The following is a 71,600-nucleotide window of genomic DNA, read 5'->3' on the forward strand; positions in this document are numbered from 1 at the left end:
AATCCTGGTTGTCATTACAATAGAATAACTATGTGTTTAATATAAAACAAGGAATTGCAAGCACAGACATCTTGGGGCTTTCTTCATGGATTATTTCTCCTTTATAAGAACTTTGGTCTTAATCAGCCCTGGCTAGTTCCCTACTGACTATAAAATTCAGGCCCTGCCCTTTGCCTAGTGCCAGAGGCTCTTCCTCCAGAGGCCAGGGCTGTAGCAGCCACCTGGAGGACCTAGGGTGACACAGTCCCCTTGTTCCTGCCCACCTTCTGGAGCGCAGGAGAACCATTGGCTGCTGCACTGATCTTCCAGTGGTGGGAGTATTTCTTTTGGGGGATGTTAGAGAAAGAAGTCTCTAGCTCCTACCTAATTTTTCTTCTCGAGAATGAAGTCAGAGCCCCAAGAGGCCATGGCCAATGCTTGCATCCCTGCTTGTATGTAGCCGCTTTGATTCGATGCTCAAGCAAAGCCATCAGGGTGCTTGAGTACACACACACATGTGCACATGTACACACAGAGAAAACTTTATGATTTGGCAGTTCTACTCACTCCCATAGGGACATACCTTAAAGAACCTCGTACACAGAACAAGAGGACATGCACAGTAATGTCCCTAGCAGTCCGGTAATAGAAAAAACAAAGCAACATCTCCATGTACATCAGTAAGAGAATGGGATTGTGGCCTCCCCATACAATGGACTAGGATACAGCAGCAAATAAATCAATAAGTAAATAAACAAATGAACTAGAGCTACCTATGTCTGCGTGGGTCAAGCCAAAAATTCTAATATGGAGCCAAAATAGTGGGATGCAATCTAAATCACGTCGAAAACACACACAAATACTCTTACGCTGCTCAGAGTTGGCAAATACCTGGAGTGAAGGGATGAAGACTTGCTTGGGGTGGGGAGAAACACGGCGGTCTCCTGAGTGAGACCGAGGGCTCTTGGATGGCATTTGCCACATTTCGTAAAACTCAGCAGTGGCTTGTGAGCGTTTATCAAATTATTGTTTGTGCATTTTATAGGTGTCAAATATTAAGTGAAAAGGAAAAAGAAAACACCGGGCACCTGACCTAGTTCGAAATTATTTATTTACCACTGAAAGGTTTTTCGCTCCCAAGTATGACACCAGACATAGGACTACAATGTCTCATGCGTCTTTTTGTGCTTCGGTTCATGATTGCAAAACAAACACACACTTAGCACTGACAACAGGAAACACAGGCAGCAGAAACAAATCACAAGGACTAGGTCTCTCTTTTGGGGGTCCTCGCCTCGATTTGGCTTAGGCCGTGGCTACCTTTCCATCCCAAAGGAACTGCCCCCGGAGAGCCTCTCTTCCAACTTACCCTCTCTACACAGCGTCATTTGGAGTGATGGGTCACTCAACCCACACCAAGGTCATCTCTCAAATTGAAATGGATAGACCCGTGCCAGGTCTTGACCGATGGGCACTCGGCCAATACACACTGATTTGATGTGAGAAGTGGAGTCACGGATTAATGAGGGTGGACTCCCAGTTCTCGATCCCCATCACCGCATCTAGGAAAGAACCAGGTCATCCTGGGGGCCCCAGCCCTGTCTATGATGGGTTCTCACTTTATTTTCACCTTGTTCCATGCCCTTTCTAGAAAACACTCCCTGACCAAGTACAAGCTGCTCCTTTCAAAAATGATCAGTTGATTTCACACAAGCTCAATTACTTGTGGTTGGTAGTAAATTGTAAATGTGTCTGGTACCACGTACGCGGATGCGAAGATTACTGAAGTCTGTCGACTTGGCAGTCTGGGCAATTTACAATTCACCAAGATGGAGTTTTGGTGGAAAATCACAGCAAATATATTCTCTTCTAATCATTAGTTACATTTATACGGAAGCTACGAGCTCTCATCAGGTGGAGGGGAGTACTCACATGTGAATGTTCAGGCCGACTGCTGAGATGGCAGATGCTTTTATCATTGAGGACTCAGGGCAGACTGATTTTTATGTCACTTCCATAAGGTGTCTTTTCCTGTCTACTTCCCTAACCAATCTTCATTCATTAATTCATTCAACAGATATTTAATGAGGCCCCACGAGCTAGCTTTATTCTAGGTTTCTGGAACACAGCGGTGAACACAATGGGCAAAACCACCTGCAAGACCTATCTTGTTCCTGCGCATGGCTGCTAAGTGAGATGTTCTGTGGTGGCATTTGACTCCTATCAGGGGCAATCTTTAGTTTGGAATCTGGAAATCGAAATCCTTGAGGTACAAAGGAATGGATGACTGGGATGGGATGGGATGGCCATGGGCAGAGTTGATATTTCTGGCATCAGAGGCTCCCCAACCCACCTCAGACATCCTTCAGTACAACTGTGGGGCAGGTGCATAGATTTCTAAGGAAGCAGAACCCATGTTTCCTGATTTTCAGTCTAGAATCCAGACTTTTCTACATTGGAGTAGCGGATGTTGCCAAGAAGAGAGTACTGGTCAGCCCACATAGGAAATGTTTTGTTTTCTTGTGGCCATGCCAACCAAAACCGGGAGACCAGAGTGCGAGGGGAGCCTCAATAACATGTTATAGGAAATTACTAACAAATGCTTTGCCTAAAAAAAACTTGGCAGGAGGTGGCCAACCCTAATGAGCAAGATTTCCAATTATCTGAAAGACTTTCCAATTAAGCGGGGATTCGATATTTTTTTTTGTTCGGATGCTTTTCTACAGCACAGAATGGGAAAGTCATGACCAACGGTGATGAGGCCCCTGCTCCGGTTCTCATGGAGAGGCCAAGAATGGCCTGACTTGTTGCAGGCATGAAGCATGGCCCTTACCCACCTCGCCTGGGGGTTCCCTTGTAGATCACAGGACTGGGTGACAATTGAAAGCCCAGTTTGGATATCAGTAGCGACGAGCCCAAATGCAGAATCCACGGTTCTGGAAGTGCCTGGGATGGTTCTGGCACCTTCCAGTCATTGTCAGCTGCCATCTTGAAGCTTAAAGATGATCTGCGGGTGGCCACAGTTTGTTTTTAGCCAGGGAGCGCCTAGAGTTTCTGAACGCTAGTTCATCATTCACAGAGCTAGAGTTGCCATGTCATTGGGCCTATTTTACAGGTGGCCAACAACAGAACCCAGGGATCCTGGTTCATGGGCAAATATTATACCCACTCAGCAAGATTCAGCATTTAATTGACCATGTGGACAGCTGTTTGGAATAAGAAGGTAGGAATTTGAAACCTAGCTGCTGGTTACTTACTGATGAAAGTGGCGGCCCCGAAAATTGAGGAAGGGAGGCACATTTGCAAAAGACTCTCTTTTCTTATTTCAAGATCCCTTCTTCTCTCACTTCCACGTAGCCAGATACAATGGACTAAATCAATATGTGCCTCACACTGAATTCCTCCCGAAATGGCTGCAATGCTGAGAAAGATGGATCTGTCTCAGAGGGTCACTTTGGTGATGCTGGTGGGTGTGACAACTAGCGCCTGGTGACGACCAGGGGATCCCACCTATACCTTGTTAAGGAAGATCTCCCCGAGTATAACATAAACTGATTTTGAGATAAAACAACAGAGTTCTTCAATAAAAAGCACAAAGTTCAATCCAAGAACAGGATCTGAAGAGCACAAATGAAAACATTAAGAAATAAAATAATTAAAATTAAAAAAAAAAAAAAAACCAGAGAGGCCTCCCAAATTTCACACAGACAGTTGAGATGTCCAGCATCGGAGCTGGCTGCCCCAGGGTGTTGGAGTCCCGACCGGGACTCTGGGAAAACCTGTCTGGAATGTCGCAGAAGGGATTTCTCCGAGTGCACTGCTCCAACCTCTGCATCAAAACCACATGGTGCTTGTTAAAAATGCAGATGCCTGGGTTGTGGCCAGGAATATTGATTTGGAATGTCAACAGGTGGGCCCCGGGGGATCTGCTGGTGATCTTCACACACTAAGGTTCGAGAACCTCAGTTACTGGGTTACTGTCATGGGTCAGGGGCACAATTTCATGCTGGCTAAGAGGTCATCCCACCTTGACACTCCCTAACTCTAGGAGTTGATCCAGGATACTTTATTTCCTCCATCAGTTTTGAAATGCTTATTTTTAAAGACCCCCATTCTTTGTAGACATTATTCCCCACATTAAACTTTCCCTGCATCTGGCCTGACCCCACCTGCGAAACCTGCCCATGGGCTGTATTTGACAAGTGTCTCTTCCACTGCACAGATGAGCAAAATGCACTCTGCAGTGCAACCCAAATGTCCTGTTTCCACACACTGCCCTGCTCATGTTTTTGAAACAAGAATGTACTAAGAGAGGGACGGGGTCTTGGCCTTTGCAAACACATCTGTCTCCTGGGTGTCAGAATGAGGATGGGGTACAAAGAGGACGTTGCAGAGAAGAGCAGGGCTGGACGGGCCGGGTTGTGCCCGAGAAGGGAGGAGCCCAGGTGGCTGGCTACAGATGCAGCTGGTGCCACATGGCGATCTGCCGGCGAGGGTTCTTGAGCATCTCCTCCCAGTGGCTGCGCTCAGAGCCCGAGGCGTGCAGGCCCAGGCTGCAGTGGCCAAGCGCACAGCTCTGCCCCTCCTCATCCTGGCCCAGCACCTCCAGCTCCACGCTAGAGGCCTGCAGCAGCTCATCGGGCAGCTCGAACATGATCATCTCGTTCCACACGGGGTTGATCTTGTGCTTGGCCCGTTTTGTCTGCTTCTTCTTCAGCTTCTGTGCCTGATGCTTTAAGGTCACCTTGACAGAGACATCTGGGGGAAAGAGAGAGACAGAAGGGTGAGCTTGTGGGGTGTGGTGGGCCCAGGGTGATGCTCCTTCCTAGGGCTGGAGAGACAGCATCTCTGGCTGAAGATCTACACCGAGGCTCCCCCTCTCCAGGCCCACCCCTTTCTGCAGCCATCACTAGGTTATGCATTTGGTCAACAATTATTAAATGCCTACCCTGAGGCACTAGACCTGGGGGTACAGCAAAAGTTCTTGCCTCCATAGATCTTAGACTGTAGTGTGGAAAACCAACAACAGTATAATACATCAGGGTGGTCACTGGGTGGCCCACGATTGGGTCAGGCTGGAAGCGCAACTTGCCATGCACCCTTGCAAGTGTCTTCATGTCCCACATCAAACCAGGTCCACAATAATGGCTCAGGTATACTGCAGCTATGATTTTCAATTCAGACCAGAAAAACTGAGCCATCCCTATGCCTTTATCCCATCGGTTCTCCATCCAAGCATTTTTGTGGATTATTCAGATAGAAGGTCTCCTGCTGGTTGGTTCAGTTCTTCTCTTCTGTTGGTTTATAAATTTTACTTGAGCACCCCAGCTTCATAGGGTGAGGGTGAGGGCAGACTGCCTTGGCCCCCACAGGTACTGCACCACTAGAGCTGCCCCCCCCCCCCCCAGGACATCAGCACAGGTCACAGGACAAGCTTGCATGGAACACCACAAGGCTCAGAAGCTGGATTATGTTTTCATTAGTCAAGGTTCCTGAAGCTAATGCGAGAATAATTGTTCCTCGGTATTTATGGCTATAATTATCACCCCCGGGTGGCTAGTTTGTTATTTCAGCAGATAGATTTGAGAGACAGTGTTGTGTTGTAATTGTCCTGACAGGAGCTGTAAAAAAAAAAAAAAAAAAGAGCAGGAAGCAAAGAATTGTCTGGAGGGGATGAGGAAAGGCACTGAATTCTGACACTTTGGCTGGGGACTCTGTCGGCAAGACCAGCTCTTCTGATTTCATTTGCCCCAAATTCAAAGGTTCTGAATGCGGTGGTAATTCTTTATTTGTATCCTGCTATAAATATCTGTTTATTTATATCCTGCTATGAACACTTGGCTCTGGGTCCAGGTATCACGCTGCTAACCAGTGCTGCTTGCTTTCCTGCTCTGACAAGAGAGCCTCTTTGGTGCCCAAGACTCGAGGTCTGTGCTGGGGGATCCAGAAGGAAAAACTGAGGCTTCCAGAATGTTGAAGAGATGCTTACTTGGGTATATGGGGCACAGACGCCCTAGCTTCGGGCCGCCTCAGCCCATGCACCCACACACCTTCTGTCAGCACCCACACTCAGCTGGTGTGGGGGTGGCAGGTTGGCAAAAACTGAGAAGAAAGAAGAGACTGGGGTGGGTGTGGGGCACACAGTGATAGCGAGCTAAGACAGGAGGGCAGCCTGGCCTTCCTGACAGCTACCAGTGAGGTGCATCCAGCCCAGTGGGGGTGACAGGCTGAGCTACAGTCCAGATACTCCTCTCTGTGGCTACGGTTCGATCCTTAGTTTCTTCTGATCACGAGTAAGACTGGTTCTTCACATGTGGGTCTGCAAGGTAGGGAGCTCTAGATAGGGCGTACCCAGGCCCGAGGAAGGGATTGGCTCAGGGGTAAATGATATGAATTTAAAGAAGAGCGTGTGATCTCACTCACCCTTTCCCAGGAGCGCCTTGGACTGGTTCGAGTGGAGGTTCTTGGCCTTAATGAGCACGACCAGGAGGCGGTTGGCAGCCGGGAGGTAGCTGATGGACACAAGGACCTCTCCAGTTCCTGCAGATGGCTCCTGAAACAGAGAGGATGATGTAGGGGAGCTGCACTTAGGGGTGGCTGCTGACCCATCAACTAAAGCTGAGGCTGGGGTCACACTGGACTTGTACCCGACAGGCATCCCAGAAACCTTTTACCCACCAACAGTACCTTCCCGCAGAAGGGAGGAGGGCACAGAGGAATTATGGGCAGCATGTGCTTTAATAAGAACTTTTCATTTGCACAAAATGTGATTTTCTGAATATCAAGTATTCAAACCCAACACAGAAAACAGATCAAAGAGATGACACTTAGCATGTGGCAGGGGCAGAGGGCCAGGACCCCTTCTGACCCTTCACTACCACCACCCCTACAAAGTCTTGGGGTATCTTTATAGAACACTAGGGTTCTAGGGGACACAGTTTGAGAACCATTGCATCCACCGGTCAGGCTCCTGGGGCAGTGGGGAGTTGTGATTCATTACTCTGTTTGAAAAGATAATTCTTTCCAGCCCCTGTAGGGCTGAGAGTCAATAATGTGATGTACGAATGCTGAGCAGGGCCTTGCTTGGTCAACAGAATGGCCAACTGTGTCAACAGAAAAGCTGGGCATGCAGTGGTAGGAAGGGCCCCAGAGACCACTGGCAATAACCACACTCTGCGGGAGGTAACGGATGCCTCCGTGAAGCATCCAACATGCCTCTCCTCCGTCTCTGGCTTTAGAGCATCTCTGCTGAAATTCCTACAAGAATTTGGAATTTTGGGATGCCTGGGTGGCTCAGTGGTTGAGCATCTGCCTTTGGCTCAAGGCGTGTTCCCGGGTCTGGGCATCGAGTCCCACATTGGGCTCCCACATTGGGAGGAGCCTGCTTCTCCCTCTGCCTATGTCTCTGCCTCTCTCTCTCTTATGAATAAGTGGTTAAATCTTTAAAAAAAATAATTTGGAATTTCAACAAACCCACCGAGGGACATAAATGACCCAAAGAGCCCCCTAGGAGGCAGATGTCTGTCACTGACCCAAGTTGGTACTGAGGGTATAGACTCTGGCACCAGACCATCTGGGGCTGAGCTCCAGTCATACCATTCCCTCGCTGTGCACCCTCCAGCACGCTACCTAACTTCCCCACGCCTCCAGTTCCTCGTCTGTAAAATGGGAATAATAATATATCCCGCCAATGGGCCCGGCCCACAGTAAGCGCCGTGGAACTATCCGCTGAGATTATCACCATTGATCATCAAGGAAGGACAACCAGCACTTTTTGAGATGACTAAGTGGGAATATTGTTTCTGGATGAAGAGGAGCCAGTCTGGGTTTTGGGAGGGGGGCTGGATGAGGCTGGCCAGCCCTCTGCCCGGGTCACCCCTGTCCTCTGTGGGAAAAAATATCTTCAACCTGACCCCAGTGATTCAAAAGGCCCTGAGTAAATAGGTCACATGACAAAATGATTCAAGAGCTGCCAGGGACTTTGGCAATGACAGGAATAATAGCAGCTAAGACTAATTAAACACTTACTATGTGCTCGGTGCAATTGCATCATCTATCCCACTAGGCTGGAAGCTCCACAAAGCCACTGCCCAGCAGGTAGCATCCAGCTGACACACAACAAATACTTGTGAGAAAGAAGAGTGAGACATCCTACTGAATCTTGACAACAACCCTAGCGACACTAATCTCATTCCCATTTTACGCAGAAGACCTTGACTCTGAGAGGGCACGTCACTGCCTGAGGTCATGTAGCCAAAGTAAGGGAAGTAGCAAAGCCGAGCCTTGAACGGAGGTCTAGTCTGACACCGAAGCCCGAGTCCTAACCCGGGGCTTTTCAGACGTCTCATTCCACAGTGAAGGAAGTGGGCTCAGGGACCTGTCCGGGCACCCAGAGGGGTGGCAGCAGGGCTGCATGGACCCCAACCTCCCGATTCAAGATCACTTCTTGGAGGTCCACGGTTGGCCTGGGCTGTAGCTGGGGACAATCCAGCATCAGCGTCCTGTCTCCCCTAAGCCAGGTGAGAGGAGTCTGGGCCCGTCAGCTGGTGAAGGGCTTGTCAAGAGCCCCGGATGAGCCCCACCGGCTGTACCACAGCCCGGCGATCTTAGCAGCCTCTACCTCCTCGGCTCTGCTGCTTCAAGTACCTGCCGACAAAAATAAGGCTTCCTTCACCCTCACCCTGCCCCCGTCTTTCTCCTGGGCTCTCCATGAGTCATCCAAGATGCCCTTGGAGTGGGTTGCTCCATGATCCTTGGTGACGCACATGCCACATTTTGGCTGAGCGTCTTCTGGTGCGAACTGGGGCACGGACAGCCCCTTGGTTAACCCATTCTGGCCTAGAGGAGAGAGGCTCCGGGGCCGCAGCCACTTGAAGGTTGCACCCATCTCATTCACATCAGCTCACACGCTCCAGTTGGGGCCAGGCCCACCCACCCTCACCCGCCTGGGGTGCCAGGGCCTACGTCTGCCAACATGCTGCCTCTGACATCGCTCACAAGCGTGGAAGCAGGCTAGTGGGCCATGAGGGTGAGGGTGTCTTTGTGGCACGGTAGCACCTATGAGCATGATGCTGAGGACAGTGAGCACGCCGTGATGGGATGGGCTTCCTCTTAATGACCGCTGTGTCCCCAGCTCCTGGCACCTGCTGGAAACCGGCAAGGTATTCTTGGGATGAATGAACATGTTTTGCTCTTCTAGGAGGGAGGGACAGCCCATCCAAGACTTCCCCCTGGAGAGGCTAGATCGGCCCCCATGGCACGAAAGTCTCCAAAGCCCTGGGGGAGCCCCTCCACTTCCAGAGAAAGCTGGTTTACCAGCTGAATAAACCAATGTGTCAGATCCTCTTCCCCGGCTGTGATTCTGTTCAAGTCCCAAATCACACACTCATTAGAGAGCGTGCTTCGGAACAGCCTGGTTCCAGCTGAGAATGGCTGTCAATTTTTATCGACTTTCTGAGCCTGGGAAAGAAAGAAAAGTAAGGCGAGGAAGAGATGGTAGCAGAAAGGAGGGGGGGCAGGTGTCCCCATCGGCCGGAACCATCAGGAAAGGCTGTGGCCAATGGGGCCTCCCATGCAGCAGGGCACTTCCATGGCACCGTGGCGAGGACACAGCACCCGACCTACAGCCAGACCAACCTGGACGCAAGGCCGAGCTGGTGGCGTCCCAGCTGGGTGACCCTGTATGGGTTACCCAACCACCCTAAGCCCCAGTCCCCGTGTCAGTAAATGAGTCACAGCGTCGTTTCCACCTGGCTGCTTTGAGAAAGAACTGAAGTGACGTTCCAAGCACAGGGATTGATAGATGGTGAGTACTCGAAAATGAATGCCCTTTTTAGTATTTTTATTACTCGAGCACAGGAGTCACTGAATGCTTTCTGTGAAGGGCCAGGCAGTAGGGCTTTGTGGGCTAGGTGGTCTCCCGATAAGGCACTGACCAGCTGCTTGAGACTGGTCCCCAGAAGGTTCCATCCATGGTGGCAGGCCCTGACCCGAGGGCCTAAATAACCACACACTGTCCTAGGGTCCTGACCTCTCCAACCCCTCGCTGCCCAGACTGTGAGGAACAATGGCTTGCTCCCAAATGACCCCCCTCTGAACAGTGCAGCCTCTCGGCAGACCCCTCACATCCACTCTCGGCTCCCCCGGCAGCAGAGGCGTGGGGAGAACTGTCCCAGGGCTGGTGGCCACAGAGAGCTCTGAGCTCTGGGGCTGCCCCAACCCAGTCCGTCCTTCAAAGCTCAACACAAACACCACTTCACACCAGGCCTTCTAGAACCCTCCATCAGGGCACTTCGGTTAGGCCTCTCTTAGATGTCCTAGGATTCAACACAGGTCCAGTATCATTGCTTTCATCGTCACTCGCCTGCTCCAATGTATCCCTCTGGCCTGTAAGTTCTATGGAGAGAGGGGCTCTATGTGGTGTCATCTCCGGTGCAGTGCGTGGCGCACAGGAGGGACACAGGGAGCGTCCCATGAACTCAGATGGGGATATTACTGTCAGCGTTCGAGCCAATACACTCATAACATGTTTTCCGTGATGGCAGGGGCTTCTTTGCATGGCAAGCTAGACGCAAAACCAGACGCCAGGAATTCCACAGCCTGGGCTATGCGTCTGCTCTAGCCTTCCACCCGGTTCACCACTCCAATCTTCCTTGCACGTGCGCATCACGCACACCCACACACTGGGAAGGTTTGTGAAACTTGCTGGCCCAGTGCCTCCACCCCAAGCTCCACTACCAGGTTTCACCTTTCCCGGCAAGGGGTTACCCTACCTTAACCGAAGTCTTCAGCTCACCCCACTGGGCGGCCCCCAGAGGCACAGACACCCCGTCCAGGCCCAGGCGGAGCTCCCCCACCACGCTGTGGCGCGAGAAGCGGTCGCAGGTCCGCAGGGTCAGCAGCAGGGTGGCTGTGGGCAGCTCCTCCTCCGCCAGGGGGAGCACCAGGCCTTCCTCCCAGGTGGTGTGCAGCTGCCGCTTCCTCAGAGCCGTCTGGGCCTCCACGGTCCGGGTCCTGTTGGTCACGCTGCCTTGGATGTAGCAGTCACAGCCTCCGTCGTGGCCGCTGGTCACAGCTGCAGCCAACGAGACAGGGCAGGGGAGAAGCACAGGTGGGCCCGAGCTGCCGGGTCCGGCTTCGTGGTCGTGACCTCGGGGTCTGAGAGCCTCGGGCTGACCACCGTGGCTTTGTGGAATCACCTCTCAGTGAGACTCAGAAACAGCAGCTTCCCCGAGGTGGCCAGTGTCACACACACTGTCCCCAGACCACAGGGACACTATGGGGTGCTTCCCAGAGACCCACCCTCTGCCTATGAGGTGTCCCCGGGTTGCCAGGCCCCACAAACCTCTAATGACTTCTGTGCTCTGATACTGTACCTGTTTGTTCTGTCCTTTAAACATTTACCACATAACCACTGGTGACACGACTCGCTTGGCCACTACCTCTGTCATTCTCTTATTCTAAACTTGGGTGTTTTTAATGCTTCACAGTGTGAACTGATCCAGAAACTTGTACCCGTGATGCTCTTCTGGCTGGCTGCTCAATGATCCCCTGGGAAATGGTAGCTGACCTTTCCCAGGAAGAGAAGGTGAAAAACTGAAGCCATGTGTCCTGCTAGAACTTTCCACCAAGCTCCAGGGGAACTGGGGTTTAGTCCTGACTCTGGCACCAATAGCTGGAGTGATCTCAGACAAGTCACCTGATTGCTAGGCCTCAGTTACTAATCTGCTAAATGGGACTGTTGTGAAGACCAAATGTCATAAAGTATGTGAAAATGCTAAAAAAAAATCTTGAAAGAACATAAAAAGGAGAAACACTCCCTAGAAACAGAAAATTTAATACAGAAGGCCAATTTCTCCTGCTCACAGCTCCCAGGAGCCATAGAATGGTCCACTGTTAACCTCAATTCCTTTGCAAAGCCTCAGCTTTGTTTGCTGATGGTAAAGTGAACTGGTGGGGTAGGGAGACCAGGGACATCCTGACCCCCTCGGAAAGACTGCCCAGTTCTTGGATTTCAGCAGCTTCACCGCCCATTCAGAACACCCTCCACATCCGGCACAAAGCCCCATTCAATGTCAAAGGCACCTGCGGCAGGGTATGGCTAGCTGTTCACTAAAACCCCCTTCCTCTTTGTGCCGAGCACCTGCTAAGCCACATGTCCCAGGCTCCTTGGCAGCCAGTGGCCATGTGACCGAGCTCCAGGGGCGAGCAGGAGTGACGCATGTTCTGTGCAGGCCATGCAGGCTTTTAAGGGACGGTTGTGCTCTCTCCCTCTTCTCCCTCTCTTTCCACCTGCTAGGTTCAGATGACAAGGAGGCCTGGGAGGATTACGGAGCCCCTGATGGAAGGAGCCTGGTCCCCGAATCCCCTTTTGGGAGAAAGATATTTGCCAATCAGGATTCTCCACTTTGGAGGTTATACGAGAGGGGCCGGGAACTATACACACATTTCAGGGTTCGTTCATTACAGAGTGCTCCCTCGGGCCACAGATGCTCTCATCCCCCCTGCCCAGCTCCTCCGGGGGAGACGGACACATGGAAGCCCGTGAAAGTCAAATAAAAGTAATACCTTCCAGACGAGTCACAAACAGTTCTGCTTTCTGCTGGTCATAGTCCAAGCGGTAGTGGAGTTTGGGGGCTTGGTTCCAACTGGCAGCCTTTTCTGGGTTCCAGGCCTCCATGACACACACATCCTCCACCACACCTGGTAAGAGAGGTAAGGCCGTCACTGCCACCCATGCCAGGGACCTGTCTTCTAGATCCTGTCTTTCCCATCTGCCACCTATGCCATGAATATAAACCGAAGTCTCTCTAGCTGAGTGCCAAGTCGTGGTGGACACATCAGAGTGATGCCTGATGTCCTGGGATTATATATTTTTTAATATTTATTTATTTATTTATTTATTTATTTATTTATTTATTTGTCACAGAGAGAGCACAAGCAGTGCTCTCACAAGAGGGAGAGGGAGAAGCAGGCTCCCCGGGGAGCAGGGAGCCCGACACGGGGCTTGATCCCAGGACCCCGGGATCATGACCTGAGCTGCAGGCAGATGCTTAACCAACTGAGCCACCCAGGTGCCCCTGGGTTTATAGTTTGAAGGATGGTCACAGCCTAGTGGCCATGATATGGGCTTTGCTGTCACACTTGAGCTGCCAAGTGATAGTTACGTGACCCTGGACAAGTGACTTCTCAGTTTCCTCATCTTTACACTGGAGTTAATCATAGTCCCTCTTTTCTAGAGTTACTTGCATGAAATGAAGTAAAGCGGGGAAAGTACATGGTCCAGGGCCCGGCCCACAGTGAGCTTTGAGTAAGGGAAATTGTCACAGCCTGTGTGGCCCTGTCGCCTTGTTTCAGGCAAGCCAAGCCCAGCCCATCTCCACCTGTCCCAGACTCTAATCCCTGCTCCTCTCGTGTTCACAGCTGGAGATAAGTGTGAAAGAGTGAGGCTGCAAGGGGCAAGTGGATGCTGGGGAAGGTCAGGGGTCGTGGTGGAACTTCAGGGGAGGCTGAAGAAATGCTTGTGGAATGAATGAATGAATGACCGTATCTTTAATTCAGAAGTTCCTAAAAACACAAATATTGCTCATTCTGTACCTCATTTGAACAGGAGCCAAACATCTGGGAGACTGTCATGAGTCAAACATATTCCAAGAATCAGAGGATTCAGCAGCTGTAGCAGACTCCACTTCAGGCCAATTGGAATTTTTAAATTTTTTTTTATCTTCAGAACAAATTTAGAGAGTAGATATTTAAAGGACTATTTAACTTCCAAATGGTTTGTTATGTGGTGAAAAATTCCCCTGGTGCATCTAAGTAAGGAACAGATTGACCAGGCTGTGACCAATGAGTAAAACAAAACCAACACACACGCAGGACCCATGTGGCTTCCAAGGGCGCCGCACGGAGGACCACAGCAGGGTCAGTGACAGGAGGGGGCCTGCCTGGCACCCAGAGCTCTCTGCTCTCAGATGACCTCAGCCTTCAAAATCAAAACCAGACCAAAGCTGGCCCCACTTGGTAATGCAGGGATGGATTCAGCTTCCAGAAACGGGACGCTGAGCTACACAGAGAGCTGAGGATCGTCACGGCTGGGAGCAAGACATGTCCAGCATCCTGGGGACAACATCCAATAGGCACCCCCATGCCTCTGGCCAATACTGCTGAAGAATCAACTCCTGATTGCTTTCTGTCGAGCCAGTGCTTGGCTTCCGGGGTGGGAAAAAAGAATGAGGAATGACGACAAAGAGAAGATGAGCTAATGTTCTGAATTCTTCAAAGTTCCAGTCTCTGACACACTCTCCTGCTCTTCGTGGTGGAGAGCAACCGATCCTGGCTTCATCAGAGCTTTGAGAAATTACGATTCTGATCACTACCCCCAAGGCTCCTCATGCAAGCTCTTCCCCACCCTCCAAGCTTAAGCTCTCAAGTCCTCCATATTAATATTTTTAGCTCTCAAGTCCTCCATATAAATATTTTTATCTCAAGTCCTCCATATTAAATATTTTTACCTATTTAAAACAGGCAGGTTGGATCACCTGGGTGGCTCAGTCTGTCAGCGTCTGCCTTTGGCTCAGGTCATGATCCTGGGCTCCTGGGATCGAGTCCTGCATCAGGCTCCCTGCTCAGCAGGGAGTCTGCTTCTCTTTCTCCCTCTGCCCCTCCCCCTGCTCATGCTCTCTGTCTCTCAAATAAAAAGACCATCTTTAAAATAAAAACAAAATGTAGGCTGGAGTCTAAAAGTGAAGCAGATTCATTCATGCTACAGGCGCTACATGAATCTGTTCTTCAAGAAATGCCAGGCTAATCACCATGGTCCTGGGTAGGTCTGGGTGGAAGGGTGTCTGTCCACTGGCCACATGGGGTACACCTGGACCCGGGCCAGGAGATGCACAAAAATCGGGGTCAATGTCAGAGCTGCTTCCTCTACTGCCATCTCCTTGTCCAACCACATGCACAAAACCCCCAAACCACACAGCCATCCATTCTCCCGGCCGTATTTCTTGCCTCCTTAAGAAAGCCTGAATGCGGGCAGCCCCGGTGGCGCAGTGGTTTAGTGCCGCCTGCAGCCTAGGGTGTGATCCTGGAGACCCGGGATCAAGTCCCACATCAGGCTCTCTGCATGGAGCCTGCTTCTCCCTCTGCCTGTGTCTCTGCCTCTCTCTCTCTCTCTCTCTCTCTCTCTCTCTCTCGTCTCTATGAATAAATAAATAAGTAATCTTAAAAAAAAAAAAAAGAAAGAAAGAAAGCCTGCATGCTCCTTTGGGTTAGGGACATGTCTGCTTTGCACATCTGCCCCAGAGCCCAGCACAGCACTGTACCCTGAACGGTGTTCTATCTTGAAGTCCACACTGATGAGAAGGAGAGAAACACAATAATAACAATATGTTGTGCTTACATCCTTTGGGCCACACCCTGGGATGAGTACTTTATATATGTTATTTTATTTACACTTCACTACAGCCCTACTGGGCAGATAATTCTGCAGTCCCATTTTTGTGTATAAGGAAAGTGAGGCCCAGAAAGGTTAGCAACAGGACCAAGGCCACACAGCAAGTACATGAAAGGGCAGAGACTCGAACCCATGATGCTGAAAGCCCACGATCTAATCACAACTCTTCTGCATGACTTGGAGGACCCTCCACTGCCCAGTGGGAAGCTGGAGGTCTGGGAGGGAAGCAATGCAGCAATAGACCTGCAGGAATAAAGCACCGTAGCTCCGGCCCCAGGCCCACCTGCTTGCCCAGAGTCCAATGCTATGGATGCTGGGGCTGGCCATGTGCGGCATCTACAGAGACGCCGTTAGGCAGCCCCCCTCCCGCCCCCTCCCCCAGTCCTGCCTATAAAGGAACCGGGGGCAGGAGACCCCTACCATTCTGAGGAAGGATGAACAGCTCCTCTGTGACCTGCCTCTTGAGGCGGCTGTCATTCGGGGCCTGGGGGCTGGCAGGTGCAGCAGGCTCCTCCGTGGGCTTCAGAGTGTAGTCCGCATAGTTGATGACCTCCGGGGCTGTCACAGCCGGCCTGGGTCCGTAGATGTCTGGGAACTTGAGGAGGGCTCGGGGCTGGACGGGCTCCGTGGACTTTTTAACATTGAACTGCAAACACACATCGCTCGGATTAGTCCATGAGGGGACCGGGTCCCGCCTGTGTCCTACCCACAGAGAGGAGATGCCGTGACCTGACGTTTCATGAGAGGCCGAGGGAAGACTGTGGTCCCTTTCCGCATTTAGGGGCACCACCTAAGAAGTCAAAACGGCATCTCCGAACCCACCAGAAACCACGACATCCTGAGTGCCATTTCAGTCCTGTTCATCCATGCCCCCTCCTGCTGCCCACTGGTCCTCTGCTGTGCCCCCAGGGGATATCCGGGACTGTCACCTGTGCTGCTTGCCTTCCTCCCTTTTCCACCCAGTGGCTCAGAAGTACCAGGATTCCCACCACACTTTGAACAAAATCCAAACTTCAAGCAGTGACCTATGAGCCCCTGCCCAACCCGGCCCTACTCACCTCTCTGACACGGCCCAAGAATCCTCCCTCCCACCCCTCCAGCCACTGACCTTTCTGCTTCTCAAACAGGCTGAACTCTTTCTGGGTCTGATTTCTGGCCCCCAACTCCTCCCCGCCAAACCACTCCCCACCCCGGCCTGCTATAAATTAATTCCCTCCCTCATGCCTGTCCCCTCCCTTTCACCACATCCTGCTGTTGGCTTTATAGCACTGAGCTCACCTTCTATTGTTTTGTTATGGGTTGGCCTGTTTGGCCATTAGCGTGGGGCTCCATTAGCAGGGGCATTAGGTCTTGTCTTCCTCCTTCTGTGTCCCCGGTGTCTGCTCAGAGGGAGTACACAGCATGAAACTATGGCTAAGGCTGCCATGCTTAGCTGTATGGTTTGTGCACCGCACAAAGGAGCCTAGATGAGGGGCAAGCGGGGCAAATGCAGTCTGTGCCCGACTTGCCCAGCTGTATGCCCTGAGGTAGGGCCTTAGTCCATCCAGGGGAAAGAGCGTCTTTTTCTTTACACAAAGGCCCACTCGCTTGTGAAGCTTTAAATCTGCAGGGCTGCCTCACACAGAGGAGTGGAATCTTCTATCTTTGTCTCTATTAGGGGCTGAGATATCTTCTACCTGAGGGATTCAAACCGGCCAGGGGTCAAGGCTGCTTTCTCTAGTGACAGCAATGAGCCAGGGGCTGGGGAGTGGGAGCAGGGTTAGGGCTGGGGGTAATGTGGTCCTGGAGGGGGACAGCACTTAGAAGCTTACGCTGCTGCAAAGTGTGTGTGGACAGTGTTTGCACACTCGACATTTGCCTATCCCAGGAGAAATCCTGGACATTCTGTCCTCATTGGCATCTGTCCCTGATCGTTGGTGAGGGAGGCTGGATCTCAGTGAGAAGGCATTCCTAACTGTCCTCATCAACTAGATAACAAATGAGGGGTGCCCCAGGGCTCAAAGGGGCCAGAGGCAGGAGCTGGTTGTCTCCTGGCCACCATGCAGGTTGCTGCCCAGCCCTACAACGCCCTAAGGGACTTAGAGGGGATAAAACACTTCATTCCTCTCTTGGAAACGACAGTACGACCAGCAAAGGCACCTCTATCCCCATCTCTGCTGAGTGTGCCTGGCATCTCTGACTTAAATGGAACAAAGCTGCCCAGGAGCAGACCGTGCGGGCGGCAGCAGGATTACAACCCCAGTCAGCCTGGCTCCAAAGCCCACTGTCACTGTGGCTCCGACCTCCTTCCTGAGCCTTCCAGCCTTTACAGGCACAATACCCACCCATCAGAAAACGTCTGTCACTGTCACACATACTGACCAGTACCCCACAGAGGGACCTGTATGATTTGCAAAATCAGGTCCCCTTTGCACCCCCACCCACCGCATTGACTGCATCACTGGGCATCAGGGGCCCTGGTTTCTGGCACTGCCCCAACCGCCAGAGCTGAGCAACTCCTGGCAGGTCATTTCACCCCTCTGAGTTGTCACCTCAAGTGACAGGCGATTTCAAGGCTTGTTCCACTCCCACAGTCTGATCTACGAAGAGGTGAGAGATACACAGGTACAAGTGAGTTGGGGAGTCGATCACACACTGGAGAGTAAATAACAGGTATATTTGGCAGTTGGTTGGGGGGCAGGACAGAAGCAGGCAGCAGGCAGTCTGGGGGCGAGCGGGTGGTGCGTGCAGGCAGCAAGCAGGCATCTGAGAGGCCGGGGAGGGCTTCAGGGAGGAGCCTGGGTGGGAGCTAGACCTCGGGGCATTGGAAAGTGGGGTACGGGTCAGGGGGGATAGGGGTGGAGGAAGGCTGTGCTCCTGACCTGAGGAGCCCCAGGCCCCGAAAGGAGACACAGAGCAACGGGCTGATGTCCCCATGTCTTTTTTCCTCCACCAAGTGGCGCCCACCTCCAATATTCCATCCAAGGCTGAGTTACATATATTAATTACACTATCGTACAACGAGGAAACAGAGGCTTGAGAAGTTCAAGGTCATACAGCTGACAAGTGGTATATGATAGGGCCTCCAGATACTTTGACTGCAAATTTGCATCACTTCCACTGCCCTGCAGCTGCTTTAAAAAAGAAGAAAAAAAAAAAGGAACAAATTCCTGTTTGTCTTGGACGCTGGATGCTAAGTGACGATGGCAGCGTCCGGGTTCGGGCCACTGCTGCTCCATCCTGTTCATCAGACAAGGGCGCTCGGCTTCCCACGGGGACTACTGGGCACCCAGCGCCTTCTCGGAGCCATCCTGTCACTTGCTGGGTCCAGAACTACGTCGTTTGGCTGGTTTGGGGGACACTTTTGTGGTTTTACGTTTGGTTTCAAACCCAGTTCAATCCCTTTGGAAAGAGGGCTATGCTGATTGCCTTCCAGTTTGATCACATTGGGCCGGTTCTGCATTTTTCGTAGGAAAATTATCACCGGGCTCGGTTCTGACTGAGGCTCCCTCTGTGTTGCCTCAATTCTCCACAGAGCCTGGGTCGGCCTTTCTCCCTACTCTGCACATGAAGCTCTGACGAGAGCTTCATGTGCAGCCCCAGAGCACAAAGTCGGGGTTTTCCCAGCTGTCTGCAAATATCTGTCCTGTCCGTGCTGCCCTCCCTCCAGATCGCCAGGTTTCCTGAGTCGCACCCCAGCCGCAGCTGTGGGGTGGCGGGCAGGGACCTGTTTAGCCTGATCCTATCAGTCCTCGGGTACTGTTTCCACCACAGAGGTTGGCACCTGTCCTGGAAAGCCAACCCGGACAGAATGGAAAGCCTTGCATTTCACGGTAGGAGAAGAGATCCCCTCCCCGGCTGGACAGGAAGCCTGTGGCCCTATCTGGTGACTACGGGATAAGCCGGCCTTCAGCCAGCGTGGACGTGGTGGATGGCAGGGTGGGGAGAAAAAAGGAAACTGTCTCCGGTGACGGGATCATTAAGCCCCTGAATCACTCAAGCCTGGTATCCCACCTCTGTCCCTCAAGTCACCCGAGCAGTACTGTCCGTATTGCTCAGGCTGGTTCGGAGGGAGGTCTTTGGGATTTGCAGCCGGGAGCATCCTGAACTGATGCCCTGCATTTTCAGTGGGCGTCCCAGGACACCATGACTGGGGTAGAGAAACCGCCAGGGCTCGGACACCATTCCCACCTCCTGAATGTCCCCGCACCCGGCCAAGGGCGTGCTCGCTCGCTGTCTAGCCCTGCCCTGCCCTGGTAAGATCCTGTGTGGCGATGGCTCCCCGAAGTGGAGAGTGATTTGCAGGCCTTAGCTGGCCAGAGAGCAGAGTCCGATGACTGCTACATGACTCTGTTCAAGCAGGAAAAGCAGCAGCTGATTACCTACCCCGTTCTCTTGTACAAACTTTATTCCTTGCATTTCAAGACTCTGGTTCCACCAAATCTTTCACGTGCATCTATGTTTCCACTTTAAACAGCTGGAACTCCAGTGGCCCAGAAGCAGAAAAAAGGTTTGGGAGTGAGGGAGGGGGGCTGGGAAAGCATCACGAGTGGAGCACAAGCAAGAATGGCTGGGAGGAGGGGGGTACAGGGGAGCAGATCCTCAAACAAGGGCTTGCGTTCAAGCCTAACCCCGCAGGGCGAGACGGGCAGGATTTGGAAGTGGGGATTCTCTCTCCAATGTCCCTTGAACCCAGGGTGGAGATACCCACGCAGAATGAATCAGGGGGAAGCTTCCAGAGGGGTAGGCATTCAACAATCAGGGAACGTCGACCTGTGCTGGCATGGCAGGTACAGAGATCTCTCTGGTGTGTCTCCGCAGGTTTTCCCTGCCTCACCTGTCTCGGGGCCGGGCCTTGGGCCACTTGCTGCTGCTGAGTGTGGACTCTGAGCAGCTTCACAGGGCACAGCCCCACTGCGCCTTGTGGTCACGCCCACCCCACTCCCTTCTTGCCATCTGCCCTGGGGTTTCTCAGGGGCTGCTGAGCCTGTGAGATGCCCAGGGACACTCTGGGCCCGCCCTAGGGCAACCCGGCTGTGCCACGACTTAATACACCCCCACGTTAGAGGGTCAGGGGGGCTTGACCACTGCGAGCTGGAAGCCAGACCTGAATTCTTCTCCTCTCCTCCTTCCTACCCCTCCCAAAAGTATCTCCAGTCACCTCTGGGAAGCTGACACCTCCAGCAATCACCCTGATGCCAGGTGGTGGCTGGCTCAGTAACGCCCCAGTGTGTGTCCTCCCTGTGCTCCCCCGCCCGCATCCCTTTGCACTTCCTGCTGCAGAGCAGCACAGAGGCCTCAGAGCAGGCTCAGTTTTCCCTAATCCAGGCTAAGACAGATGGTGTGGGGAGGAGGGGGCGAGCCTTCATTTAACGAACAAATATTTATTGAGCCCTGCTACAGGCCAGGTCCTATGCTAAGTGTTAGGGACACAGAAGTGAACAAGACAGACACTGTCCTTCACTTATGGGGCCTGTGTTGGAAAAAGAGAAATTAATTATGCAGTTAATGATCTGTAAACAAACGCTTAACCTTACCAGAGATGTTAGGTGACCCCTTTTGCGACATGATTAATTTTTCCACCTGAAGGCTGTTTATTAAATTGGGCTTTCGTGCTAGGGCATCCATCTTAAAGCATCACAGCACCCAGGACGTTACGGGTGGGCGAAGCTAACTCTGGCTAGAAAAGGGGACAGATGGCTTCATCCCTTATCCTTGAACTTTAAAAGGAAAAAAGGAGAGGACAGAGGGGAGAGAGTCAAACCTAGAGTATTTGGATCATGTCAAACACAGGCCACTGCAGCTGCAGCTGGGGTTTGGGGCTAAGCACAGCAAAGCCCCCCTCCAGCTGGGCTGGAGAAAGAGGCTGCCAGCGTCTATCACTCTGGGCTCTGAGGCTAGTGATATGCACCCTAACGTGTCCCAGAGTCTCAGATGGAGCCTGGTGGTTCAAGCTTCAGAACAAGACAGTGTGGCTGGAGCCCAGGTCCTGCCAATTACTTGCTATATGATCTTGAGTCTGATTCACTAACTTCTCTGTGCTCCCAGTTTCTTCATTTATTAAATGGGGATGCTAACAAGAACACCTATGGCCTGGGGTCAGATTGAGCGAACCGAGATAAAGCTCCTAGCACCGAGGCTAGCATCAACAAACCCTCAACAAATGTTGGAACTACTTGTTTAACCCTGGGGTCGAGACGAGTGCTATATGCAAAGTGGGGTTCGTGCATTGGGGTCTGTCCCCGAACTCTTCTGTGATTCGGTAAATGGGTGTTAAGACAAAACAGGTTCTTCTCCCACAGATGGTGTGAGCAGCTCTGGTGCAGACCAAGCTTCTCCCACTAGAGCTGCTGGCGCAGGTGGCCCTACAGTGGCTTCCAGGACCCCTCACATCCTCGTATGCACCCCTTTGTGTAATTCTCTTCCCCTGGCTGTGGGCTGGACCTCGTGACTCGCTTCTGATGAATAGAATATGTGATGAGATGTCACGTGTGAGATTAGGTTACAAAAGAATGAGATTTCATCTTGTCTGCTCCCTCTGACAAGCAGGCCGTGATGTTGAGAGCTGCCTGGGGAGCATGGGGAGACCCAGGTGGCAAGGCCTGGCAGGAACTGAATGCTGCCAACAACTTGGAAGTAGATCTTCCCCAGTCAGGCCCTGAGATAACCGCAGCCCTGGACAATGCGACCCAGAGCCGGATGACCCAGCTATGCCAGGGCTGGATTCCTGACCCTCAGGAACTGCAATCTGGTGTGATTTTGAGCCACTAATTTAGGGGATAATTTGTTAGATGGCACTATACAACTAATGCATCTGTTTGGGAGAATTTTCCAAGAAGCCATAAAAAATGTAAACTATGACACATCTACCAGAATGGCTAAACTTCAAAAGAGTGACAATATCAAGTACGGGCAAGGATGGGAGTTCATGGGAATGTTCATACACTGCTTGGAAGAGAAAACTGTAAACCACTTTGGACAACTTGTACTTTCAGACAAATTCTATCTACCCTATGGTCCAACCATTGTACCCATAGGTATTCATCCAGAGACAATGAAAATATTAGTAACTTTACTCATTCCAGCCCCACGCTGGCATCACCAGATGTCCATCAACAGGAAAATGGGTTAAGCAAATTGTGGCATAGTTTTGTGATGGAATAGTCCTCAAAAATAAAAAGAAATAAATTATCTGTGTGCTCAACAATAGAGAAAAATCACAAAAATGTGCTAAGTGAAAGGATGTATGTCACGATACGTAAAAATATATACTGCATACTTCAATTTTTTTTAGTTTTTTTTTTGCATAATTCAATTTTTATCACTAGTGCTTAACTCAGGGAACATTTGCAACGTCTGGAGACGTATTTGCTTGTTACAACTGGCAGGTGGAGGCTGTTCCTGGGTGGAGGCCAGGAATGCCGCTAACCATCCTCCAATGCACAGGACAGAGCCCTACAACAAAGAATTAATTATCCAACCCAAAATGTCAGTAGTGCCGACTGAGAAACACTGATTTACAAGCAGTTTTAGAACAGGTAAAACTGATCAGTGGTGATAGAGATCAGAACAGCGGTTGCTTCTGGGAGAGGTGAATGGCAAGAGGCATGTTAGAGGTGTGGTTACAGCCCACGGGATAAATATTGGTCAAAATTGATTAAGCTATACACTTCTAAAGTGTGCATTTCACTGCATGTGAACTGTACCTCACTAATAATTTAGAGAGAAGTGGATATAGAGACAACCCCTCCTCCCCCCCCCCCCCCACACACACACCTCGATCCAACCTGGTGAATTAGGCTTTCTGAAATGGGCATAAGAATCTGAGTGTTGGGACGCCTGGGTGGCTCAGTGGTTGGGCACCTGCCTTTGGCTCAGCTTGTGATCCCCAGATCCGGGATCGAGTCCCGCATCGGGCTCCCTGCGAGGAGCCTGCTTCTCCCTCTGCCTATATCTCTGCCTCTCCTCTCAATCTGTGTTTCTCATGAATAAATAAATAAATCTTTAAAAAAAAAATCTGAGTGTTCAGCAAGGGTCCCAAGTGATTCCTAATACAGCCAGCTCAGAACTGTTGTCTATGGACTTCTATTTAGGATCCAGGGGTCTCCAGATCAGTGTTTCTCAACTTTCCTTTCAAAGCAGCTCTAGGGGCAGAGAAAGATAACACATCTTCTAGGGAAAGGGAAAGTCTTCTGGAGCAATTGGGAATCTTTCCTGAAATCTCTAATTCTATCATGAAAATTAATGTGCCTTTTTGTATCTGGTGCCATGCGATTGGTTTAGGATGAAAATGTTTTAAATTATCACCAGGAAGGAAAAGTTGCCCTTGTCTATTTTGTGACTTGAGATATTTCCCAGGACACTGGCTCTGCCTCCAACACCGCACCCCCCCCCCCCCCACACACACACAGGCTCTCTCCTAGTAGAGAAGCAGGACTCTCTCCCTAATGTCTGGACAATGGGCAGTAAGTCCATCAGGTCAAGCTAGAAGTTAATGGTGAGAAATGGTCATTTTGCTTCTGGGAAAGAACCAACTCCTGGAGGCCGAGACTGTGAGTGGGAATTCCTTCCAGTCGTATATACAATTCTCCCAAAGAGAACTTGGGGTGAAGTCATAGAGGCTCTTCACCAACCCAAAGGCTTGGTCCCCACTGCCCATTCCCTCGAGAGAGCATCTCTGCACACCCCTACAACTGGTTGAAGCTTTATAGCTAACAGGCTACTTGTTAACAGCCTTGTAGGAGTCAGGCCATGCTCACTGCTGTGTAACAAACAACTCCCACACCTATATGGCCGAGCACAAGAAAAGCTGGTTTCTTATAGTCTTAAAAGGTCTACCGGACCTTCTCAAAACTCAGAGTCCCGGCCTCTTCCACCTTGTGGCTCTGCCGACCTGGGCCCGGCACTGTGTAGGTATTTGTTCACTGAATCCCCACAATGACACTATCAGGAAGTGCTCCTAGGATCAATTCTCTTTTCCAGATAGGAAGCACCATCAGCTGGTGAGTGGAGGGGCTCGAGTCAAACCCAGACAGACTCACTCCAGAGCCCTACACCGACCGCTCTGCCCTGCTTCCTGCCCCCTTCTCCACCTCCTCTCATCTTCAGTCATACTTTACTGCTCACTGGTGTTTTCCTTCCATGGAGACTGATGCCCAGGCCACTGGGTGGCCCCACTGCCCCAACGCCTCTACGCACCCTTTGATTGAAGGAACTGGGTTATAGGTGCTGCTTTCTCACACTTGGATATGCATAATTCCCACCTGCCGAAGTGAACAATTCAGATTTTTCTGAAACCCGAAAGCTCAGATGTTTGATTCAGAGGTGTTAGGTCGAGCCTGGGGAACCTGCATGTCTGAGAAGCTCCCCAGCACGGCTGTAATGTGGGTGGTCCCTGTGGCCCATGTGGGAACACCCCGGTTTTGGAAAGGCCCCAGAAATTCAAGTAGGATAGGTGTAGACACGGCCTTTGGTGTGGTGAGCACCTCCTGGACACAGCCTCCCTGTCTCTCAGCAGGTCCCCTCGGGTCCCCAACTACTTGTCTGGTGGATCCCCTACTCCAGGGGAACTGCTGGTACCAGACCTCTACTTCTTAGAGGCTTATGGGCAAACGCAGGGGGTCAGGCCCCAGGGGAGGGTGTATGCTGGGGAAGGGCGTACTTCCAGCTGCAAGGTTGAAATTCACTTCGAAGGAGCAGCTTGTCTTCCGGTCCAGGCACCACACAGTGTTTCCATGGCAACCCAGCCACCGTTACATCTTTCAATACCCCTTCCAACACCTCCTCTTCTGTTTATTACAAGTCTGTACCCTCATCCTTTTTCAAATCCCCCTCCCTGGGGACTCACCTACTTTCTTCCCCCTCCTTTGTCATTTTAAAACCTAAGAAGGCTCCTCTGTGGGGCCCAGGACACTCCCCACCCCCTCGCTGGTACCTCATGCGACAGACCAGGAGATGCAATAGACGAGGAGGTCTGTCAGTGAATTAGCCTTGCTGTCAGTTGGGTAAATGTGCTTCTCCACCGGACAAGAGTGAGACACAACGAAAATAGCAGCCAGCCCAGTGCCAACCCTTTCCCTGCTGGTAGTCGTTCAATCATCTGTTCAACATTTACGAAATCTCTAGATGCTGGTCGGCTGTAGGAACAACACTGTCCCGTCACTTCCTTTGTGGGGTGAGCATCGCCAGTGGAGAAGAAAGCAAGAAGTCACTAGATGCAAAAAAGGCAATATCAGAGACAGATGGTGATGGGAGGGAGGTGGGAGGGAAGGGGATGCAAGGCTAGTGTTCTCGAACCCCAGCATGTGACCATGGAGCCTGCAGGCTTTACAGCCTGACCATGTGCTTCCCTGCCTGGGAGAGACCAAGGAACCAGAGCTACGATGGTCTGTTACCTTTCTAAGGTGTTGGGTAGATCTAAGGAGAAGCCACTGGGGCTGGGGGGACCCAGTCCCACCTCTGCCCTCTGACCCCAGCTGTCCATTCATGCATTCCATTGGTCACTGTTGGAGATGGAGAACCCAGTGTGACGGAGCCCGCAGCAGACGCTGGTCCCTGCCTGCCCACACTGCGTGTGTGGGGAGGAGTGGGCAGTGGGGGATTCATATAGTAATAAGTGCTATGATGAGATCAGCAGTGGGAGACAGGGTTTATAGGAGCACATCGAATTGCCGGGCGGGGTGGAGCAGATCTCAGGGTGGGCTGTGTGTGTTGAAGGGAGGAGGTTTTCAGGAAGATGCAGAGGCTCTGACTTTGGGTTGGGCACTCCTGGAAGCAGGAGCAGCGGTTTGACAGTGGAGAGGTGAGGGGAAGGCAATCTGGACCGAGGCCGTGGCTTGAAAGGCCTCATTGTGTTTGGAGAGCAGTGGGTACAACTAAAGCTTAAAGCCTCCTGAAGAGGAGGGGCAGCGAACACTGCCCTTCTCCCAAAATTTCCCAGAATAAGCAGAATTTTAAAAAAACAAAACAATTCTGGGGGACTGGAAGCCGCAAAATGGCCAGATCCTGCCTAGAGATTTCTGTCTTCTAGGTGGTCCCTGCATTGATGCCATTGGTCACATCACAGTGCCTGAAGGGCGCTGGCCTCCACCTCTTGACCACTGCCTGCGTGCATGCCCCATGCTCCTCGAAGCACTACAGACTTTACCTCACACAACCTCACACAACCCTAGAGGTAAGTGCCTAATACTTTCCCTATTCTACACCCTAATATGAATAAATAAAAACCTAGTATCAAAGAAGCCTAGTTCTTCACAAAGGAGGAAAATGGGGCTCGAGAGTTTGCAACTTGTCCAAGATCCTGCAGCAAATGTAGGGCTGCTTTGGCCTTGGAAGCAGATCCACCCACAGCCAGGGCTGCTGACCATGACACCGCAGGACATGGCTCTCCGGGGGCTGTCTCTGGATCCCAGCCCATAAACAGGTGGAAATGGAGAGGTCCAGCTAGGTGCTTTTGATTTGCTGGCAGGCCCCGTACCATTAGACGGATAACTCCACTCCCCTCCCCACCCAGTTGTCTGGGCCTTTTTTTTTTTTTTTTTCTAAATGAAGTGTCTGGATGTTTGGGCATCAGCTTCGTTATTCCTCTCAGTTTTGGATACGGGCTTGGCATCCTTCGTGCTGAAAATATGTCTGGTCTGTGACATGAGCCAAGACAATGGCAACACTATGTTGTCACGTCATCAGCATCGGTCATAAGCATTGTTTCAAAGCCAGGATGGTTTTCAAGGTCAGAGAAAAACCTCTGACCAGGGGTTCAAACTCAGTCTTGTTATCCCAATTCCCCCATCCTCATCCCCCATCTCCAGCCGCTGTAGCAGCACTGTGGCTAGTGGGTTTGAATCCAAGCACAATCTCAGCCAGCCTTTAACAGTCAGAATCTGCCCCCTGCACCCCCTCTATTGGTTTCCTGGGGACTTCAAAGTCTTTCTGTGAAACTGTGTCCATGTATAGGAGGAAGATCTCAATGCTGCATCATCAATGATTTCTGTAGTACGAGAACACAGACACTTAATGTTGGTTTCTGTGGCCTTAAGCAACTGTCCGTTTGAATATATCAGACACTTTTTCTCACTTTCTTATCTGTGGGTGCCATGTCTCTAACGCTGGAACGTCATTTGGGTATGAAAGGCTGAGAAATCTGGTGATAGGCTGGTTTCCTTGGCACTGAATTCAGGATCTTCCTTCAGAACACCTATGGGATTTTTTTGATTCTATAATGCTTGACGATGAAACTACTGACAAAGGCAGCAGTGTTTTACCTTTCCTTAAGCAGATATATTACCAACAATAGCTAAAGTACTAAAATTTGATACTTTCTTTTTCCCATTAAAAAAAAATCAGAGCACATTCAAGGTTATTCCCATAGTAATACCTCCTTCACACATTTGCATTCTGATAAGCTTTTCTTAGTGGGAGAGCAAGAAAATTCTGTAAGACCCTTGAGCATGTGAGCGTCATCCATCACAGGTGATGCCTCGTGGAATACAAGTGCAGAGAGTCGCTAACTGAAGACATCCATCCACTTCTGGGCAGACACTTGCACAGCACCTCATTTTCTACCCTCGTGGTTTAAAAAACAGCCAAGTTGTGAAGTGTGGCTTCCAAACAGGACCGTGACTGTTTTATTAGATCCTCCTTAGATTTTGGTTTTAAGCCCCAACCCTCCCATTTCTAGACAACCACACAGAAATCTGCACACACTTTTTGCCTACTAACTGTGTATCCACGCGCCCTTAAAACCCGTCCTCAGGAAGTTGACCATGCCATGGTGCAGACGAGATATTTCATATACGGGGAATACGAACTGCTCATGCTAGAACTCTCCTGTGTCCGTGGCAGACATGACTAATAAGTTAAAACATTCTTTCCTGCTCTGCTCAGACAGGGCCTGTTCAGCTCAGGGCTCCGGAAGCTGCTACAAATGGGTAAGAATTGGCACCCAAGATGAAAGCTAGGTGGCTTCCCTGCTGCATATGTATAAGAAGATAGTAAGTGTTGAAGGTAATCCTGAAGGGCCAGGTGTCTAGACTATGAGCTGCAAAAAACCACCGAGGAGGTTCTCATGGTTTGTGAGGTCAGAGAAAGCTTCCTGCAGGAGGGGCTCAGCCCAACATTCAAAGATAACTATGGATAGGAGAGGCAGGGGGTAGGGCAGCCCGGGTGGCTCAGCGGTTTAGCACCGTCTTCGGCCCAGGGCCTGATCCTGGAGACCCGGGATCAAGTCCCATGTCAGGCTCTCTGCATGGAGCCTGCTTCTCCCTCTGCCTGTGTCTCTGTCTCTGTCTCTGTCTTTGTGTGTCTCTCATGAATAAGTAAATAAAATAAAAAAATAAAAAAAAAAAGGAGAGGCAGGGGTAAACCATGCTGGAGGCTAGGCCAATGGGAACCATGCCAGAGCCTAATGAAAGCAGGTTCTAAACAATGAAGCCTTGTGCAAACAGGGCCTTAGCACTGTTGACCCTGACCTCTGCCAATGTATAACCTCTCTTGGTGATGCACAGACTCTCCCTTTGTCGTTATTAATTATCAGGGCTGGTAATAATAGCTAACATTGAAAACCCTATCAGTAAGGGTTTGGGCAGGAACAGAAGGCACACTGAAAGCAGACCACTTAGGAGAGTTTCATAAAGCAGGTATTTACAAAAGTGTAGGAGGTGGAGGAAAACAACACAGGATGGAGACTTGCCAGGAGCCGGGAGTAGCTGCGCACGGTTCATAGCCCTGGACCTGGCCTTCGGGTGCCAGGGCACGGGAAGGGGGAGGCTAGGGAAAGGGGGTGAGATTGGGCGGGAGTGAAAGATGCTGAGAGTGCTCTGGGTGCAAAGGGATGGTTTCCAGCCCAGCATCTAAGTTCTGGACGCTGGATCATCCATTTGAATCCCCACAATTCAGTGACAATGACACAGTTAAGAGATGGCCACACTGATGCACTGACAGGTGAAGTCATTAGCCCGCCATCGAACAGCAAGCAAGGGACAGACTGCCATCAGAACCCGAAGCCCGAGTGCCTCATGTCCTCCAATCATCTCGGCATCACATCAAATTATTTTACTATAGTCATTTTTAAAAAAGATTTTATTTATTCATGAGCGACAGAGAGAGAGAGAGAGAGAGAGGCAGAGACACAGGCAGAGGGAGAAGCAGGCTCCATGCAGGGAGCCCGACGTGGGACCCCAGGATCAAGCCCTGGGCTGAAGGCTGTACTAAACCGCTGAGCCACCCGGGCTGCCCTACTGCAGTCATTTTGATCATAACTTAATTATTAATATAAATTATTAATCCAATAACCGTTTCACGTACTGTTGCAATTAGTGCAGCCTTGCAAAGGCCACCTGGAGGAGTCATGGGACCTTGGTCTCCAGTGGCAGCGGCGGCCAGGGTCACCCTTCTGCTCCTGAGGAGGCCAGGGGCCCCGACGTGACTCCGCCAGGGACAACTCACGCAGTCATGTCAGTTGCCTGGATCTCAGGCAGCGGCTCAGGGCACTGCAAACACACCAGCGGCCTCAGATACTAATCCTTCTGGACACGAAGCCACGGGCACAGCCCACCACGGCAGGCAGCCGGCCCGACTCTCCCCAGGGCCTTCAGAAGTTACAGATTCAAGGTGCTTCTTCCTTAGCATCTCATGTTTCCCTAACGTGCAGAATTCCAGAGACATCACAGGACGGGCAACTGCTGACTTAACTAGCTGGTCTTAATAATTCAAGTCCGTCGATCATTCTCTGTACTGTGGTGAGGGAACCGAAGGACACTTCTGGCATCTCTGACCCTGGTGGGCACTCTGCCGTCGGGGCACCTGCAGGCACGGCCCCCTCTTCCAGCCACTGCTGGCCGCCCCCCGCCCCACAGCTGTTCTCCCTCCCACCCCTAAAGAGCCTCCACACCAGGCAGCCCTGTGCTTTCTCTCCCCCTTCTTCACTTGGCAGCCTTCCCACCTTAATCCCACAGTCCATCATTTCAACACCTTTTTAGAGTGCAAAGACCCCCTGGCCTTCCCACCCTTTCCTGATGCCTTGTGCTAACACCCCAACACTGGCTGAACCCGCTACACCGCGATGCCTACACCTGACAGCCTTGCACCACGCTAGGTCGCTCTAGGGGGGTGGTCCCCCGCCAAATTCATGGTCAGCAGCCTCGAACTGGCTCCCAGCCCTGCCCCGCAATCCTACCCTCCCCGTAACTCCTTCCCCGAACCCACATTTTGGACCTCAAGCTTCCTCCACAGACAAGAAGCAGCCAGGACGACGAAGGCCCCCTCGCATCCTAACAGACATGCACCTGCTCTCCGTGGGTAGAAGGACGCTGTGGCCGCCCCAGTCCTGTTACATGACGGCAGGGGTGCCTCTCGCTCTCCTGCTGGGGACCGGCCCTTCCAGCCCAGCCTGGCACCTGTCCCCACGGCATTTGGGTTACTTACCAGCTCTCTCTTCCTCTCTCTTGAATGTTTACCTTTCCCTTTCAACTGACTCCTCCCCTAGCAGCTTTTTTTTTTAAGATTTTATTTATTAAAAAAAAGATTTTATTTATTTATTCATGAGAGACAGAGAGACAGAGAGAGAGGCAGAGACACAGGCAGAGGGAAAAGCAGGCTCCATGCAGGGAGCCTGACGTGGGACTCGATCTCGGGGCTCCAGGGTCACGCCCTGGGCCGAAGGCAGGAGCCAATCCACTGAGCCACCCAGGGATCCCCTCGCCCCCAGCAGCTTTTAAATGTGCTCATCAGTCCGCTGGCTCCTTGTCCCCTACTCAGCCACCATCCTCGCCCTCTCCACACACCTCAAAACAACTGCCAGTACTCGGTGCCCTCCTCATGTCCTCACTCTCTGTCCGTGTGACAAGTCGTTCCCAAAGGGCCCTGTCAGCCCAGGGAAGGTCACGGTTGGTCTCCAAGGTCACCAATGACCTTCACTCTCATTCCTATGGATTTTTTTCAGGCCTACCTTCCTTGACTTTTCAGGGGCAGGTTCACACTTGATGATTCCCATCCTCTTAAAAAAGCTTTTTTTTTTCACCTGTTAGTATTATTCCTCAGACATCACATTCTCCAGATTCTTCTCTTTCCTCTCCGGCCACTTGTCTTTCTCATGAAATGCTGGTGTCCACCGGTACTTCCCAGGCTCTTTTCCCCTCTCATTCTGCTCTCTGGCTAGGTGGTCTCAGCCGTGCTCATGGCTATGTTGGTTGCCTCTTACAGATGACTCCCCAACCTGCATCCTCGGCTCCCCGATATACATCACAGCCATACTGTGAGCTCCGGACCTGCTAAACCACTCCCACTATTGACATCTTCTTGCAAATCGTGCAAAGACTCCTCATGCTTTCCTTACACAAAAGTGAACCCGGTGACTTCAAACCCGCTATTGCTAAGTGTTCCCTATTTTGCTAACTACTACCACCATCCAGCTGGGTAAGTGAAAAACCTCAGGTGTCATCCCTAACTCCTCCCTTTTCCTGAAGCCCACACCCAAACCATAAGCAAAGCCAGTCGATCTATTTCCTAAACATCCCGCCAAAGCACTGCCACCATCATATCAGCCCAAACCATCACAGTCTTTCTCCAGGCCTCCCCGTGACCTCTCTCTTTCCACTCTTCCCCATCCAGAAGGATGGTTTCGCAGCCCAAATAGGGCCATGCACATCTCACTGAAGACCTTTCAGTAGCTTCCACTGCTCTTGGGATAAATATCCAAACAATTATTGTGGCCTAGAAGGTCCTGGATGCCTCTGCCCTGGCCTGACTGGCCCCTTCACCTCACTCCCTCCTATGCTTTTGATACTCTTCCCACTTCGACCTTCATCCAGTCCCTCCTGAGTGATATTTGTTCTTTCCACAGGGCCTTTGCACATGCCCTATGCCCAGAAGACTTCAAATGTCATCCCCAACACCTTCACCTAGCAAATACCACTAACTGTATGTCAGGAGGGTATGCAAGACAGTTCATTTGGGGCATGGGAAGAAAATAACAGATTTTCACTTTATAATGTTATTTTTATCTCATTGTTTTAAAAGATTCATGTTGTGCATATTTTATTATGTATATGATCTATTAGTAGAGTAATATATATAACACATATGAGAATATATATACGCGTTACAAAGAATTAATATGTACAATATACAAGTTCACATGCTCAAATTTTTTTACTGAAAGGAGTCTCCAAAACTGTTGATGTTCAGAGCAGTAATCAACTATCACTTTTTGGGAGCCCTCCTACCTGCCTCACCACACCTAACACAGCTGTAGATTTATATTCACTTGTACAGCTGCGTGGTGAACATCTCCACCCCTTAAATCTGAGCTACAGGAAGTCAAAGACGTTGTCTGTCTGGTTCCTGCAGTGTCCCCAGTGCTCAATGCCTTGTACATAGTAGTTTGTCAAGAAAATGTTTTTTTAAAAGAAAGACTATCCTAGAAGTAGAATGTTCATGCTCTCCTTCCCATCCTCAGGGAAGCCTTTTCATTTCTCACACCTGGAACGTTTTCATGGGCTCTCTCTTTCCTGCATAGTGAACATACTCATGAATCACTACTCTCATAAAAGATCAATAAGAAAACGATTTTGAGATACTTAAAATATGCTCGGAGTAGTGCCAGGTGCTGAGTCTGTGGGGTGCTTTCAAAAGTTACCTCGTTTAGCCTTTAATATTACCTTAGAGAACACGATCATCATCCCTGCTTGTTGATGAAAAAAGCAGGATTCACAACAGTCAAGGTCATTTAGGAAAATGGTAGAGGCTACATTTAAATTCAAAGTTTGGGATCTAAGCCTAACCTGTTTCCTAGTCTAACTCAGCAGCTTGATCATAAAATTAACAGTTTCTAGGGCAGCCCCAGTGGCCCAGCGGTTTAGCACCACCTTCAGCCCGGGGTGTGATCCTGGAGACCTGGGATCGAGTCCCATGTCCGGATCCCTGCATGGAGCCTGCTTCTCCCTCTGCCTGTGTCTCTGCCTCTCTCTCTCTCTGTATCTGTCATGAATAAATGTAATCTTAAAAAAAATTTAACAGTTTCTAGATTCTAAGAAGCAATTTCTTCTTTTGAGGGATCTCAAAAAACTCGATTGTTACTAAGCTCTCTAATCCTGGCGGGTACCCAAAAATCAAATGCAAGTCTACCATGTAGTGATTCCAAATGGGTTACCAAACCTCACGTCCATTCCTTTCTGTTCTTTGTTTCTGCGTGGTTTGCAATGAGGTTGTTGAGCAAAGGGCAACCATCATGTTTCTACTTAAAGGATCTGTTCACTTGAAAGGTAAGAGAGGTGCTCCTCCCGAGGGCGCACTGGCAGGGACCGTGTCCCAAAGCCCTTCATATCACTGTTGCTGTTTTGCTATGGGGTCTCGTGCCTTGATGTGCCACGCTGCCCTCACTGTGTCTCTCTGATGGACTTGCCCTTTCTTCTAAGTGAAGGAACTGAGCTGGAAACCGAAATGCCTCCCAGGATGCTTGAGGATGGGCTGTGGGAAGGGAGAAGGGGGTCAGCTCTCAGAACGAGCTGAGAGCAAGCAGAAATCACTCTACATTTATGGATGTTCCCATGATGTCTTCTATGTCCCAGCCACATGGCTTTCCCACAACCTGACATTCATCTTCAAACTCTGTCCTCTCCAAAGAGGACTCTTCACTCCATTTGGAAAGCAAAGTCTCCACTATCCTGCCTCAATAAGCCACACCCTTCTCATCACACCTTTCTTAGCAGCAAATCCAAAACTTCGTGGTGGATGATGCTCTTCCAAGTAAAACATGCTCTACCGTAGGCATTAACCCATTGGCTTCACAGCTGAAGGTTCTTAAACTGTCCCGACATTAGCCAAGTGAACAGAGACTCGGAAGGGAGGAAAATGAACAGAAGATGAGGCCGCCATGCCCTCCAGACATGTCTCCATTCCCTGCTGTGTCACTAGAGGTGAACACCGAGATGCCTCCGCAAGCTTGGCACCTTCCTCTTCGCGCCTGTGCTTGGGATTTTTACTTGGGTTGCAAGCAGAGGCAGTAGCCTGATGGATCCCATCCATCCATCCATCCATCCATCCATCCATCCACCCATCCTTTGACCTAGGAAGCCATTCAACATTTCTCCTCGTTCTCTGGCCATCTGCCAGCCCTGCTCAGTTTCCCTATGAAGGAGCAATCCATCTTGGACTTACTGAGTGGAGGGCAGGGGGAGCCCATGAGATATAGCAAAGTGCCCTGGGGTCTACACCAGGTGGACGAAGACTTCCACAAAATTCTTATAGGACACTCCCCACCCCTTTACTTACTCATATTCATGTACGCAACTACTATTTGACTCTGATCTGTTCATGGAAAGGTGCTAGCTAGCAAATTTCAGAGTGCGCTCTCTGATATTGTTATTTTATTTATTTTTTAAAAAGATTTATTTATTTATTCAGGACAGAGAGAGGCAGAGACACAGGCAGAGGGAGAAGCAGGCTCCACGACGGGAGCCCGATGCGGGACTCGATCCCGAGACTCCAGGATTGCACCTTGGGCCAAAGGCAGGCGCTAAACCGCCGAGCCACCCGGGGATCCCCCTGATGTTGTTATTTTAAATGAGAAAAGTTATAATGCATTCCAAATCCACCCAAAAACCTCAATCAACTTCCCAAAATATCACACCCTTAAACATCATGTAAAAATCTCCCAGGGATTTTCTATAATATACATCAATTAAAACACCTTTTACTTAATTAACACTAGGGGAGCTCCTCAGTGGGAAGGTTTGTGTGCTTGTGCAGCAAATTGACACCACGGGGGACCAAGGGTCCTCTTGTGGCATCGCACTGGTCTGATAATGTCAATACTTAAGGAAATGAAAGTGAAAGATAGTAAATCCCCTCAACTGGACCTGGGTGTTTTAGGACTCCAGGTACACGGGTGAAGCCGATTAGGACCCATGAGGGCTAAAGCTCAAGGGGGGAAGGGTGGGGAATGTGACAGTGATAACATGCAATGTATTTATTTTTATTTTTTATTTATTTATTTTTTTTTACATGCAATGTATTTAAAGGGTGGAGCACCAGGTGCAAGCATGCTCTTTCAACTGGGGAGCCAGGACTGCCCCACACGGCACTCCTCCTATAAGACTCAGAAGCAATGAAATATTTTTACAGGTGTGTCCTTGTGGATTCATGGTCATGGGCATTCCACACAGAGAGGAAATGTTTTAAAAACTTGCCAGATACTGATGAGCACCTTAAAAATAAGCACCCCTTGCCGTAGCGGGATAAGGGGTGGGGGGCAGCACCTGGGAGGTTCAGTTGGTTGGGAGTCTGACTCGATTTCGGCTCAGGTTGTGATCTCAGGGTCATAGGATCAAGCCCCTCGCTAAAAACCTGATGCCTGCTGGGATTCTCTCTCCCTTTCTCTCTGACCCACTGCTGGTTCCCTCTCTCTCTCTCTCAAAAAAAAAAAAAAAAGAGTTTGGATTTAAAAAAATTAAAAGCCTAAAAAATGTCACAATGAAATACCACTTCATACCCACTAGGATGGCTGTAACAAAAAAAACAAAAAAAGGAAACTCACAACTGTTGGCAAGGATGTGAAGAAATTGGAAGTCTCATACATTGCTGGTGGGAATGTAAATAGCGCAGCTGCTATAGAAAACAGTTTGGCGTTTCCTCCAAAAGTTAAACATAGAATTACCAAAGGATGCAGTAATTCTACTCCTAGGTATGTACTTGGGAGAAGTGAAAACAGGTTGTCAAATACTCGTGGAGGGACGTCCACAGCCACATATTCACACTAACCAGAAGGCTGCTAACAAACATTGGGAAATGTTGGTTTGGGGGATGGAGGATAGCTTTAAGAGGAGAAATGTCAAGAACGAAGGGATTCTCCACGTACATGTCAGAACCAGCATGCACGTGCGCACGAAGGGCCCTCTCTAGCCACTGTCCACCCAGATGCCCATTGGCCAATGAAGGAGACACAAAGTGAGGACTATACACATACTGGGATATTACTCAGCCATGAAAATCGAGTCCTGGTACAAACCACAACGTGGATGAACCTTGAGAACACAATGTTAAGTGAGAGAGAGCCAGATGCAAAAGGTCACATATTTTATCACTCCAAACATGTCAAACATCCAGAACTGGCAGATCTGCAAAGACATAGGGCAGATTGCTGGTTGCCAGGGGTGGGAACAGAGACGGAAATTGAATGCGTGTCTGCGTAATAGGTGCAGAGTCCCCTTCAGGGGGAACAAAGACGTTTTAGAGCTGGATGAAGCTGAGAACAAAGTGCTGGAATAGTAGTTAATTTTATATGAATTTCACCTCAATTTAAAAAAAAGTTTTGAGGGGCACCTGGGTGGCTCAGTCGGTTAAGTGTCTGCCTTTGGCTCAGGTTATGAGGATTCCAGGGTCCTGGGACTGAGCCATAGCGTCGGTGCTCAGCCAAGAGTCTGTTTCTCCCTCTGCCTCTCACCCTGCTGGTTCTCTCTCTCAGTCTCTCTTAAATAAGTAAATTAAATCTTTTTAAAAATGTTTAAAGTTTTTTTAAAATAACTATAACCTTTGTATTAAGTGCATTTTAAGTGCATTTTCACTTATTTGGTCTCTTCTTCTATAAAGTCTGCCTCACACAGGCATTGATCAAGTTCCATATGTGAATGAAAAAATAAATGATGGGCAGCCCAGGTGGCTCAGCGGTTTAGCACCGCCTTCGGCCCAGGGTGTGATCCTGAAGACTCAATCCATGAGATCGAGTCCTGCATCGGGTTCCCTGCATGGAGCCTACTTCTCCCTCTGCCTGTGTCTCTGCCTCTCTCTCTGTGTGTCTCTCATGAGTAAATAAATAAAATATCAAAAAAGAAAAAAGAAAAAAGAAATGAGTAAACCTATCTATTGTCTACAATGCCTTGCTTGGCCCAGTCCACTCCCTGGCCTCATCGTACACCAGGCCTTGCCTTGCATTCTGGTCTTCAGGCACATTGACCTTTTGGTAAAGTCCTCCTACATGTGAGATTTCTGTCACAGGACCTTTGCACGGACCATTCCTCTGTCTGGAGCCCTCACACCCCTCTCCATTGCCCTGGTTAACTCCCCTTCCAGTTCAGCTCTCAAGTGTAGCCATCACTCTGTCCAGGAAAGTCTTATCTGACCTTCCAGATTGGGTCAGGCCCACCTTACAGTCTCATAGCACTAGAACTTTCTCTTTAGACCACTTACCACTATTGCATTTTCACTTATCTGGGCTCTTCTTCTATTAAGTCTGGACTCCCCCGTTACAACATAAATTTCATGAGGGCTGAGGATGGGTGAGCTATTATTGAGGCAGGAGCAGTTACTACTATACCCCCACCCTCGAGCACAGTATGTGCTCAACAAACATAATCAAGACAGAAAGGGAGGGATGGAGGGGAGAGGAAGGAATATATCTAGCCTTTTCATCTGTTTGGTTTCAGAAATCTAGGAACACATTGTTTCTTAACAAACTGGCTATCGAGGGCCCTTTGTGTGCATGTGTACACAGAAAATCCCTTGGTTCTTAACATTTATCCCCATGAAGCTATTCTCCATCCTCAAAGCAAGGTTTCCCAATGTTTGTTAGCAAGAAATAGCTCCGGAGGGAGTGAATGCAGTAACACTGAGCTGTGCTGATCACTGGAAGATTGAAGGTCCAACAGTGTGGGTCGTCTCCGGGCGTTCTGATTTCTCCTGCCGGCCTCCGACTCTGGGATGGCCAGCCACTCTTTATCCTGCCTCCTCTTTGTCTTCTGGGTCTGCTGCTTCCCCATCTGCCTCATCTCTGCCCTTCCTTCTGACTTTGCCTTACTCCCCTCGGATTTCTCCTCTGGGTGTTTCTTCCATCACGCTCCAACGGCCTGTCTATTCCTCTTCTTGCACCCCAGGTACTTGCTGGGAACCGGGGCCAGCATCTGAAAATCTGAAAATGTCTAAAGATGCAGTGATTTTTTTTCTCATGATGTTAACACGAGGTGCCGTGAACTGTCAGTCTCGTGAAGAGAAGAGCCGGGCCCCTGAATTATCTACAATCTCCATCAGAGGAGAAACGAGCAAGGGAAGGAGATGTGCTGGGTCTGGGATCTACGGCTGGGAAGGGATCGTGGACACAGACTTAGCGTCCACATTGTATTTGGAAGGGCCTGGTGTTTCTGGCGGGTGTGTGCTCATCTCTCTGAAATAATCTATGCTAATTTTTTGATGAAAAATTCATACTGTCTTCCATGTTGCTAAGCAACCAGCCCAAACATGTTTACCATGTCAATCTCCCCGGAGGGCCCTGGCTGCACCCAGTGACTGAAGCGTCATGGACATAAGAGGCTACAAAGCCATCTCAGGCTTTGGGAAAGGTTTCTGAAGCTGACCTGCAAAAAAAAAAAAAAAAAAAAGCCTACTTTTGACACTTTGATGCCATTATCTGGGGAAACAAAGTGGTTCAAGTGTCATTTTTAGTAGCTTTTCTCTGCTAACCTCCAGCCTCCTGGTCAAAAGTGTGGGATCAGGAGCCAGACTTCCTAAATTTGATTCCCAGCTCTGCCACAAAACATTGCTTCAGTGCGCTGTGTTTTACTTTTCCCATATGTAAGATGGAAATAATAATTCCCCATATTTCATAGGGCTATCGTGAAGATAAAATTAGTATGGTTAGAGACAGCCTGGCACACATATAGAAGCCCACAGAAGTTAGTTACACTATCACTGTCATCTTTTACTCTATGGAAATGCTTGTTTTTTGTCTGTTTGTTAATATGAACAGGAGACTTTGCCAGCTAGGGGATCAGCTGAGAAATTAATCCTTTAAAAGGGTAAGAATCGGGCACTGAGGGGGGCACTTGATGGGATGAGCACTGGGTGTTATGCTATATGTTGGCAAATTGAACTCCAATAAAAAAAAAAAAGTCACAGGGTGAAAGGTACAGCATAGGGAATATGACCCATGGAATGGTAATAGTGCTCTATGGGGACACATGGTATCTATGCTTGGGGTGAGCGCAGTTTCAATAAACATAAGTGTCAATTATAAAAATAAAATAGAATAAAAAAATAAAAGGGTAAGAATCCACAGAGGGCAGTCCTTAGAGCAGCTCAGAGTCGCATCGGCTCCAGGAGTGGGGTTAACAGTTCATGGGGCCTCCTGTGACCACGGGGGAGCAGAGGAGACCTTGGCAGAGCAGCCCAGCCAGAACAGGAGAAAGTCCTTTGAGCTGAAGGTGGGGATGCCCCCTCGGAAGGGTTTCCATGTCCCCTGCACCTGCCCCATCGTAACGTGCTTCATGGCGATTGCTGGCTTCATTGTCTCCTCACTCAACGGGAAGAGCACATGCCTACCTCTTCGTTGCTGCATCTCACTGACTCTTAACAAAGGAACTTTTTTTTTTAAGATTTATTTATTTATTTATCATAGACAGAGAGAGAGAGAGAGAGAGAGAGAGAGAGGCAGAGACACAGGAGGAGGGAGAAGCAGGCTCCATGCCAGGAGCCTGAAGTGGGACTCGATCCCGGGACTCCAGGATCACGCCCTGGGCCAAAGGCAGGCGCTAAACCGCTGAGCCACCCAGGGACCCCCTTAACAAAGGAACTTATTAGCTAATGAAATGCAGCAAATGGGCTCTGATCCATCCACACTCTGGTAAGTCTGAATTCAGACGTGTGATTGGAGACAATGTGGCTCCAGGGGTCCAAGGAAGAGAGAAACAAGGTGGGAGGGCCACGCTGATGGTCTCGAGGCCCAATTCCCAAAACGGAGGGGGCCCCAGGAGGAGCAGCAAGAGAACAGACAAGGCCAGGGAGGTTGTATGTGATGGATTTCACACACACACACACACACACACACACACACGCATGCACACACACACTCATACACACTCATACACACACTTACACTTACACACAAAGAGGGCCATGTCTCTTGATTATAGCCCAGAAGTCCTTCTGGGGAGAAAAAATAGTGATTTGATACTAAGTTAATGTTTACAAACCTATCACAGCACGAAAAATTTTAATGGTAACTATTTCGAGAAAAGTGTACAAATCATAAATGTGGAGCTGGGTGAATTTTCTTTCACAAAGTGAACAACATGCTCGGGTGACTAGCATCCCATCCCCATCAAGAAGCGGAATGTGAACAAAATTGCAGAAGCTGTCCTACCACCACCAGGCCATCGCCTGCTCCCAGTGGCAAGACCGAACATAAACTGGGCTTAACTTCAAATCTGGTGGAGATAAAACCTTCCTGCTCTGCCCTTCTTTGTGCCTTTGCTCTTCCTCAGCGTATGTCACAATGTGACAACTTCATTCACAATGTATATTCGAGGGTTGTCACGGGCCCAGCATCACACTAGATATTGTCAGGGACACAAGAATGATGAAAAATGCACTCCCTGATTTTGGGGGAGAGATTTCTATCTTTATTATTGGATACAAACTCAACACTTGTTGACATTATCAATAAAAACCTAGAATTAATTTTTTCATGTTTGCTAAAGTCTGAATGTCCGTGTCCCTCCCCAAATTCATCTGTTGAAATTTAGCTCCCAAGGAGATACTACTAGCAGGTGGGCCTCTGGGAGATGGTCAGGTCCCGAAGGTAGAGCCCTCATAAATGGAACTTGTGCCCTTAGACAAGTGGCCACAGCCAGCTCCCTGGCCCCTTCCCCCCAGGTGAAGGGGGAGATAAGGGGGGATACGGCAAAGTCTATGAATGGGCTCTTGCCGGACACTGAATCTGCTGGAACCTTGGTTTTGGGACTTTCCAGTCTCTAGAACTGTAAGAAGTCCATTTTTGTTGCCCAGTCTGCATTTTGTTATCACAGCCCAAACAGACTGACAGCGTTCCATGGAAACCCACTCTACTGGAGGGAGAATAGGACTGTATAGTTTGGTGGTGAATGGCAGTGAGGACCCGGGGGACATGGAGAGAAGAGGCATGGAACCCCTGCCGAGGGTCCAAGCAACTTGGCTAAAGCCTCTGACCACACGTTAGCTGCAAGGGGACAGCACCAGGGTCACCCTGGGGACCTCTGAGACACATTCAAGAAGATTCACTTTGAGAGTACAACAAGGTAAGCACCGTGCGGGGAGAAAAATCAGACATTAAAACCAAAGCTTTCTGGAAACAAGACTCTTGCTGAGTGATGGGTGTCAGGGGGTCTGAGCAGTGGGAAAGAGCAGTTCTCCATGCTCACTCTTTATTACTTCAGTTAGCCAAAAACAGGGCTTCTTCTGAAGGGCCTCAGGAATAAGGTGAGTGGAAGCCTGTGCAGAAAAGGAAATTGAGGCGGAAGGAACCAAGGGGGCTTGGCTACCTTTCAATAGTCGATTCTGAAGCAGTGGTAAAGGGAAGATGCTCACATGCATGTGCGTGCACACCCATCCTGCTGCTCTCTGCCCTGTTTCCTCACTCAGGCTCCCTGGTCACTGCATAATCACCAAGCTTTGAAAGCTGGGATGAGAGCAGTGAATGAGGCCCTAGGCGATCCTGCCAGACCATGAGTGGACTGTAGGGAAACTGAGTCCTTGTGTTCCCCCCTAAAGGATGGCACCTGGGTGAGGGCGATGGATTGTCCAGGAAGGCAGGATGAAGGGTCCAGAGAGTGTATTTTGGCAAGGCAAAGACAAACTATGAATTGAAGCCAGCACGGAGACATGAAAGGTGATGGATGACGGACAGCTCCTGCCCTCGCCGTCCTCCCGCTTAGCAGAGATTCTGGGTTCTTTTTGTTCCACGAATTCTTTTAGCTCTCCAGAGAAGCCCTCTGGACACATCCTCAGAATGTTTGCAAATCAAAGACATCGGACTACAGAGGAACATCTAATAAAATCAGCTTGTGAAATGGCTCTATGTGTGCCTCTTCATCCATTCGTTCACTAACAGGATCTGGCAGGAGATTTAATAAGCAGCAATGATCGAGAACTGGCGATGAACATAAACGATCCTGTGGAGTATCCACGACAGCTGTAGTTGCCTCAAAACTACCTGTGATTTCCCTTGGGGACCGAGTCACAGATATTGTTAACACTCCTGTGGTTGCCTTGTTGATACTCCTCCTCATAGGCAATGCTAAGATTCAGCTAGAAGTTAGTGAAAACAGAGGCGTCACTTTGTCCTATCCAAGATCACGGACCTCTTAAATTCTATCTGCAGACCCCATAGGGAAGTCTTTGGACCTCAGGTTAAGAAACCCCAGGGCAACTTCCAAGCTCTTCTCAAAAGCACTGAAACTTCAACAACCTCATCCAACCATATGAGACCTGAATAGCCAAGGAATTTTTCCAGGAACTGCAACCAGTAACTTATAGAGACCCGGGTGGTCCCCCTGCATCCTACGGACATGCGGTTCTCAGTGTATGGGAGTCTGGAATCCAGTTCCCAAGCCCAATGCCCTTCCTTCCAGGAACACCTTCCAAAAGCCTTCCCTGACTCCTCCCTTCATTGTCAGCATGTGTCCCTTCCATCACCCTGCCCTCATCTGCCACCCCTAACACCACCTCCTTTACTTATTTTGAAATGGTAATTGTGTTGGCTTTTCACAGTTTACTCTTTCTGGGTCAGTGGCTGAATCAGTCTGAGCACAATGGCAGCCAAACCAGTATGGTGAGATCTCCCCTACACCACATACGGGCCCACAGATTCAGCCCGGGTTGCCCAAATCCTTGTCACTGAGGGAACCAGATGAGGGAATGTGAAGGATGGGGCCTCACGTATCCGCAAATGTTTACCGTGGCCCTAGTGAGCTAGCAGTACAGTGTTACAAAGGCGTGGTGCGTGCACTCACATGGGGAGAAGTGACTCCGGCAATGATCCCAAGTGGACATGGGGATGCCTTTACTTGTCAACAGTTTCTTATTAGACACCTGCTAGGTTCCAGACATTGAGGAGATGCTGGAAATACATAGCATACAAGTGGACACAAAGGATCACAAGCAGTTATAACGAGTACTATGAAAGAACTGGAAGGACAATAGAGGAGGAGGTACTTTGTTCCATATGGCGGGAGACAAAATCTTCTGGAGAAGGGGAAATTTAAACAGAAAGAGGCTTAAGGATGAGAAGAAGACATCTGTGTGAAAAACCAGAGGAAAATGGCCATGAAAGCTGGGGGGACGAGGTCGTCTTTATGAAGGATTGTGAATGCGCAGAAGGTGAGATTTCAGGTGATTGGACAAAGGGCATGAGCTGGGCTGGAGCGGTAGACACCTGCCAGATCAAGCACGTGAGCGAGTGGAGTGGTTAACAGCACGGATTCCAGAAGCAGACCAGCTTGGCTAGAATCCAGCCAGCTCTAAAACTTCTCTAGCTGTGTGGCCTTGGGCAAGTCACTTACCCTCTCTGAACCTTAGCTTCCTCATCTTTAATTAAGGATCATCACACATGTCCTTCATTGGCTTGCTAAGTGCATTAGGAATAAAGCACTTATGGTGGCTGACGTAAGGGCATGCCATGTAACGGTTAGCTAGGACTTGTTCCGAGCTCATCGAGGAGTTGGGGGAGGGGGCTTGAGCCGAGAAGAGACAAGAGCTGGGGTGTCCTTAACAAATTATTGGCCCTTGTGTGGGCTACTGGTCATCAATAAAACATAGCTGGAAGGGATTCCAGAGGTCATTCACACCAACTCCTTCCCCAGCGCTTCTCTCTGGGAAGGGGACGGGGACAGTGCCTGAAGAGCCACCTCTGTGAAAGGCACAATGGCCTTCCCTTAAAGCCTGAGGAGCCATCTCTGTGAAGGGCACCATGGCCCTCCCCTAATGCTGGGTGGGAGAGAAGGGTGGGAGGCAGCAGGCTACCACTTCTGAAGGGCTCATCCATGCCCTCAACCCCCTGCGGGTGGAGAGCCCACCGTTCCCACCTCAGATGGTTCTAGAAGGGTCCCGTGGCCCGATGCCTCGCTGGCTCCTATTCCTGCCAGTGTCAATGTCACTTTTCTGGGATTGTAAGTGCCTCAAGGACAGCAGCCATTTCCTTCCCCTTTCACTACCCGGTGACTGACAGAGGCCCCAAGCACTGAGTCTCAGAGCTTTTGAATAATTGATTGGAAAAAGGAAGGTGGAATCACAGCATTTTTTTGTGCCTCTTCCAGACCTACGAGCTCCACAAGGGATCTAGCGGAGCCTCGGAAAGTGTTAAGTCAGCAGGGCCAGCCTTCCTCAAACACCCCGGCAAGACTCTTCCTCCGGGTCCCCACGGGCCATTCTGCACTCCCCACCTCAGGAACGTGTCCTGTGTAAGGGGGCTCCTTCCAAAGGGGTCTTCCCTAGACCCCTTCTGCCGCACTGTACAATGGGGACACCACCCATTTCCTGCCCCAAGGGGCGCTGGGTACTAGCCAATGGGGGTTGGTTAAAAGCTCTCCTAGGGGTATCTTCAGAAATATCCTAGGGGAGACCACAGCAAGCCCCTCTGGCTGCAGAGAACTGAGGGCTGGGAGGGGGCGCAGGTCCTCAGGCTCCCCCAGATCCACCAGCCTCCCCCCAGACCCCAGGCTCTCTCCGCCCTGCTGCCCAGCTGCCCCATCTCCAGCTCCCACTGGAGCAGCAACCACCTCCCCTCTCGTTTCCTCCTCGGCTCAGTGCTTTCCCCACATCAGACCCCCCCAACTTCTCTCTCCCGCTCCATCTCTCTCCCCCCAATTCTGCAAGCTCCCCCCTTCCCTCCCAGCGGCTCAACTCCCCCTGCAGCCCCGGTTCCGGCCCAAGCCCCCTTTCCCGTTCGCCCCCCTCCCCCTTAGTGCTGGCTGACCCCGTCCTCTCGCGCCCCCATCCTCCCCCCACCCCGCCTTGCGGACCCCTCGGCGGGTCGCGGGTCCTCGCGCCGGTTCTCCGCCCTCCTCCCCGCCTCGCTCGGCGGCGCAGAGAAGGGGGCGGCTGTCGGCACCGGGTCGGGCCCTGCAGCCCCGCGGACCCCCCCCCGCGGACCCCCCCGCGGACCCCTCGCGCCGGGAGGCCGGGGCCGCGCCCGCTCACCTGTTGGGCGGCCCGGAGCACGCCGGGCCTCGCCTTCTCCGGATCGGGGTCCCGGTCCCGCTGCAGCAGCCCCTTCTTGGGGTGCATGTGCCGGCACAGGCAGGTGACCCCGCACAGCGCGAGGATGCTGGTGGCCGTGCCCAGGGTGGCGCCCAGCGCGATCACGGGCACCGACAGCACCATGGTGCGCGCTCCCCGCGCGGGCCGTCCGCCGCCGCAGCTCCGGGGATGGGGCGCCGGCTGCTCTCCCGCCGCCTGGGGGGGGGGCGGGGAGGGCGGCTCGAGGACGTCAGAGGAGGCCGGCTCTCAGCTCCACGTCAGCCGCACCCCTCCCTCCGACACGTGACCAGACCCCCACCCCGACCGCAGCCCCCGTCGAGATGGGTGCGAGCTCAGGGGCGCCTCGGGCCGTCCTTCCCGCTTCCTGCGCGCGGACACGGGGCCCCCAGAGGGGCAGGAGCTGGCCGAGGTCCCCCGAGGAGCGGGCCAACCGGGGCCCCCACCCGAGCCTGCGGCTCTCCGCTCTGCCCAGGGGTCCCTCCACCAGACTCGTGGCCCTTCCTGTGGCGGCTTCTCTGGCCCAGGAGGCTGGACAGTTGGGGCCCCCGGGAGATTTTCAAACACACAAAGCTGGAGATTTCCCATCTCTAGAACTTGCCCTCTGTCTGCTCTGCTGGGGGGGCGGGGGAGGGGGGCAGGCGACAGGGGGAAGGGAATTGCTGTCTGGGTCGAGACTGTGCCCACCGCCTGGCGAGGGTCACTGTGCCCATTCTGCACCTCCTTTAGCATGCTTCATGGCCTCATTTGATCTGTGGGTCTCCGTGGGCTTTTTTTTTTTTTTAATGATTTTATTTATTCATGAGAGACACACCGAGAAAGGCAGAGACATAGGCAGAGGGAGAAGCAGGGAGCAGAATGGGAGACTCTATCTCAGGACCCCAGGATCACACCTTCAGCCCAAGGCAGACACGCAACCACTGAGCCACCCAGGTGTCTGTTTACACATGAGGAAGCTGGGCTGGTAGGAGATGCTGGGTGGCTAGGAAAATCCAGTCATCCTGAGCTCAGATTCAGGTTGGCAGATTCCAAGTCCATGCCTCACACTCAGAGAAAGAACTTGTCTTAGAAGAACGAAGAGGAACACACGCAGCGGCTAGGGATTCACACTTGATTCAGAGAGGGGGAGATCGAAGAAGCATGTGTAGAATGAGGGGAAGTTAGAATTCCAGGCATGAGGAGACTTAGATCAGAAAACAGTGGTTTTCCCTGTGTTGTGTTGTGTGGAGTGTTTCATTTAATTCAGCAGGCAGGGATCCCTGGGTGGCCCAGCAGTTTAGCGCCTGCCTTTGGCCTAGGTCATGATCCCGGGGTCCTGGGATCGAGTCCCACATCAGGCTCCCTGCATGAAGCCTACTTCTCCCTCTGCCTGGGTCTCTGCCTCTCTCTGTGTGTGTCTCTCATGAATAAATAAATAAATAAATAAATAAATAAATAAATAAATAATAAAATCTTTAAAAAACTAATAATAATTCAGCAGGCATTTGGGGTGTCTGCTGTGCTCTAGGTCTGCAGGGCCCGTGCAAGACAGGCAAGCAGACAATTTCATCCACAAGGGGGCTTTGGAATTCCCATGAAGCCAGTGGCTCCTAAATCTAGGGTGGCTCCTGCCAGACCTTCTGCGCTCCCTTCTGTGTTAAGGGAACCTTAACTACTCCTGCATAACAAACCACCCATGACTTAGTGGCTTAGAACAATCATTTTGTTGCTTTTCATGATCTTGTGCGTGGACTGGGCTCAGCTGGGCATTTTTCCTGTTGCCAGTGTGGTGTCCTGGGACTGGGCTGGACTGGGCTGGGACATGCAAGATGGCACACCACACGGTGGGCAGGTGATGCTGGCTCCTTCTGGGGGCACAGCTGCCTGTCAACCAGTGCACCGTGGTTCTCCTCCATGCTGTTGGAGCTGCATGGCAGCCAGGTTCCAAGAAGAAGGAAGCAGGAGCTGCCAGTTCTCCTAAGACCTGACTTCAGAAGCTCTAGAACTTTGTTTCATTGGTCAAGCAATCATTTCCCCCTAATCCTCTCCCTACAGGGCGTTACAAAGGATGTTTCTGAAATGCGAAGCTGATCCTGTCACTCCCATGCATAAAAGCCTTCAAAGTGTCTCCAGTGATTAACACCAAGAGCCCCCAGTTAAATCCAAAACCCTTTGTGAAGTGGTCCCTGCCCATCCCTTCAGATTCCCCTCTCCACACTTTCCAACGCTCTCTTGAGCCCCAAGGAACTTGGGATTCATTCATCAAGCTACCGTCTTTAGAGCCTTCATACCATCACCTATGGGTGCATACAGGAGGTACTCAGTAACTGTTGAAAGGGTGAATGACTCACCTGATCATCTCATGCAGGACTTCCAGTGGTTTGGAAGGAATCCCGTTTGCTAAGTGAGCTCCATTTCATTAAACTGACTCTTCCACAAATATTTATTATGTGCCTGCTGTATGCCACGCACATTTTCCCACTGAGCAACATTTGCTGTCAGCTGTGGAGCTGAAGTGCCTCCGTCCCTGGTGGTAGACTAGCATTCTCTTTCCTAAGAGTTTCCCTTGGAGGTTTTCTTGGCTCCTGGGCCTGGCAATGCAAAATGTTCTGGGGAACTAAGAGGTTTAATTAATGCTATCAGTCCAGATCTCCCATGCCTGAGCTGCTCTCCTGGGAGGCCCTTAACACTCCCTAGCAGGATCTGGGGTGGGGGCAAAGGGAAGGATGAGCACTTAATTTTAGACATTGTCTGATGGAGATCATACACCTGCCATGTGGTTCATCGTTACTATGGTTACTGGGATGACAGCAGCTGCAGTGACCTTCATTTTTAACAGGCAGAGGGACCCCAGCCCTAGAAGAGCTGCTTCTCTTTTGCCTCTTTCACACACAGTGAACCCATAGGGCGAGGATAAACCTCAGGGGATTTGAAATCCAGTTATCAGAACTCTGCGTCACCTTTGCTACATCCCATCAAGGATGCGACTCTGGCTTCTTGCTATCCAGGCAGTAGCCTTTGATGACAACTTTCTAAGAAAAGGCATTAGTGGATTCCTTTGAAAAATGGGACCATCTCTATTGAGAAAGGCAGATGACAGACAGTGGAACAATTGGGACATCTAAGGAAGAGCCTGCAAATCATTAAAAAAAAATCTGGGGCCCTCAGACTGCCAAGAACAGAGCATGATGCTTGGGGGAGCTTCTGGAAGGCTGAGGGGTAGATCTCAGAAGATTTTCTGACCTCTGGATAAAATGTCAGCATTGTTATTTTGATGGATATTTTACTTGTTGGGTGATTAAATATTCTGAGCAACCACTCTGAATTTCTAAGGTATTAAAATGCTTTTACCTGGGGGTAAGGATTTCAAATATTGGAGGTTCTCTTATCCGCAAACATTTATTGTGTCTGCATGTAGCACTAGGCAGGAGAGAGGAAAATAAACAAGCAGAACGACCAAATTTTAACATTGGAAAGATCTCAGACATCATCTTGTAGGAGCCTTTCAACTGACCAAGAGGGAAACTGAGGCCCAGAGAGATTGTGACTTGCCAAAGGGCAGAAGGAGTTAATGACAGCACTGAGGCCTTTTAGGCCAGGGTAGATGCAGTCCTGCTGTAGTAAGAGATAACCCTAAAACCTCAGGGATTAACACAATAAAAGTACACCTTGCTCCTATCATAGCTCAAGGAGGGCCAGATGTCTCAAACAGGCAGCTCATCTCCAATCAGTGACTCAGGAATTTGGGCTTTTGCTTCCTGCCGCCATGCAGATGGAGAAAAGAGAGAGCACTAAAGACCACTTGTGCCATTTTGGAGGTCATGGCTGGAAACAGTAGATAGTTCTCACCCCATTACACTGGCGGGGATTTGGTGACATGACAAAGCTAACAACAGAAGAGACTGGGGAGAAATGAAACATGAGTAATAGTAGTCTCTGCCACAGATGCCAAAGCTTTAGATTTCTGTCTATCTCTCTGATTCATTAATCCAACAAATATTTTGAGTTTCTACCATGTACCAGGCACTGTGTGGGCCAATGAGGCAATGGTAGTGAGGAATATCATTCATCAGACGAGTACATGCGAAGTTACAAGTGTGATAACAAGTTCAGAAGGACAGGTTCAAGGTTGGGATTTGATTTGTTCTGAGACACCAAGGAAGCCTTCCCAGAGGAAGTAACAATGCAATTAGACTGAGGTCTAAAAGAGTAAAGTTAACTCAGCAAAGGAGGAAGAGTGTTCCAGGCAGAGGGGCAGGATGTGCGAAGACCTCCTGGAGGAACCACATAGGCCTGGAACCACAATGTGCTAGTCAACCAGTAGTCCGGGGGAAAATTTGATTTTCAGCATTTGTTGATGTCTCTGGTGCAAATAATCCCACTACAGTGAATTTCCAGCTGCCGCCACATTCCTGAATATTTCCCAGTTGGCTCTGTAAGTGGTAGGAGCCAGGTCCAGTGCACACCTGGGAGAAACTCTGAGATGAGCCTGAAAGCAGAGGCAGGGGCCAGACCTCGGCTAGTAGGCCATACTGGAAGGCCATTGGGTGTTTCTAGGCACAGGAGCGTGATATGATGAGATCTGTGTTTTGAAAAGATCCCTCTGCCTGCAGTAATGAGAGCGGATTGGAGAGGGACAAAGGGGGAGCCTGGTGGGCCAGAGAAGTTGCCAGAGCAGGCATCCAGGAGAAGGATGCTAAGCTTCTCTAGGACATGTGTAGTCATATGATTGGCTAAAGTTGTTGACGGCATGAGGAGAAGGCTGTACGGCAGGCAAGGCCCTTTCTCTGCTGGTCCCATGTTTCAGCTCTCTGTGGTTAAACTCTCAATTTATTGAATTGTGGTTAGCTAGATCGCTGCTAACTGGAGGCTCCCCAGCCTCTGGCCCTGTTGGAGGCAGGATGTGCAGGAGGAAGCTGCCTGGGAGAAGCGGGTGGAGACCTAGGGCCCCGCTGCAGGGTGATGAAGACCCCACAGAGCTGGCTGGAAGTTAGGTGAGAAGGTCAGGAGCTCAGTTGAGGCTCGGGAGCAGGGCCCACCCCCAAGACCCCCACTCTGGCTCTGAGCACATCTTAAGGCAGAAGGAATGAAGGAGCTGGATCTGAGATCCCCTGATACAGAAATCCAAGTCTGTAAAAGGTAGAAAAATATTCTAGAGTTTGAAGAAATTGCAGCATGCTTACTGAACACCGCTAGTGACCACCTGCCCGACAGGTCATTTCCAACAACCCAGTGTGTGTTCACACCCCTGATACCATCTCAACACGAGATGAAGTGACACGTTCCAGTTCTCAGAACTCCTTAATTTCAGCCCATCATTCTTGGACTTAGCCCAAAGTCTCCCTTTCTCTCCACGTTTCTAGAATATGCAAAGATTATAGGACTTTGTTTAAAGGGTTTCGCCTGTCTGGTTGGGAGGAACTACAGTACTTGTTTAGAGATGCGGTGCTTAACTTTGTGGGGGGACATAGATCCCTCTGAGAATCTAATTCAAGCTATTTTCCTTTTTTTTTTTTTTTTTTTCAGAAAAAGTCTTGAAGGGCACCTGGGTGGTTCAGTCACTTAAGCATCTGACTCTTGATTTTGGCTCAGGTCATGATCTCAGGGTGGTGAGATCGAGCCCCACGTGGGCCTCTGAGCTGGGCATTGAGCCTGCTTGAGATTCTCTCTCTCCCTCTGCTCTTCCTCCTCCTCCTCTGCTCTTACCCCTCCCCCCAAGGCTCCTAGTCTCCCTCCAAAAAATAAATAAATAAAAAGAAGAAGAAGAAGAAGAAGAAGAAGAAGAAGAAGAAGAAGAAGAAGAAGAAGAAAGAAAGAAAGAAAGAAAGAAAGAAAGAAAGAAATGCTTGAATGCAAAATTTTTTAAATTTTGTATGTAAATCTAAATTGTTCAAGGACCATGTGACACCTTCTAGAAGTTCATAAGCCCCAGATGAGTAGTCTTTTATGTGACCGCAAGAATAGTGGGCCTGAAATCAGAAGAAATAGGTTCAAACCCCTGTCTTTACGTGCACTAGGCTGCATGACCCATTGACAAGTAACTAATTTTTTTGAGTCTTAATTTCCTTACCTATAAAATGGGGATGACCATGTCTACTTCATGAGGATGACCTGAAGCCTAGTGCTGTATAAATAATACAGGATGCTCAACCAATGTTCATTTAAGAATTAAAACAATCATTTGCACCAGATCCTTTAATTTCTTAATTAAGCCACTTAGCCTAGTGAAAAGAGCATATTTTGAAGTCCTCCAGGTACGTGATGTTCTAGTTCTGTTGCTTATTAGCTGAGAGACTCTGGGTAGATTAGTAGCTTAACCTGCTTGAGCTTTAGTTTCTTCATGTATCAAGACTGAGGTATATTGTTTGCAAAAATGATTGCAATTATTCCCCCCTCGTCCCTCACCTGGGTCCATATCCCTTTGCAATATGACTTTGCAAAAAGGTGACGGTCTATTGCTTCACTCTTTATTTTTTATTTTTTAAAGATTTTATTTATTCATGAGTGACTCAGAGAGAGAGAGAGAGAGGCAGAGACATAGGCAGAGGGAGAAGCAGGCTCCATGCTGGGAGCCCGATGTGGGACTTGATCCCCAGACTCCAGGAACACACCCTGGGCTAAAGGCAGGTGCCAAACTGCTGAGCCACCCAGGGATCCCCTGCTTCACTCTTTAATCTGGGCTGGCTTCATGACTCAATCTGGCTGATAGACTGTAGTGGAAATGCCATTGTGCCAATTTGAAGCTTTGATTTGAAAAGACCTCGGAGGCTTCCTCTTTCTATCATAGGACCCTGCCCAGCACCCATGTGGAGAGATTCAGGCTAGTCTGAGGGAGGGTGAAAGACCAAGTGGCTCAGGTGTCTCTGCAGCCCCAGCCTGCAGCTAGGCAATTCCCAGAAGCAGAGCTCATCACAAATAATGACCAAGACCAGCTGAATCTAGAGTGACCCAGCTGAGCCCCCACGAAGTGCCAATCACAGAATTATAAAGTAAATTAAAATTGGTTCATAAGTGTTTGTTATGCATCAAGATGAACAGATTCAAATGCTAAATGAAATCTAGCCCTTGTAGGGTTACCATCAGGGTATGTGAGGCACCTTGCATGGGATCGAGTACCCAGTAAACGGCTGTGATTATTAGTCCCAGCTCGCCAAGGCAGCCTGCCTGACCAAATACTTCCAGTAATGCTCGATGGGTACACCCACTCCTTAGTAATTGTGTAAGAATCGAACTTGGGGGCACCTGAATGGCTCAGTCGGTTGAACGTCTGCCTTTAGCTCAGATTATGATCCCAGTGTCCTGGGATCCAGCCCTGCATTGGGGTCCCTGCTCAACGGGGAATCTGCTTCTCCCTCCCCCTGAATTCTCATTCTCTCTCCTTCTCAAATAAAAATCTCAAAAAAAAAAAAAAAAAGAATCGATCTTGGTGACTGTAAGACCTAAGGGTATAGTCGTAGTTCTCTGACTCAACCTCCACTGAACTAACTTTCCAGATGGGCCCAGGCTCTCCACTCCTTCTGAAGCTCTTGCTGCCGGTTGAAGCCTCATGGTCAGCAGCCCCCTCTCTACTTGACCTCAGTCTTCCCTCCTCTTCCAATTGAGTTGTATACTCACTTAGGGTGAGTTAGGTTTGTCTCCAAATCTTTTTTTTTTTTAAGATTTATTTATTTATTTGAGAGAGAAAGAGAAGTGGGGAAGGGCAGAGGGATAGAGTCTCAAGCAGACTCTACACTGAGCACGGAGCCCGAGGTGGGGCTCGATCTCATGACCCTGAGAGCATGACTTGAGCCAAAACCAAGAGTCAGACACTTAACTAACTATGCCACCTAGGCGCTCCTGTATCCAAATCTTTTTATGACAGTTGATCTCCTTATTGCATTATATACTTTAATTAATATGTCAACTAATGAAATAGAAGTATGAGGGAGAATTAGTTCTGTGGACACTAAGGTGAGTACTTTGGAAAGACCCATAAAAGTACTTTGCCTTTAGAACTATTGAAATAGGTATGGGCAAGTTATCTGGGAAAGGTTGGGGGAAATCCTAAAATTCTAGGATTTTGCCGATTAGATTGGCAACTTTCTCTAAGTTCGTCCTCCACTGTGAAGAAGCACGACTGGATATCACAGACAATGCCTCATGGCTTGTGCGACAGGAAGTGGGGTTAACATTTACAAAGTGCTTCCTACATGTCACGCATGGTTCTGAGCATTTTATCTGTTCTAACGTATTTGATAACCTTTAAGAAAGAGCTCTAATCAGCAAGAGGTGCACAAAATAATGAAAATTATGATTTGGATGAAAAGAAAATGATGATTTAAATGAAAAGGAAATGCTTATCATGTTTAACTTCTTATTGAAGGGGTAACCTCAGGGTGGTAAATGGGCAGATTGTAACTATTTATTTTAATATTTTATTTATTTGAGAGACCGCACAAGAGAGAGTGAACAGGGAGGGGTGGAGGGGCAGAGGGAGAAGCCAGATGGAGGGGCCAAGCAGGAAGCCAGATGCCCGACTCGATCCCAGGACCCTGGGATCACGGCCTGAGCCAAAGGCAGATGCTTAACTGACTGAGCCACCCAGGGTCCCCCACAGATCATAATTTAGTGGATTTTTACCAAGTGAGCAAACAGCTATCTATCCTGCACCCAGATCAAGAAACAGAGCGTACTCCCATCCCATTGATGGTTCATGCATTGTTTTGTAGGATTCCTGTTTTGTAGGATGTTTGCTTCTAAACATCAAAATTTGTAGATGGGCTGAGCAGCCCCGGTTTCCCCAGCGGGGGCCCCTGGTCAGACTTAAGCAAGCTTCTCTGGAGATCCTCCCTCAGGGCTGGGCAGAGGGCCCCCATGATGCCCACGGACGGGCGGGTGCTGCCATCTAGTGGACATGAGGGGAAATGGACCCTCCCCTCCAGGGGTTTTTACTGCCAGCATCACCTCCCCTAAGAAGCCTTCTCTGCCCACCTTATCTAAAATGACCAGCTTTCTGCCCTTCATCTCATCACTCCCTGTTCCCCCTTTCTGCTTCACTTTTAACATTATTGAATAATCCATATAGTATTTCTTGCCTGCCATGTTTGTCTTGTTGATGGCCTGAGTGTCCTTTTTAGAATACAGGCCCTAGGAAGGTAGGCATATGGGTCTGTGTCATCCTTTGATGTATCCTCAGCCCTAGAATAGTGCCTGGCACATAACAGCACCTCGCTAAGTGTGTTGAGTGGGCAGACAGGAGCCTGTCCCTGTCCCACGGCCCTGCCGTGGGGCCTTGACTCAAGCCCTGAGACTTGGCCGCACCCTCATGCACAGCCTCTTTGCAAGTTCCTGTCACCCTCCCACCCCGAGTCCCACCCAAGGGAGGGCCTGGAAACCCCTGGAACTATTTAAACTGCTCCAGGGCAGGGGAGAGTGGGAGGAGCCGTGGCTGGGATCTCTGGACACCTGAGTGTGTGTCCTAACCTGGGCCAGAGGCCAGATGAGCCGGACGGTAGTGCTGTGTCCTGGTCAAGGCAGAGGTCTGCGGCACCAGTTTACCCTGAGCAAATCCGGGTTCTTCTTGCTGAACTAGCTGCAAAGCACTTTATCTTAGTGAGGCTCACTGACTTCACGTCTATAAACAGAAAGAATTCAGTAATAATAATGGGTGGGAAGTGCTAGGACCCATGCCTGGAACGGGCTTACTGCTGGACTGTTGGAAATTATTGGCATCACATTGAAATGTGAGGACAGACAGGGAAACTAGAGGTCATGTAGCCCAGGAGAAACCTTTATTGTTGTTAGTGAAAAACACCACCCCGCACACACAGTTTTAGGTGGAAATTTGACTTGTAAACAAGACAAGCCATTCTGGTGGAGGGGTAGGGAGAGTCACCTGGGGCCCCTCATCACCAGGGCCCCCTCCCCACCTTACACACCATGCACCCCTAGGATCTTCAAAGCCCCTCCAAAGCACCTGTAAAGCCACTCATGGTAGTTGGCATCCTCATGTTACAGTTGGAGACACCAAAGTCCAGAGAGGAGAAGGGCTTTGCCCGGGCCACACCTGTGTTAGCTGGTTGGGCCGAGTTCCCAAACTTTCCGAGTCCACGACCAGGGTTCACTCTAAGCTCTCTGCTACCCACCAAATCTCTCACTGGTTTTTCTTAGCTGGCCAAGGTGGGGGCAGGGGTGTCTCATGGGGGATGATCTCCTTTTCCCCCCGCATTTAAATCACGGTGAGCTTTAAGGTGGAGCAGGAGGCACTGGGGAGGTTTTTAAATAAAATTTGATGGCACATTAGAGAGGGAATCTCAGAAACAAAATCAGGTTGGTGAGTTTGAGAAGCTCTACAGGCAAGGCCAGGGTCAATCTGGTGTCACAGAGCAAAGACACCGGAGGAGGTTCTGGAATTATGAAAACGTGAAAAGTACCTTGTGGATTGCTAAGTGCTGAGTAAATGACAAGATGTTTGTTAGGATCAATATCATCATTACACTTTATATTACACTTTATATTAATCAACCAGGCCTGGGAGCCATTCTAACTAGCAGGGGAAGACTTACTGCCTGGAGAAAAGTTACAAAATGCCAATTTCTGGGCCCCACCCGGAGAGAGGCCATTCCCTGTTGCCAGAAGGCCTGCCTCTGAAGAGCCATGAGATCTGTGCCTTCCATCACTGCCCATGAGGAAAATCCCTTCCTCCCTGCTCCGGTTCTGTGTTGAGCTGAGAGTTACTCATTGATCGCTCATCACACTATTTACATCCAGGTCTCCCCCTCACAATTTGAAGGGTTCATCATTAACAAAAGTATCTCAGGAGCCAATGAAGGTGATTCCCCTCTTTTCTATAGCTACGGCGGGGGCAAGATCTTTCTTTTGAAAATAATCTGATTCGAGATGATGTAAAATTGAGCTCATTCGTGAGACTATCAACCTTGGTTTCTGTGCAATGCAGAGATGGGTGGGAAAGTGGCTGATAATCTCCGACCACCGATCCCTTTCTTCCCCATAAATGTGTGCCACCCCCACACTGACAGGTGGGGTCCCGTTTCCCACACCTTTGAGGCGGGCTGGCCTTGGTGATTTGCTGCACAACAGTACGCACAAAGGTGACACCCTGAGACCCAAGACTAAGCCTCCCAGCTTCTGCTGGTGGTGAGCTTCCGGATTCTGGGAAGGCCAAGTACACGCAGGGGGAGGCCACGAGACTTCAAAGATTGTCACCGTGTCCTACAGAAAGGACCCTTAAGAGAGAAACCTGGGATCTGGACCAACCATGTTTCTGGTGAAACATGCAGAACTGGGCGCATCTGCATTCACCCAGAGCGTACAGACTTCTATGCTCTGGCACATGAGGGCAGGACTGTGGGGCTCTCTTCTTCTCCCGCATATAATGGGAACAAAACAAAAGCCCATGATTCTGTTAGATTTCTTATTTTAATAAATAAGTGAAGCGTCCTTTGTCATTTCAGTTAGCATGGGAAGTATATATGTTTCAGCAGACTCCTCAGGTGGCACTGGTGTAGGTGGTCCAAGGTCCATAATTTGAGAAACATAGTTACCTTGGCTGTGCCTCAGGGCCAGGGTGGGTTCACTTCATCCTCCCTACGTGCCACCCACTTTCTAGTTACATCTTTGCCCACCACCACGGGAGCCGCTTGCATCTCCCTCCGGCCTTTTTTGACCTGTCCCTAAGTCACCTGGGTGCAGGAGAGAATCAAGGACCAGGTCCACGGTCCCCCTGCCCATTGCCTGCTGCCATCACTGCCCTTGGCTCAATTCTGGGCATCTCCCCATGGTCTCCATCCATAGCCACCTGCTGAGCTCAGAGCCTGACTAGCCCTGTCTCTGTGGGTCAATGGCACTATGGGACCTCAGGCAAAGTCACTTCTCCTCTCTGACCCTCCAGTTGCCTTAGTCAACCCCACAGGGCTTTATATATATATATATAAAAGAATATTTTGGGGCACCTGGGTGGCTCACTGGTTGAGCGTCTGCTTTTGGCTCAGGACCCTGGGATCGAGTCCCATATTGGGGTCCCCACAGGGAGCCTGCTTCTCCCTCTGCCTATGTCTCTGCCTCTCTCAGTGTCTCTCATGAATAGATAAAAAAAATCTTAAAGAAAGTATTTTATTTTATAGTTAGATAACTACAATTATTCAATCATGAGACATGTACACCTGTTGGGCACTGCACAATTGCTTAATCCTCATTTTTACAGTGTAATGAGGTATAATTGATATACAAAAAACCTGCTCATATTTAATGGGCTGTTGCAAGAATTAAATGAGTTAACACAAGTAAAGGGCAGTCACTGCATGAGAAGGGGCTCATGAATACTAGCTGCTACGATTGTTGTCATTATTATTATAAATCAGCGTTTCTCCAACTGTCCCTCCATACCTAGTATGGGCCTAAAGGACCTGAAGGAAGAGCAGCAAACATGCATTTTCTTGAAAACCTTTATAGTTTTACCATTAAAAAAGTAATGTGATTTTGCTTTCTCGTCCACCATGGAGTTTTATTGGCTCTGAAATACAGTGTTATGAATTGTAACAGGAGGAGAAGCAAAAGTTGGCGCCAGGTTTCTTCTGTGGCTTCTGTCCGGTGGCAGCCTCCTAATTTGAAAACCTCACCTTTGAATTGCAAATCTCTCTTGACCACCCTCTCCTTGCTTTCCTCCCCGTGAGGTTATGACAGCTTCTTGGCGACCTGGGGCTGAGGCTCAGGCCAACTTGCCCCTGTTTACAGAGTGCATGGAGGTTACAGAGGCCAGAGTGGAGTCAGACTGCCAGGGTTCAAACCTCAGCTGCTCCACTCAGAGCTGTGGCTACTTGCTAAAAACTTTTTTCTGTCTCAGGGCACCTGGGTGGCTCAGTAGTTCGCATCTGCCTTTGGCCCAGGGCATGATCCTGGGGTCCTGGAATCAAGTCCCATATTGGGCTGCCCACAGGGAGCCTTTTTCTCCCTCTGCCTGTATCTCTGCCTCTCTCTGTGTGTCTCTCATGAATAAATAAATAAATAAATAAAATCTTTTAAAAAAATTTTGTAGCCTCTGTGTCCTCATGTGTAATATGGGAGGAGAATGGTTAATATTGGGGTTGTCATGTTGTAAGGAATAAAGTAGGTCATCTTCTGTTTGTATTGGTAGGTGTGTGTGTGTGTGTGTGTGTGTGTGTGTGTCTTCTCAACTCAGTGATTCTCCACTGGGAACAGTTTTGCCCTCCAGGGAACATTTGGCAGTGTCTGGAGACATTTTGGGAGAAGGGAAGTTGCTACTGGCATCTAATTGGTAAAGGGTAGAGATGGGACTGAACATCCCACAATGCACAGGACAAGCCCCGCTCTTCAACAAAGTTTATGTGCCCAAGATGTCAAAAGAGCCAAAGGAGAGGAACCCTGTCCCAGTTAGAATTGAAGCCCATATGGGAGGGGCTGCTATTCGTGTTCACTGCTGTATCCCCACACCATAGCAGAGTACTTGGTCCTCCATAGACACTTGCCGAATGGAGGAGGGACATGAATGAGTGACAGCCAAGATTCTCAGTGAGTGGAGATGTCTGTGGAGCTGAGTGGGTGTGTGTTTCCCTGCCTGAACTCAGGAGAGTTTCCCTCCAAACTCAGGAGAAAGGATCCCCAGGCTGGGTGGAGGTAGACGGTAGGTGAGGGTGAGCATTTGGAGGCTGGATCTCTCTGGGGGCTAATGTTTGGTGGAAGGTTCACGTGGTGTACCCCAGGCATATAATTCCAGAAATGCAATCAGAAAACTCTCATGGCGCACCTGGGTGGCTTAGTGGTTGAGCATCTGGCTTTGGCTCAGGTCGTGATCCCAGGATCCTGGGATCAAGTCTTGCATCAGGCTCCCCATGAGGAGCCAGCTTCTCCCTCTGCCTATGTCTCTGCCTCTCTCTGTGTCTTTCATGAATAAGTAAATAAAATCTTGAAAGAAAGAAAGAAAGAAAGAAAGAAAGAAAGAAAGAAAGAAAGAAAGAAAGAAAGAAAGAAAGAAACTCTTGCACACTGGTCATCCCAAGCAGAGGTTTCCCCTCAATATCTCCTGGAAGCAGGGTCCCTGGGAGCCCTCAGTAATTTTGAGTTATCCTAATAGGGGCTGGAGGGAGTGCTAGGCTAGCTTTGCAAAGCTCTTAGGGCGAATCCTCTGGAGTCTGCTGATTCCAGTACTTCCTTCGTTCTCCTCCTCCTCCTCCTCCTCCTCCTCCTCCTCCTCCTCCTCCTCCTTCCAGACCCAAATTCTCCCTGTTGGGGGAGAACATTCTCGCTGTTCCCTTCCCATAGGGTAGTAAAACTCAGCACATGGGGAGGGTGCAAGGTGGAGACGAGGGTGCTGTCCTTGAAAACCACATCTTCGTGACCTTCCTAATGAGTCCGCAGAGCAGCGGCTGATGGAGAGGCCTTGGAAGTGGGGTCCAGGAGCATCCACCAGCCCAGTGATGGCTGAGGGATTTCCATGCCACTAATGGGGTCTCATTCAGGCTTTTCCGGGATATAGGTCTGAGCTGGTACTTCCAGGCTTTGGGAAGTGCCAAGTAAGCTTTGACATCAAGATATGCATTCATTTAAGAATACATGTTAAGAACTAAATTTCATTTTATTTGAACAGAAGAAAAGGAAATTGAGGTTAGGCTACATGCTCTCTGAACTTCAGATAAATGCTCTTCTCTTACAGAGATTAATTTAAAAGATTCTTTGAAGGTGAAAAAACAGAGTGTGGAAAAATCAGGAGAGTAAGAGTCATTAGAGTTGTTGGTTTTTTTTTTTTTTAATGGCACGTTTTTATTTGAAGCAGCATAGACTGATGGCCTGCCCAGCGGAGGAAATTAAGCACCCTTGGTAATGTTCCCACCTTCCTTCCTCACCTCTGGATGCTATTATTAGTGACTCCGTCCAAGTTTATAGCACTGACATTGAGTTCTGACACCAAAGCTTTTGTGACAAGCTGTCCATCAAATTGTTCACCCTTTGTTCTCGCTGGACTACTGTTCTATTCCCGCTGGACTACAGTTCCCAGGCTCCCCCGCGATCGGACGCGCAGGCGCTCTAGACAATGGCCCACGGGCTGCAAGGCCGCGTGCAGCTTGCTGGCCTGGTGGGCGAAAACCTCAGTGTGTGATGCTCCGTGGCTGCTTGGAGGCGTGAGAACCCAGCACCCCTGAACACTGCGGGGCCCCGGGATGGCAGACACCTGGAGCCCTGACTCACCACTCGGAGGAGAGCCGCCTGCCAATTCAGAAACAGCTATTTTGGAATTTATATGTTCCAGAAATAAGCTTCCATCGTGTTATATATTTTCGGTGTGCTGATCAAGGCAGTTAACATGACCTTAACCAGTATCTTTGTTCTACTAAATGGACACCATGATCAGGGCACCTGGGTGGTTCAGTTGGTTAAGCATCTGCCTTGAGCTCAGGTCAGGATCCCAGGGTCCAGGATGGAGGCCCCCCCAGGAGGGCTTCCTGCTCAGCGGGAGTCTGCTTTTCCCTCTCCCTCTGCTCCTCCCTCTGCTCATCCTCTGCCTCTCTCACTCTCTCTCTCTCAAATAAATAAATATAAAATAAATAAATAAATGGACACCATGATCACTGCAGTTTTTCCAATTCTGGTATTTTTTTGTTTGTTTGTTTGTTTGTTTTGTTTTGTTTTGTTTTGTTTTTTGATTGGTTGGTTTTATCCACAAGTAGATTCTTTCAGAAGAGCCCATAATAATAATGATGGCTAAGATTTACTGCACTCTTACTATGTGACGGACACTGCACTAATTGCTTTACATGTATTAGTCCATGTAATTTTTGCAACAATCCTATGATGCATTAATGTCTTCCCCATTATACAGATGAGTAAGTCCAGGCACAGAGAGGTTATGTAAGATCAGATAGCTGATAAGTTCTAGAACTGGATTGCACAAGTTCAGGCAGTCTTGCTCTGAGCACATTTTCCTGCATCTATAGGAAACATTTCAGGGTGTTATATTCCTAAAGTTCGTGTATGGTTCATTGCATTACTTCTTATACTGATTGCTTGTAATACCCTTTTCCATGGTACCAAATTCTTGGGATTTATAGAACCTCTTCAATCTCTGTTTTTTTTCAGGTATCTTCCTCTTGGGATCCTCCATCTCCTTCTTCCCAACTGGACTAAGTGTTCTCCAGGCCTCTTGTCTCTGGAATCTTGGAACTTACTCTCATCCCTCTCATGTGCCAGGCATCACATCTCCCCTTTCTTGTTTTAGTCCGAGAAAGAGGACTTGATTTGCTGGAGCACATCCTCAAGTAACTTCCTCAGAAAAATGTATGTGGGAGACAAATGGTCAGAGGCCTGGTAAATCTGAAAATGACTTTTTCCTTCCCTTCAGACTTGATTAAACTCTTTTGACCATTTGGACATGGAATTCCAGACTGAAAGTCATTTTCTCTCACAATTTGAAAGGCTTCCTCCATTTTTTTCCCCAGTGTTCAGTACTTTTGATGCTAGTCCGAGTTCCATGCCATTGATAGCAATGTATTTGTATGTTTGTTTCTCTCTAGAAGTTTCTAGGATCTACTCTTTATACTTGGTGTTAGAAAATTTCACCACAACAGGTGTGGGTCCCTTTCTGTTCACTTGTTGGACATTCTGTAGGTGCTTTCAATCTACTTTTGTCCCACGGAGGTGTCTGGGTGGCTCAGTGGTTGAGCATCTACCTTCGGCTCAGGTCATGATCCTGGGGTCCTGAGATCGAGTCCTGCATTGTGCTCCCCCACAGGGAGCCTGCTTTTCCCTCTGCCTATGTCTCTGCCTCTCTCTCTCTCTCTGTCTCTCATGAATAAATGAAATCTTAAAAATAAATTAAATAAATAAATCCTTGTGTCCTTTGCCCTGGGGAATGCTTTTGTGCTCTTCACGTTTCCCATTCTCTTTCTGGAACTCGTATCACTCAGATGTTATATCTCCTCAGTCAATCTTTCATGTCTGTTATTTTTCTCATATTTTCCATCTCTGTTTCTTCATTTGTTTGTTCTAGCTTCTGGGAGATTTTCTTGACTTTTTATTTCAAACTTGTCATTTTTAAATTTTGACAGTTCTCCTTTTACTTTTTGAATGTTCTGTATTATGACATCTTCATAGCAACTCTTAGTTTTGCTGGTTGCGACACATTTGCAAAGCTTTCTGCAGAAGTTTCGAAAACCATCCATCACCTGAACTAGCTCTACTTCCCTTAGAGTCAGTTTTACCACTGCTTTTACACTTTCTCATCCTTGTTACAATTTTTTTTCTTTTTCCTCCCTGAGGGTGTACTCATTTTTTTCTTTTGGATGAAACAATAAAAAGCTGATGGGGAGCTATCTACATAATTTATTGACTGGTGAATGTAGTCTCACTGGCATGAGTCAAGGAGCTAGTTTTTCCACTGAGAGACTCTAGAATATTTGGTTGCAGAGCCCACCAATCCTAAGAGTGGCCACAGCACAGACCTGGGCCATATTCTACCCCTTGACTACAGTGTTTGGTTCAGTGAGAACTCCATCCTGAGGCTTTCTTTAGAACCAAAAAGGAAAAGAAGCTCCTAATACTAGAATTGATGGCTGTACTACTAATGCAGATCTGTGCTTGCCAGACACAACCATGTCACAGGAGGCTGCCTGGGACACATGCCCATAGGGGATGGAAAAACCCAGAGATGAAGAGAAACACCAACTCCTGGATTCAGCTATGTCTGAAGTGAGCCCAGTCTTTGATGGCATGAGCAACTACATTTTCTTTTCCTCATCTTACCCAGTTTGAAAAAAAAATTCCTGTTACTTGCAACCAAAAGCACATAGCAAAATAACAACAAAACCAACCAGTTGCCTACTGACTTTGGGAAATCCTTCTACCTTTTAAAACTCAGTCTCAAAAAAAAAAAAATAAAATAAAAAAAGTAAAATAAAACTCAGTCTCATCTGTATAATGAGAGTGATGACTCCTGCCTCCCTCAAGGATACAGCTGAAGGCCAAGTGAGAGACTGAATGTGATGACCCTATTAAAAACTATAAAATTCTTTAAATTTTAAGCATGTAATATTGTAATGATTCATCCTTTCATTTGAACCCTTTGGTGGGGTTGGGTTTTTCTTTTTATTTTTTTTACTAAGCAAAAGAATTGCTAAGTCTCTGTTTCTTTGGAAAACAAAAACTAACTGAATCTAACTAAACTGACTTGGGCCTTCCGGTTTCCACTGGAAGGAGGGAGGCTTAGGTTTCGAGTACTTGGCAGAGGTGCTTCTCTAGGTGGGAGGTGGAACACATGACTTTCTTACTCAGTGTTTGTATAGTGCTTTGGACCCACGAAAGGCCATGGAGTCTCTGAGGTTAATCGCTATTGATGCTTAGTGAACCATAAAACCCCAATTTCCTGCCTGTACCCCCAGCCATAAAATAACAGTTTTACTGCAGCTTGTAAACACCCCCTTGGTCACAGGCCCCACCCCCAGATGCCTGAGGGGCTGGTTAATGAGCATAAGGCAAGGCCTCCTGGACAACATTTCCCTTCCCTCTGTTCTCCCTCATTGGCTCCTCTGACTTGCTCCCTGAGTAGAGATGGGGGTTGGGGAGGGGAGCTCTCATCAGACTCAGGCCACCACACAGACCAGAATTCTCTTTAATCACTTCCCCATGGGCAGGCCGGAGTGGGGTTTGTTCATTCATTCTTTCTTTCTTTCCTCCTCTCTCCCTCCCTTCCTTCTTTCTTACTTTCCTATCAAGGCATAATTACATAGAGTAAATTTCCTCCCTTTTAGGGTCCAGTTCTATCTATATGTTTTGATAAAGGCATCAAATTGTGTAACCACCATCAAAATCAAGGTAAAACACATCCCCTTTGGGACACCTGGGTACCTCAGTCAGTCAAGCCACCGACTCTTGATCTCAGCTCAGGTCTTGATCTCAGGGTCATGAGTACAAGCCGTACATTGGGCTCTGTGCAGGGCATGGAGCCTACCTAAAAAAAATGAGCACCCCCATTACCCCAAAATATCCCCCCTTGCCCCTTTGTAATCAACCCCTCCCTCACACCCTGGTCTAATTTCAGCCTCTATAGCTTTGCCTTCCCCAGGATGTTATACGAATGGAGTCATACAAAGCATGAAGCCCTTTGCATCTGGTTTCTCTCACTCAGCAAAGTACATTTGAGATGTAGCCACATCATCATATATAGCACCAGTTTGTTCCTTTAATTTTGTTTATCGTATCGCATGTGTGTACCACGGACTGTGTGTCCATTCATCCGCCGAAGGACGTTTGAATTGCTGCCAGTTCTTGGCCATTACGACTAAAAGGTTCATGGTTTTGTGTGAACATAAGCTTTCATTTCTCTTGGGTCCTATGGCAAGTGTATGCTGAACTTGACAGGAAACCGCCAGGCCATTTTCCAGCGCGGCTCTACCACCTTGCATTCTCCCCATCCGTGGAGGAGGCCTCCAGGTGCTCTGCATCCTGGCCAGCTCATGTCAAGAGTGAGCTTCTAAACATGCAAATCTGATTATTTCAGAATGATTTCATTTTTTAAAAAATTGCTTTTAGGCTAAAGATCTTTACATGCCCCCAGAGACCTTCCTCGCATGGTCTTCTTAGCTCTTCCTCTCGCCCCTGCCTTCTCCAGGCTAAATCTCTGCCTCTCCATTCCCAGGGTGCTTTTTCCTGCCCCGAACCCTCTGCCTAGGATCCTTGAGTCTGCTCTTTGCTAGACTGACTCCTCAAGCTTTGCATCTCATCTCTAATGTCTCTCCCTCAGCTAATTTTCCTGAACCGCCCCACACCGGATCTGCATTCCTCTGTAGGCTTTCCCATGGCACCCTGTGATTTTTCCTTCTTAGCACTTGTCACGATCTGAAAACCCACACTTCTCTCTCTGCTCATTAGCTTCAGGCTCATCTCCTTCCCTCTCGCTGTCCTCCTGATGGCAAGAACTGTGTTCCCTTCGCCTCCTATTGTTTCTCCCCCTTCCCGGTCACCAAGTGAAAAATAGTGAAATCGTTTCCAGCTTCATGGCTTATACTTTTTGTGTTTTGTTGAAGAAAACCTTTCCTACTCCGAAATTATAGTGACATTTTCCTATATTTTATTCTAGAAGTTTTAAACTTTTATCCACCCCACCCCACCCGCATTTAAGTCATTAATCATTCTGGGATTTATTTCTGTGTTCAGTGGGAGGTGAGGATCTAATTTGATTTTTTTCCATTTAGGTAATTGATTAATTGACTAGCCCATCTTTTTCATATTGATTTGCAATGCAACCTCTGGCAAGTATAAAGTTCCCATGTTCATATGGGAATATAAGTCTTCCATATATGTTTCTGGGGTTGCCATTCTGTTCCATTGGTCTGTGTTTCTATCCGTGCACCCATACCACACTATCTTAGTTACTTGGCTTTACATGAAGTCTTAATAACTGCCAGGACAAACTCCACTAACTTTGAAATTGTCTTGGCTTTTCTTGCTCCTCTGTATATATTTTTAGAATCTATTTGTCAAGTACAATGAAAAACCTTTTGAAGATTTTGGTTGGAATTGAATTGGATTTAGAAATTAATTTGGAGGAAGTTGGCATATTTATAATGTTGAATCTTACCATCTATGAGCATAGCTTATCTCTCCATTACTGTGGCCTTCTCTAATGCTTTTTAATCAAGTCTGACTGGTTGCTACATAAAGAGCTTATAAAGCTTTTGTTAGATTTATTTTTTGTTTACTTTTTTGTTGCTATTATAAATGGAATTTTTAAAATGACTTTTTCTAGCTCAGTGGTGCTAGGACATTGAAATGCATTTTATTTTTGCTTATTGATCTTATATGCAACAACCATGGCCAGACTCTTAGTTCTAATAATTTGTCTGTAGCTTCTCTTGGAGTTTTCTATGTAGATAATTTTGTTTCTTCATGTTCAATCTTTATTTCATTTCTTTTTCTTTTATTACTCTGTGGCTAGAGCCTCCAACTGAATATTGAATAAAGGTATTCTCTACTGATGCAATTTCTTTTTCAGGTTATAACCATAAAGAGTCTATCTAGATTCTCAATTTCCTTTTTCTTTCCTTGTGTTTTATTTTACCCATTTTCTGTAATTGGTATGCATTACATTCATTTTTCCTTTTATTTTCTTCAGAAAAAATTCAAGCTTCTACAAAAGTTAAAAGAACAGCATGATGAGTACCCATGCACCTTTCACCTACATTCACTGACTATTAACATTTTGTCACACTGGTTCCATCTTTATGAATATAAATACACACACAGAGAGAGAGAGAGAGACACAGACACCACACACACACACACACACACACACACACACACTTCCCTTTTACCAAACCATTCAAAAGGAAGCTGCAAACATCGAGGTATTCACTCCAAACACTTCAGCATGCATATCCCAAGAATAAGACTTTCTATACAATCTCATCACTATTATCACACCCAAGAACATTGATATTACTTCAATAACCTCATCCAACATATAGTCCAGACTCCGAAGTCTTTCTTTTTTCTTTTTTTTTTTTTAATTTATTTATGATAGTCACAGAGAGAGAGAGAAAGGCAGAGACACAGGCAGAGGGAGAAGCAGGCTCCATGCATGGGGAGCCTGACGTGGGATTCGATCCCGGGACTCCAGGATCGCGCCCTGGGCCAAAGGCAGGCGCCAAACCTCTGTGCCACCCAGGGATCCCCGAAGTCTTTCAATTATCCTCAAAACCTATTATGTAATTTTTTTTTTTAATCTGGAATTCTGGGCAGCCCCAGTAGCTCTGGGCCGCCTTCAGCCCAGGGTGGGATCCTGGAGACCCGGGATCGAGTCCCATGTCGGGCTCCCTGCATGGAGCCTGCTTCTCCCTCTGCCTGTCTCTCTCTGTCTCTCATGCATAAATAAATAAAAGCTTTTAAAATATCTGGAACTCAATCAGATTCTACCCACCAGATTTGGCTCTTAAGGTCTCTTTTGCCTCCCCTAGTCTAGAACAGTTTTCCCTCTCTTCCTCGGTTCTTGATTTGGCTTCTTTCAATGATCAGTATGTTGTGAACTTCTATCCCGAAACATGTGTCTTGGTGAACAGATACATATACCCAGGAAGGGAATTTGTTATTTCTAATATATCTATTCTATTCCATGTGCACTTGAAAAGTGCGTGGCTTTGGTCACTGGCAGCTTCAGTGTTCTCTATATATTAACTGGGTCAGGTTTGTTAAGGGTGTTTTCCAGATCTTCTTTCTTCTTCTTCTTCTTCTTCTTCTTCTTCTTCTTCTTCTTCTTCTTCTTCTTCTTCTTCTTCTTCTTCTTCTTCTTCTTTCTTCTCCTCCTCCTCCTCCTCCTCCTTCTTCTTCTTCTTCTTCTTTCTTCTTCTTCAAGATTTTATTTGCTTATCTGAGATAGAACAAGAGAGAGATCACAGAAGGAGAAGCAGACTCGCTGTTGAGCAGGGAGCCCAATGTGGGGCTTGATCCAGGACCATGAGATCACAACCTGAGCCAAAGATAAACACTTAACCAACTGAGCTACCCAGGCACCCTGAAGCTTCCATATCTTTTTTTTTTAAAGATGTTATTTATTTATTTGACAGACTGAGACAGAGGGCATGTGCACAAACAGGGGTAGAGGAGCAGAGGGAAATGGAGAAGCAGACTCCCTGCTTAGTGGGGAGCCCAATGTAGGACTCGATCCCAGAACCCTGGGATCATGGCCTGAGCTGAAGGCAGACACTTAACCGACTGAGCCGCCCAGAGGCCCTGAAGCTTCTACATAATTAAGGTTTTAGTTTTGTTTTGTTTTGTTTTTTGTTTTTCCTAACTGTTCTATCAGCAACTTAGCAAAGTGTAATAGAATTTCCTGCTATGATTGTGGACTTGCCTTTTTCTTCTGAGTTCCATCAAATTTGGACTTTCTACATTTTAAAGTCATGATATTGGGGACACACAGATCTAGGACTGTGATATCTTGCTAGTCTATGTGCCCTTTTTTCCTATATAATGTCCCTCTCTCTGGTTGCACTTCTTGTAAGGTATACTTTGTCTGACATAGTCTTTGTTGTATCAGGTTTCAGCTGGTTCCAATTTACATGTTGAACCATTTTTGATTCATTTCCATTTAAACTCTCTGTCTTCTTATGTTGAAGGTATGTTCTGGTTCACACACTCCCTTCTGGAGTTTTGGCTCCATGTGGGGTCTCTAATACAACTTCCCTGCTGGGTTCCAGGCTGTTTTTGGCATCTCCTGGCCTCTTATAACCCAGGCTCTAGCCATCAGGGAGGAAAAGATATTGTCTTAAAAAATTATTTTAATGTGATTTTTATTTTATTTTTTTATTATTATTTTTAAAGATTTTATTTATTTATTCGTGAGAGACACACAGAGAGAAAGGCAGAGACACAGGCAGAGCGAGAAGCAGGCTCCATGCAGGGAGCCCGACATGGGACTCGATCCCGGGTCTCCAGGATCACGCCCTGGGCTGAAGGTGGTGCTAAACCACTGAGCCACCTGGGTTGCCCTTAATGTGATTTTTAAAGCCATTTTATTGAGGTATAATTGACACACAAAAATGGTACATAATTCATGTATACAACTTGATGAGTTTGGAGATAAATATATACCCATGAAAACATCACCACAGTCTATGCCATAAATAATCCATCACCTCCCCAATTTTCTTCCTGCCCTCTTAATTATTATTAGCTATTATTTTTTGTGATAAGAGCACAACAAAGGTCGACTCTCTTAGCAAATTATTAAATGTACAACGTAATATTGTTAGCCACAGAAACTGGGCTGTGCAGGAGATCTCTAGAACTCGCTCCTCTTGTATAACCGAAACGTTGTACCCTTTGACTAATACCCTCTCCTGTTCCCCTTGCCCAGCCCCTGGCACCTGCCATTCTACTCTCCTGCCTGCTTCTGTGAGTTTGACTTTTTATGATTCCTCGTATGAGTGGCATTGTGTAGTTTGTCCTCTGCGGCTTCTTTCACTCAGTGTAATGTCTTCTACATCCAGGTTGTCACAACTGACAAATTTCCCCCCCTTTTCGGGGCCAAATAATATTCCATTGTCTGTATATACCACGTTTTCTTTACTTACTCACCTGCCGACGGACACCCACATTGATTCCATGTGTGGTTACTGTGAATGATGCTGCGGGGAACACGGAGTGCAGAAACATCTCCGAGATTCTGGTTTCAGCTCTTGTGAGTGTCCACCCAGAGTGAGACTGCTGAATCCTATCGTAGTTCTTTTTTTCAATTTTTGAGGAACTTTTGAGCAAACGCTGACTCCAGGACTTGCTTCCCTTACCCTCTGGTTAGCATTTTCTGGTAGTTACTGCCAACTCAATCATGCTTTAAAAAAACATTTTACTTATACTCTCTCAAGCACTTTGGGATCTTTGTGTACCGAGAAGGGTTTGTTTTTGGATTCTTGTTCCAGAACATTTCTGAAAATGGAAGTCTCTTCTTCCTCTCGTCCCCAACTGGGCTATTTGTCATCTTCTTATCAATTGGTAGGAAATCTCTACAAATTACTCTTTTATCTAGCATATGTAGTATAGATTTGTCCTCCCAAGCACAGTCTTTGTCTCCCAGCTTTGTTTGTGGTATCATTATTTGTAGAGAAAAATCGAATACTTATAAAATTAAATCAGCCTGTCTTTTCTTTATGGCTCCTGGGTATCCATACCTTACCAAATAAGGTATCACCCACACCTACACTTCATTTAATTAAAAAAAATTTTTTAGATTGCTACGTTAAGTTTTCCATCCACGTGGAATTTATTATTGTAGACAGTGGACAGAAAGGATCTGACTTTATTCAATCCAGGTGCAGAACTAATTATGCTGGCATCATTTTGTGAATAAACAATTCGGCTCAGTGAGCTGAAATGTCACCTTTATTATGCATTATGTGCTCACATGCCCTTGGGTCTATTTTTGGGCTCTCGATTTTGAGCCAATGATATATTTGTGTACTTTGGTGCCAAAATCAGACTTATTTTTGTGGTAGTACCTTTAGATCTAAGTTTTATTATTTCCTAGGGCTAGTTCCTCCTTACTATGACTTTTCAAAATTTTTCTTGGCATTCTTGAATATTTATTCTTCCATATGAATTTTTAAATTACTTTTCCTGTTCCAAAGATCGATTATATCATATTATTCTATTTTCGCATTATATTTTTATACTAATTTGCGAGGCATTTTTCTTTCCATGCCCTCCTTTCAACTTTCTTGGTATGTCATATGGTTCAATTGCAGAGTTAATATGCCCTGTCCATGCAACATGCGGACTTTTCTGTACACAGTCTCACGTCATTCTCACTACAATCTCCATGAAAGGATTATCTCCATTTTAGGAGAAGTGGGAGGACAGAGAAACGCCCCCAAGTTCATTAGTTAAGCACATGCAGGGGGTTTAGCCCTGGAGTCCTGGATAACACACTCACAAGGCCATGTGGGCATCTGAGAATTTGTTCCCAATGGCTTCGAATTTATTCTCATGCTCGCATTTTCTGGTTGAAAGTCTTAGGTTTTTAAGTGAGTAATTGTCAAAAGTCCACTTTGGGTACAGTAAGAAATCTGCTTGGGCACACCTCCTGGGACAGATTTCATGTCAAAGCCTGGACCAGCTGTTGGTGGGGGGTGGGGGGTCCAGTGTTCATTTACTTTTACCGCTTCCCCTCCCCAGTTCAACCAGCAGCTATGAGAGTGTACCCAGTGCCGGCAAGTGTCAGCCTTCATGTGTCACTGTGGGAGATCAGAGCAGAGGAATTGAGCTTTGCCTCCAGGAACTTACCATGTGGTTGAGGAGCTATGGACACAAGGGAGAGGCAGAGATGCAAATCACACACCAACACATCCAACACTGGACTCGGCTGCACAGTTCCTGCTAAGTCCTCACTTCTAATGCCTGGAAAGGTAACTTCTCTGAACTGCCCTATTGTGCAAAGGCATCATGATTTTCTATTTATTTCACATCTCACCAGATATTCATTGTGAATGAAGAAATGAGAAAATGAACAACACAGAAGGCCAAGAAACAAGAGTGATGAAAACTATCTAGTTTACATGTCAATGTAAACAATGCTCTCAGTTGGAAAAAGAAACCCAATCAGGAACACATCCAATGGAGATCAGTTCTGTAGAATCATCTTTGAAATAAAGAAGGGTATTTTATAATCATGTTCTTATGAAATGAAAGGAAGTGTCTTTCTGGGGCAGTGGGCAGAAACAAAGGC

General features: G+C 48.6%; 1 protein-coding gene across 1 annotated transcript; it reads right to left on the minus strand.

Annotated features, from left to right (window-relative positions):
• Nucleotides 1-1,073: 1,073 nt before the first annotated feature.
• Nucleotides 1,074-45,597, minus strand: SYT13 (synaptotagmin 13). Its single transcript, XM_077862994.1, has 6 exons — nt 45,344-45,597; nt 15,851-16,076; nt 12,547-12,681; nt 10,752-11,053; nt 6,403-6,532; nt 1,074-4,737 (listed from the first exon to the last, which is right to left on the minus strand). The coding sequence occupies exons 1-6, from the start codon at nt 45,524-45,526 to the stop codon at nt 4,433-4,435; spliced, it is 1,281 nt and encodes a 426-aa protein (XP_077719120.1). The 5' UTR covers nt 45,527-45,597; the 3' UTR covers nt 1,074-4,432.
• Nucleotides 45,598-71,600: the final 26,003 nt, after the last annotated feature.

This window comes from Canis aureus, chromosome 21 (genome assembly GCF_053574225.1).
Source record: "Canis aureus isolate CA01 chromosome 21, VMU_Caureus_v.1.0, whole genome shotgun sequence".
Classification (NCBI taxonomy): domain Eukaryota; kingdom Metazoa; phylum Chordata; class Mammalia; order Carnivora; family Canidae; genus Canis; species Canis aureus.

Coding starts and splice junctions, on each gene's coding strand:
- SYT13 (XM_077862994.1), bottom strand. CDS start 45,526: ATGGTGCTGTCGGTGCCCGTGATCGCGCTGGGCGCCACCCTGGGCACG. Junction 12,682..15,850: donor GTTCATCCTTCCTCAGAATG/GTAGGGGTCTCC, acceptor CTCTCTTACCAG/GTGTGGTGGAGGATGTGTGT. Junction 6,533..10,751: donor AGCTGAAGACTTCGGTTAAG/GTAGGGTAACCC, acceptor TCTCTGTTTCAG/GAGCCATCTGCAGGAACTGG.